The following is a 72,089-nucleotide window of genomic DNA, read 5'->3' as shown; positions in this document are numbered from 1 at the left end:
AAGCTGTCCAGTAAAAAGTGGAAGTTAGAATGTTGAGACAAACCATTTAATACTGGCATGGATGCCTATGATGGTCAAAATGTGTTTATTTAAAACCTTTATTCCAAAAGAAAAAAATGACAATGTTTCTGTCCAAAAGTGTCTCTGTTGCCCTTCCATCCAGAGTGGAAACACCCTAAGACAGGAAGTGTGTTACTGGCCTATTCACCAAGTGAAAATTAAAGAAAAAAAAGAAACATAATGTAGCCACCACACTTAAGGATTGATAACCTGCAATATATTACATTTTTGTTTTGGGGTTTGTCACCACTGTAACACACATGGGTTTTTGGTACCCTTAACTAGTTTATTTCCACCTTTTTAATGGAATCAAATTATTTTTTCCTGTTCCCATTTTTTCCAAAGTAAAATAAAAGGACCCTATCATTGAAAAGAAAAAACTATCTTCGGCTGTTTCCAGGGCCCTATTGCTGATTGGAGATTTGCCATCTTTGAGCTGCTGAGCAATATTTGAGAATCTCTACCTGTAATGTGAGTGTATTTGGTGACCTCTCCAAGTTCAGGAACAAGTAAAGGAGATTTCTGAGAAATGGTACCATACTATTGCACTACATTGCTACATCACCATAAAGAGCAAATCTCTAGATTCCATCAAGGCATTTGGAACACATTTAGTTTTCAATCTTAATCAGTTAAAATGAGTCACTTCCTAACTACCATCAACATTAGTTTGAAGAGTTGTACCACTAAGTATATTTATTAAACCTTTACATAAAGTTAAGCTTCATGTTATTCCAACAAGCCAATCAGAATTGAGCTGCACCAATTATTAAACATGCTGAAGAAGCAACAAAGACATATTCCAGCTGGAAGACTCCATGCACACTGGGTGTTTTAATAATGCTGGTAGCTGTGTAAAGTCACGTTGAAAACACAACTTTTCCAGCTTTTTTAGCATTTTTGTGATAGTGTTTAGCTGCGTTTAGCCGTGTTTTTAGCATTTTTTGTACACACAAAAAAATGTTTTGCTCAAAAAAATTCCAAAACACTGGTTTGCCCCATTTTACCACATTTTGCAGCGTTTTTCAGCATTACAGTGTTTTTACAGCTAAAAAAACTCCTCTAGAAACCCACTATCATGTACCTGGTGAAGACTGGAATGTTATGGAGGCCTCTCTTTCACTTCCTGCCCAACACTCCTGAAGGTGGAGACAGAGAGTGTGAGGGCAAAGAGTGGCAAGAGTACTGGAGTAGCTGGCTGGTGGTGTCCACTCTGTAGGTGGGTAGAGATGGTAGTCGCAGTCCTCGGAATGGAGTGCAGGAGCAACTTGGCACCAGAGCAGAAGATGAAGCATACAGCAGTCAGCTGTGAACGGCAGCAAAGGACCGAATTGTCAGACAGACCAAGTCCAGAAGGCAGGCCAAGGTAACAGCTGGGCAACGCAGTACCGAAACAGTAGGCAAAGGCAAGTCTAGTAAACAGGGCGAGGTCAGAGTAATCAGGTGAACAGAGTTTAAGCAGGAGCCGAAGCGAAGTCCAAGGGCAAGCCAAGTCATACACAGGTAAGCAGGTACAGCGGATCAGGTCACAGGAACACAAGAAGAAGCTGAAGACCACTCAGCAACTGTTCATAATGACACACCAAGTTAAATAGGCCATTGGGCGCCAAGTGTGCATGCTAATTGGAATGCGTATGACCAGGGGCGGACTGACAACTCATGGGGCCCCCGGGCAATAGGGGATCATGGGGCCCCTGTGTCCTTTCCCAAACTCAAAAAAGCCTATGAAAAAGGTTCCAGGGGCATCTCATGGGGCCCCCTACTGACCCCGGGCCCTCGGGCAGTGCCCGAGTTTCCAAATGGTCAGTCCGCCCCTGCGCATGACCCGTTTTCATGTGCAAATGATGAACTGGAACACCACATCTTCTTCTTCTTCATTCATAAATATGAGCACGTGAGCAATGCATACGAATATGAGCATAAGTCCTCATGCACACTGGACGTTTTTACAACTGCTGTTTTTGTCTTTTGATGTTTTTTTCTGGAGCCAGTAAACTCCTCAGCATGTTATTCTATGTGTCCATGCACACACAGACTGTAATCAGCAATTTTTGGCTGGGACGTTTTTTGGTTGGATAAAACCCCCCAGGGCTAGGAATTCGGTTTCTTTTACACCTACTAGTTCTGGGGGGTTTTATCAGCAAAAAAACACCCCTGCCAAAAAACGTTGATTACAGTCTATGTGTGCATAGACACATGGGATTACATGCTGGGGAATTTACTGGCTGTAGAAAAAAATGACAAAAGTCAAAAACAGCCGCTGTAAAAACGTCCAGTGTGCATGAGGACAAAGACTTATGAATTATATAAATGTTTTCGTTTAATCTATTTCATCTCTGTTTATCTATTTTTTTTTTTTACAAAATAGCAAAAGATTACAAGCACAAAGCGTATTGGCTAATTCTTACCAGTTTTAATATTTTCTTTTTCAAGCTTACCAAAAATACCAAATACATTTTTTGCTAGGTTGAATTGTTCCTTTTGTTAAAAGTCAGAGAATTAAGCTCACGTTAACTCATATTCTGAGATCTTAATGTCAGCCAATATTGATCTTGAACAACCCAATTTCCCATAATGATTTCATGAAAAATAAATGCATCTAATATAGGAGCGAATAAATGTTAGCCAAGCACGCTAATACGGAGAACATTGGTTTTCTGCAATTTCGATAAGCAGAATTCTCATACATAATTTAAAACATTAGAAAAAGTGTTTTGTCTTGACTTTCAATGTACTATTCATGATAACATGCACTGAAGCAAGACTGATCCATTTCATCAAATGTACCTATTAACCCAAGAACAAGTCTAGAAACCTCGGCACTGTATATATAAATATTGCAAAAAAACAATTATTTTAATGTACAGTAAACTGTTGGGCATAAGGACAAATGTTATGTCTTTTTTTAATGCTCAAATGTAATAGAATTGTGCTCAAGCTTTGTCACACTAAAGAATGAGTATTTCCAAATACTGCAACAGGCAAACAGCAAACATCTGATTAACACAGAGATAGTGAAGGACAGCCATTATATGGAAAAAATGTAATCTAGAAGATGTTGCAGCTTCCTTCTGCGTCCCAGAAGAGCATGGACACCGTTTCATCCTATCTTTTTGTATGAGCAATTTTCCATGAATTCCCATTACATTCAACCTAATTATAAGCTAATTAGGGTCATTTCCTCTGAACTGGATTAGAATTGCTGACAGAGGAAGCTAATACTAGACAAGATGTTGGTTTCCAATGTAGAAGGCTTGTTATGTTCTCGAAAAGTTTGCTTAAAGAGTATGTAAATCTAAAATCTATTTTTCAGTATGTTTGGCATCACGATCCAAAAATGTTTTTGTGATGCTGTTAAAAAATGGCATTCCTGCAGATAACAACACTTTCTGTTGCTGGATGACAACACAGCCTCTCAGTTAGCGGCAATGTAGTCAGCCTGCCATGCAAGCTCATGAAAGCCTAGTGAAGCTACTAGGCTAAATTTAGTTTTTTGCTTCACAGCAGTCAGTGGAATGGTGATCTATTGTTTTTGTCTGGTCAGGGTTTTTTAGATGGGTGTTTGATTTCTCCCACCTGCTTCTGGGAGAAGCTTCCAGAATATAGGGCAGGGAGAGTCATATGTCCAGTATAAATATTTATCATGCCCCAGACAATCCCTGGAGAGAGGCTTACAGAAGGTATTTGTTAAATGTTTGGAAAGCCTTTCCAGTGGGCTTTTTTTCCTCTCCAGGGAGGGTTCCAGTTCTCTTGAGGCTGCTGTCCCTGGGAGATAGCTAATGAGACAAAAAATTGCAATCTGTGCCTCAGTAGGTGCTGGGCTGTGGGCAAAGAGAAGATTGCTAAAAGATTTATTGCTGAAGATCATCACCTGAAGTCTTGGTCTGGAGTAGGATCTTTTGTCTTCCCCACTGAGGAACTACCTGTGGATGCTGTGTGACAGACAGGTACTCGGACATTGTTAGCAAAAGACCCTGCTGTGGACTCTTGGGTGTGCAAGTAGGATACTATATGGACTGAGACTGCTCTTATAGTGTCCTAGGTATACTGGCCATTCCCTGTTACCTCCAGGCCAAAGGCTGCCTAAAGAAGTTTAGTGAAAAGCTATCCTCCTGTTATTTATACTATTGTTTGGAACATCCTGATCCTTGAACCCCTCTCTTGTTTCAAGTTACTTACCAATAAATTCTAAAAAGAAATCCCCTAGGCTGAACTTGTTTTGTTGGTATGCATGGTACTGTGCTTGTGATTGGTAGCCCCTGTACTAGCTATGGAGACCTGGACATATTCTCAGAGGCCCTTACAGAGGTGAGCACTACAAATTGGTTGTAGAGGTGCTTATCAGATTTATCAGATAGGCAGCCCAATATTGCCATCACTTTTTTTCCCCTTTAGCCTGGGAAGTTAGAATTACAGCCCAATCCCAGCAATCAATGGTGCTGCAGAAGAGCAAAGACAAGGAGACAATGACGGATACTAAGCTACAGTACATGAGATCCTTCTAAGAGTAGTATTCAGTTGTACTTATAAGAATAGTATAGCAAAAGTGTAGTAAGCGTATATATGCACATTCACAAGTTTGCTGGATGGCCATCCTAGGGTCCAGCAACCTATTTTAGCACATGTGGAGAATATGACTATCTCCATGTCGATTGTGGGCAAACGCACTCGATGCTTGTTTTTAGGGAGATTTCTGCCCAAAATGAAACCAATGTGTGGTCAGCAGAGGCATTCAATAAACACAAAGGTTCCAAGTAGATTCCTCAGGGAAATTATTATTTATTGATCATAAGTACAGGTTAAAACACACAACCAATGCATCTCTAGTGGCCACTTTTTTGTGGAAAAGGTACACTGGATAAAATATGTAAAAATGTGAAAAAATATTTTTTCTTTGTCTGGAAAAAGTGTACAGTACACTGGATGAGATACATAAAAAAATTTAAAATATTTTCAAGGTGAATTCAATGGGAATACAGTTTTCCATATAGGCTTCGATTACAGAAGGAAATACATTTTTATAAGAATGCTATTTAAATTGAAAAACACACACACACACATATACTGTATATATATATATATATATATATATATATATATATATATATATATGTATATATATATATCTCCAAACAGAAATAGAAGTAAAATGTTGTGGCATCCTATGCATTTGCATGATATGGGTTACATGATATATGTCCTTTCGAACACTGAAACCCTTAAATAGTTAAGCTTGACTTGTTCATCGAATTGCATATATGTTTACTTCATGTTAGAATGCATATGGTCTGATCACACAGTGCCAGCAAAAGAGATTATATTTCCAATCAGCTAATGTCTTCTCTCCACATGTGGCCAGCAATCTACTTACTATTGTTATAGCATGAGGTTTTATACATTTTCCCAGGAGCTTTTCAGGAAGAATTAAAAGAGTGTGACAGATGGAAGACAATTTCTTATATTTAAGAGGAGAAAATGAAGTGATGCTGCTTAACTCATTAATTTCCCATTACATATCAAACAAAGATAGTATTTTCTAGAATTATTTAATATTACACAAGCAGATAAAAGCATAATTAGGACTCCCAAAGCCAGGGCCAGGACTTACACTAGGCAAACTAGGTGGCTGCCTAGGGCAAACTGCCACCTAGGGGCGCCTGGGTGCTCCACAGGCCAGCACTCTCTCTGTGTGGGACACCGCCACGTCATGATTGATCCTTCAGCTGAGATAAGGGGTGGCAGAGGGGAGGAAGAAAGGACAGAGGAAGATGCCTGGGGCCAATGTAGCAGCTGAGTTGTCGCTTTTTCCAGTACTCCTCTCAGACTCAGTCCCTTACTGCAAGCCATGTGCAATGTGTCAGTGAATTATGACATCATCACGATCCCACAGCCTGCTCTTCTAGTGCCTGCTGGGCCTGTTGATCTGTGTAAGTGATGGTGGTGGTCTGTTGTGTCGGATCTGTCACTGTGTGGGATCACTCAGTTCAGCTGCATGCTGTCATAGCGTTTTATCTCCCCCCATTGCCCGGGAAATTCCAGCCTGGGATTTGTCAGAGTGTGGATCCATCACCCTCCACTCACTGCAACTATCACCCTGCCACTGCCAGCCACAGATATAGTCTGTCCTTGTCACTGATTTTGTCTTTAATATTGGTGCTGGTGGCATCCTATGGCACGTATTTTTGCAAATTAAAATAAATTTAGCAGTTTCATGTTTTGTTGGTTTAATATTTTCTACAGTTTTTTTTATTATTTTTTTTTTGGGGGGGGGGGTGCAAGTAGCTGGTCTTGCCTAGGGCACAAATTATTCTAGCAAACGCCCTGCCTGTAGCATACACTACAGTTTTCCAGCCACTAGTGCAGACTCACCAAAGGCTTAGACTAAGCATTGTTTAATATATAAATGTCAACTGTTTCTCGGTGGCCCTACTAGAAAAACATAAAATGCACTTGTGCCCATACTGGCACAGTCAACAGTGAGTGTTCATATGTGATATAGATGTGGACATCTATTGGAGTGTTCTGGAGTCTGGACCGGCTTAGATACAGGGTTCAGTTACAGGGTACAAGATAATTGGTTGGCCAACCTCAGAACATGTTCTTGGTCATGTATGAACTGTGGTTCATATGCTTTCTAACAATGTATGAAGTAATGATGCAGCTACTTAAGTCATGGCATCAAACCAGAAAGGGGGTGTGTAGAAGAAGGAGAGCAGGGCTTTCCACAAACAAGACTCTGAAAGATTTTCAAAATTTCAGGCAATGTGCTTGGGGTCCCCTATTCAATTTTGAAATCCAGGAGTGTACAAAAAAAAAGCATACAAATACAAGTATACAAGATGTGTACAAGGGGTGTACAAGTATACAAACAGAATTAAATATACCTAAAAATACAAAGAAAAATACAAAGACCACTACCAAAGCAAACTAAATTACCGTAAATACACTAACCCAAAAAATTACACCTTTAAATAAAGGAAAAAAATCTTTCATAGCAAATTTTGGCTAAGCAGCCACAATAACTATGTTCATCTCTAACAACTAAAGTGGGGCAGTGGATAGAAATGAACACATGCTTGTGAAATTGTCTACCAAGGTATGTTCATAAATGTGTTAAAATAAGCTCACCTGAGCTATTAACATTTTGTTCAGCAGGTTCTGGCCTATCAAGTAAAGGTGATCCAAGTAGCTGTAGAGCCGCCCAATCATTTTTACAGAACTGAGAAATACCACCTTCTCCTCTGCCCAACTCCACATCCACCACTGTAGTTCCTAGGCTTGCCCCCCTCTGGGGAGCCCAGGACCACAATAAACAGTGTCAGGGTGGCAAGCTGCATCAAATTGAGGAACATCCACTACTTAATTTGCTCTGTGATCAATGAACATGGAAGTGCTAAGCTCTGAGCATTTACGGATTCAGAGCTGTCAGTTGAAATATCCTGTTAAAAGCTAATCAAGGACAGTTTTACAGTTTTGTCCTTGATTGGCTGGATTGGAGGACATGGGAGATATTAGGGGTCTATTGACAGGTGTCTTCATAAGAAGAACCTGTCACCTACCATGCTATCAAACAGAAGCTTGTTAGCCCCTTGTTAAATAAAAAAAAAGTGTTAAAAAATGTAATCTGTCGCCATTTATTTTACAGGGCCTATGCCCTCAAAAAATATATAATTATTTTGGCAGTTGTACATCAAAAAATGGGGATTAATACATGTGTGCGAAAATTTTAAAAAACTGTTCGAATGGAAAAGTGATTAGATATACTTCTTCTGAGAACATCTACTGCACCTGTTCATCCTGTATCACCTTTCCAGGTATCTGATAAAATGTGATAATGATGATATATGGTCACTGCATGTTTAAAGTAGAACTATAGGCAAAACTTTTTTTTTTTTCATTTTGGATAGAGCACGGAAGTGTGTAACATACCTGGGGGTAGAACCTGAAGTGCAGAAGAAGTCTTTCCTTTCAGATCTGGCTCAGGGGCCCTGGTAGAGTAAGGCTACGTTCACACTAGCGTTGCGTGCAGGCGGCAGAGAGGCATTTGGGAAGCGTTTTTACTGCTTCCCAAGCGCCTCTGCCAATTCTGCACATTACAGCACATGGTGCTGTTCTAACAGGAGCGTTTGCGTCGCGTTGCGGCAAAACGGACGCTTCTGGTCGAGTCAGGAGGCGTTGAAGCCTCCTATTCTCGTCTATGGTGCCGCTCCGCAAACGCCCGGCCGGCGTTTGAGGTGCGGTTGCGGGTCATTTGCAGAGCGGTAACACCACTCAAACTGCATTATAGGCATTTGTGGGGCTTTATTAACGCTCAGCAAACGCCTAGCAACCGCCGCTAAACCGCGCATGCGGCGTTAATTGCGTCACAGCAAAACGGACGCTTCTGGTCGAGTCAGGAGGCGTTGAAGCCTCCTATTCTTGTCTATGGTGCTGCTCCGCAAATGCCCGGCTGGCGTTTGAGGTGCGGTTGCGATGCAGTTGCGGGTCGTTTGCGGAGCGGTAACACCACTCAAACTGCATTATAGGCATTTGTGGGGCGTTATTAATGCTCCGCAAACGCCAGACCAACGCTTGCCAAACACTATAGGGGCGTTTGGCAAGCGTTGGTAAAACAGCCAAGTGTGAACGAGCCCTAACAGGGAGTGCCAGAGCACAGAGGTGCACAAGTGCTTGGTAGGACTTCTGCAGATGGATGTTGACGTGCGTCAGGAATGCAGGAGCCAGCTGGTGAATGGCACCCTGGCAGAAGTGCAGGAACGGCTTGGCAGATGACACTCTGGCAGAGGTGCAGGAGTAGACTGGCAGGTGGCATGTTGGCAGAAGTGCAGGAACAGCTTGGCAGATGGCACTCTGGCAAAGGTGCAGGAGAAGACCGGCAGGTGGCACGCAGGCAGAAGTGCAGCAACGGCTTGGCAGATGGCACTCTGGCAAAGGTGCAGGAGCAGACTGGCAGGTGGCACGCAGGCAGAAGTGCAGCAACGGCTTGGCAGATGGCACTCTGGCAAAGATGCAGGAGCAGACTGGCAGGTGTCACGCAGGCAGAAGTGCAGGAGCAGGATACTGGCAAGGATAAGCCGGTTCGGGTGCAGGAGCAGAGTAAGGCAAGGTCAGGCGGTCCAGGTCAGCAACTAGCAAGCAGAGTAAACATAAACGGCAGGCAGAAGAATAGTCAAAGGGCAGGCCAGGGGTCGGTACAGGCAGTGTTCATGCAGGGTCAATAACAGATCAGATCAGCAATGGAATCACAGGTAACAGGATGCACGGGGGCTCTAAAGTATTACACCAAATGGCACTAAGGCAAGGCACTAGTTCAGCTTAAATAGTCCGCCTGGCGCCAATGCGCCGTCGCTAATTGGCCAGCAGGGCTAACAGGGGTTCTGCGCCTGCGCATAGATATGTGCATTCCCTGACAGAGGGTTATATCCCCTCTCAGATCTTTTTTCACCATCTGTGCCCCAATGGGAAGATTTCCCTTCCTGCCCCATAGCCGAACAGAAATTAGATGAAATTCCTGCAAATGAAGGGAATTCCTTGGGGACCCCAGGTTACCAGAACTAGTGTCCCCATTGGAAGATTTCTCCTCTTTTATTTTTTTGGGGACAATTCAAAATTTTAGATTTTCTTTTACTTTCACTTTCAATAATGGTAAACAGGACATATAGAGAGGGTGAATCTCCCTAACGGAGACACAGACTGCTATAAAAACTGACAAGCATTCTAATATCTATGAACTCCATCCAAAACAAAAAAAAGTTTGCCTTTAGTTATATTTGAAGGGTACATTCACACCAGCTGCTGCATTAGAACGTAGGCACATGTGTGGTATGATGACAGTGGTGCTGATGTACTGATCGCGGCACATTGCACTGTTCAGTTTTTTAAACAAACTTTGAAATGACATTTCATTAAGTTCGATTGGCGGAAACGTGGTGTGAGGCTGTGGCTTGTGTCTCACTATGTTATGATGAATAAACTGCTACGTACAGAACCGTAATGTTATTCCACACTGAAGAAACTAGGGATGCCGCTCGAGATTCCTGTGTATCGCAGTCTGGTAACTTATGCTGAGGCTGCAGGCTGGGAGAGCCTGTCCTGGCTTAGTGCATACAGTGTAAAGGAAAGAAACAACCCCCAGTGCCTCACATCATCAAGACTTGATAGTCACTATATTAGAAGCAGCCTCAGTCTGTCTCCGTCCAGGTCATTCCCCCTCATTGTATTTTGCTCCACCCATGGGGCTTAGTCATGGAGGACCATCTAGACCAGGGATGTCAAACTCCATTTCTTCGTGGTCCATATGGTTGCCCTCAAAGGGCTGATTTTATCTGTAAGACTAGATGTCCAGAGCACCCCACCCCCCATTACATCAGATGTCAAGAATCCCACACCCTCCCTAACATCACTGTGCACCCTCCTTGGGGGCAGAGCTGGAAAGCAGAAAGTGCAGGGTCTGGAGGAGGACCAGAAGAGGAGTGGAGTCAGTTGCCAGAGTCTGCTGAATGCTGAGACTAGGGGAGGCAGATATGAGGGGGTGCTGCAGCTGCACTGAGGGGTGCAGGATTTGGCAGAGGAGTTCTACTCTCCTCTCTGCTGCCGACTGCTGAGACAAGGTGGGGTGCATAAAAAGGGGGTACCTGCAGGAGAGGTGCAAGGGCCACATGAAATGGCCTGGAGGGCCTTGCGTTTGACACCTGTGATCTAGCTATTGCTGTCTATTTATTTTGCGACAATGGTGGCAGAACTGCCCAAGTTTTTAGGTGTCATTAAATGAATGGAATTTGAAATTTGCATGGTGCGATTTATCATATTAGCAGACCTTTTTGAAATTGCAGGTGGAATTGAGGCGATTCTGCCCGCAATTTAAAATGCCCATATGTGAACGGAGCCTAAGAGTTGCTGTATTATAGATTCCATGTGAGCTACAGCATGCTTTGCACTACAGAAGATTTTACAAGGCTTGAAATATATACTACTGTTTAGTTGATTCTGTAATATAGCAAAGTTAAAAAAAAAATTCTTTTTTGCTAAAATTGCTTTCCTGTTGTTATGAAATCTAAAGGAATGCTTGTTACATTGTATTTGATGTAACTATTGCTGTGTTGGAAGACATCTTCATACAAGCACTAGGAAGCTACAATTGGCAAAGTGGGTGAGGATTCAGCCCACAAAGGAAAGCAGAAGAAAGGAAAAAGTAAAAGATATTGACATTTTCCTTAAAATACTGATGAGCTACGATGTATTAGCAGTGCATATGTTCTTTGATATCTAAATATAAGTGAACACAGAAGAAGAGAAGTGATGGAAACATCTTTGTACAGGGATGGGAGCAGAATGTTGAATGTGGTGTTAGAGTCGTGCCAAAATATATCGTCGCATCCCTGGCTCCCGTTACATCTCCCGGCTTCTGGATCTGGGCAGACTGCCTTACCAGGAGCTTGGCCTTTTTACTGGAGTATAGTAGTTAACTGGACTTCTGCTGAGGATAACAGAAGACAATTATAATGCCATCAGCTACTGTGGTAGTGGCTGATGATTTTTTAATATAATTATAGAAACATTTTGGTCAACAATTATTTGGAGAAACATACATTTTAAAATATTCATGGAGATCAGATGTCCTGAAAAAGACCTGCTCTTTCCTTTATGAGTCACAAAAGCCTACACTTTACCCCTCTCTGATTTAATTATACTTGTGACTGAAGTCCAGCATTGCCTAGCTAAATCATGCCAACTGCCATTCCACTGTCTAATAATGCCTGCCTCATTGGCAGTAAGGACATTGGACAGTGGAATTGCTGGTAGAAAGGCTTTCACCATTACGTCAGGGAATGCCAGGCTACAGTAACAAGCTTACACTAGTTTGAACAGGATATTAAAGGTATACTAAGGATCTTCTTGGTTGGTTGGGTAGGTCCTGATAAATGCATCTTACCATTGGCCCATCACTGTAATGGGATGGGAGTGGTTACTTATTAACAGTATGCCACATTGTGTAATAATTCAGAAGCTTTATCGGTCATCTATGGTATTTAGATGCCATACATCAGATCTGAGACCGTGGTCATGGGCCTGGAGGCAAATACTAACTAGTATAAGTGGTTTACTGATACGTATCGGATATTGTACTCACAGTAACAGATCTTTGTTTTATTTCACTATATGCCAGTATATTGCTGTTCTGTGCACTTCAAAGAAAGTAAGTTTACACACATGATAAATCTGGGAGTTTTAATAATGTTTCTTGAGAATTATACAAGATAGTCTGGAATGTAGACTGGAATCTGTGATGAATTATTCACATTATTATTTCTGTATCTCAATTTTGATTATAAAATGAGATGCCAATTTTAAATTGTTCTGCACACCACAAATACGTGTGCTATCCAGTCATTCTGAAATCAGATATATGATGCTGTCAAACCTAATATAATACTTACAAATAAAAACAAATACTTTTATAAAGTGAAACTTTAGATTGCACCTTGGATACATAACTTTCCATGAATTCAGTAGTCTGTTTGTCATCCCCCCTCATTGCTGGATTCTACGTATATTGAACCTATCAGGAGGTCTAGATCAAAAATGTGGCCTTACCTCTCTGAAATAAGTGATTTGTTGACCTTTGATTTCTTAAAATCATGATGTTTATGTGTATTGTATGTGTTGATTCTGAGTCAATACCTCATACACTGATTTATTTCTAGACTTTACCATTGAAGGGAATGAATAGCTTTTGTTTGACTATGTCTTTTGGATATTGATTCTGAATAGGAGGATCTGGTTCATTATAATCACCTGGTGCACTAAAAGTGCTTTGATGCAGTGTCTGCATTCCCTTAGCAGTACAATGTAGTTAACCCTTGGTCTCTCACCAAAAATTAAATTTCTGTTGTAGGGGATGCCTAACATTTGACTTGCATCTTAGTGCAGACTTCTGTAAGTCAATCACACAAGCAGGAGAAGACATTTATGAAGGTGTTTTGTACCTCTTAGTGATCCTGATGTTGGCTTTAGCGATCTTGCCGCTTGTGATTTTTCTCTAGCAGCAGACTTGCCTGTCTGACAGAAGCCTACGTTTGAGCAATAAATTAGCTCCTTGTACTGCAACCTCTGTGTTTCTTGAGCTTTCATACAGGGCCATCTTTAATATTGATTAGACCCTGGCCAAACATTTTCTTGGACCCCTCCCATGAAATGCTCTCCACCTGCTCTGAGACATACAATAAATAGCAGCTAAACTCAAAATCAGTTTACTGCAGCAGAATATTACTGCCCACTAGCTGGTTGCTAGAAGTTATAGCACACATTAAGGCTCATTGATTAGTTGATAGAGGTTACAGCACATGATTTCTGTTTGCTGATTGGTTGCTAGAGGTTATTGCACATCATTACCGCTCACTGATTGGTTGCTAGAAGTTTCTGCACATCATTACCCCTCACTGATTGGCTGCTAGAGGTTACTGCACATCATTATTGGTCACTGGTTGGTTTCTAGAGGTTACTTCACATTATTACCACTCACTGATTGGTTGTTAGAGGTTACTGCACATCATTACTGCTCACCCAATGGTTGCTAGAGGTTACTGCACATCCTTACCACTCATGGATTGGTTGCTAGAGGTTACTGCACATCCTTACCACTCATGGATTGGTTGCTAGAGGTTACAGCACTTAATTACATCTCACTGGTTGATTGCTGAATGTTACAGCATATCATCTCACTGCCTGCACACCATGGATTGAGAAGGTTAGGGGACCCACCAATAGACAGAATACTTATAGAACTCCTGGGATTAATGATAGTTCTGGGCAGGAAGGGTGTGATCAGTGACAGTGCTGGGGGGAGGGTTGATGGGATCAGTGGCAGTGGTGTGGGGATGGGATCAGTGGCAGTGGTGGGGAGGATGGGATACGTGGCAGTGCTTGGGAGATGGGATGAGTGATAGTTCTGATGGGGGGATGGGATCAGTGGCAGTGCTTGGGGTGGATGGGATCAATGGCAGTGCTGGATGGGGATGGGAGGTGACATTTCTACACCAACCACCAATGTTAGGGGGGGTTAAAACTGATGACCAATGTGAGGGGGATTTACACTGACTACCAGTGTAAGGGCAATTCTGCACTTACCACCAATGTAAAGGGAAATTTACATTGGCCACAAATGTAATGGGGAATTTGCACTGACCACTAATGTAATGAAGAATTTACACTGACATACATCCAATGTAATGGGAGATTTTACACGAACAACCAATACATCTCTACAATGGCCACCAATGTAAGGGGGAATTTACACTGACCACCAGCAGAGGTGTTGGTGGCTGGAACTTCAGGGGGGCATAATATACATATGCATGCCATATTGCAGTCGGTATTTACATATGAATGCCACACTGCTGCTGCTAATTACATATAAATGCCACATTGCCACTGCTATTTGCTTATGAATGCCGCCATTATTTACATGTGAATGCTGACATGGTCTGTGTAAAGGAGCCGACCCAGACTGAATTTGAGTATTTCTGTTAGACTACCACTTCCCCGTCCGAACATCGACAACAGACACCACCGCTGACCATACAAGACTAGACGACACCAGTCTGTCTGAACATGGAACTCTTTATTTGAAACTCGAACTGGCTTTCCCCCTCCCTGCATAATGACACAGGGCGGGGCAATCTACACTTAGCAACAAGAGACACACAGGTATTCAAACTTCACATCAGCAGACAGTCCCATCAGGAGGGAAGGCTGCTGGAGACACCCCCCACTAAGCTAATACACATAAACACATACATACCATAATAGTTTGCTCCCAAGCAAGACACACATTAGAAAAATGGGATGCAACCTCATGGCATTAAATAATCAACAACCCCCCATCCCAATATTAGGACAGATCACCCTGTACCCCTAACAGGCACAGGGTGACTTACACATAATAGGGATATGGGGAGCAGAGACAGGGGTCTCCCCACCTCTCTAAAGTGAGCTGGGTTCCATGGGCCCCCCACCCAAAGTGACTCCCGTCACAGTCTGCACACGTGAGTCACCTGTACATGGCAATAGGACAGAGCTGGGCAGTATAAGTGACAGCACTTCACACTGGGACAAAGACTTCCAGGGACAAGGGAATGTAAACCAGTACAGTTGGCAAGTATGGGACAACTACTTTGGGCCCCACAACAATGACTGGGCCCAGGGTGTTTATTTGCAGCAGGGACTGGAGCATTGATTAGAATAGAAGGAAAAATGGATGGGGCTAAATACCATCTAATTCTTGAGGAAAATCTGCTGCCCTCTGCCAGAAAGTTTTCAATGGGAAAAAGTTTACCTTCCAACATGACAATGACCCAAAGCACACAGCAAAAATTACCACACAATGGTTGAAGGAGAAAAAAATGAATGTCCTTCCATGTGTGAGCCCAGACTTAAACCCCATTGAAAATCTGTGGAATGATTTGCAGACTGCAGTCCACAAACGGTCACCAACAAATTTAACTGAACTTGAGCAGTTCTGTGAAGAAGAGTGGGCAAATACTGCAAAGTCTAGATGTGCAAAGTTCGTAGAGACATATCCCAACGTACTACAGGCTGGAATTAAAGCAAAAGAAGGTTCAACAAAACACTGACACGAGGGGGTGATCCTTTTTCCAACTCAGTCATTCTGTTTTTGAATTTCTTTTTCTGACATGTTGGTGTTATATTTTTCACTTGGATGTTAAGTATTCAAAATAAATACAACTTGATAAAACAAAAACTGTGCCAGTCTTCATTTCAGGCTGCAAAGCAACATAATGTGATTATTTTAAAGGGGGGTGATTCTTTTCTATACCTACTGTAAATCTGCTACATTCCCCTCCCCCAGACTGACACTGCTGCTGTCCTATGATGCCCCCTGTGCTCATTCATTCAGAGTGGAGGCACTCTAAGGCTCCTTTCACATGGCGTTCCAATCTGGTCGCCAGTGTATTTTTTGGGCGGACCTGATTGGACCCTCCATTCTCCTCTATGGAGCTGACTTGTTTACACCCACCTACCTCCAATCTGATCTGATCTGTCAAAAACAAATGGAAGGGGATCTGTTCCCCTCTGTCTGGGCGGATCAGAGGGCATTCAGATGTAAATGGATAGCGGGTCTGTTTACATCTGACTGCCCAAACAGCAAAGCAGGCTGTTCCTGTGTACTCTGCATAAGTGGAGCGGCCACAAACCAGTGATCCGCTCACTCCACTTTGCTCAGCAAGTTTCCCCCTTGAGCAAGACTAAGAAAAAAAAACTAATGCAGCCACCACAACTAATAATTGGTAAAGCTGCAATATATTACATTTTAGGTGTTGGATTTAATACCGCTTAGTTTTAGTGCATTAATAGGCAACACTTTTTTTAGTTTTCAATAGAGCAGAAAAGGGATAAAACCACTGTCATTTTTCATATGACAAAGAAAATGTCGAGGTCATCTAAAAACAAATCCAATTTCTGCTTCCTGGGACTCAATGTCAGTCTACTAAAAGGTATCATGACCTGCAAAACATTACACAAGATCAATAAGTCTATAATTTTCCATAGATTGAAGAAAAAAAAATGTAATGGCATCTACAGGGTCGAAGTGCTTTACAAACAAATGCCACTTGTGCTAAAATACTAACATGTACACCTGCTATATGGCTTGATAAATATATATCGCTGTCAGCAGCTGTAGTGCAGCGTACTGTTCGGTATGCTCCTGGTTTAAAATTTAAAGGGTGATCATGCATCTTTTAACTTGCCAGTCATGATTTATCTAAAGTCACTTGCTGGCTTCCGCAAACATAAATCGTAATGACACTTGGTTGTGGATGGCTTCCACATAATGTAAATATATTCTGAGCTCCACTTTTTCTGACAGCTCCCACTTGCTTGAACGTATTCTCCCAGCACATTCCTTTTTAGATATCACATGTTTTAATGAGATTGCAGGGAGAAGGAGGGGGTCTATCCCAGCACTCTAGGGTATTAAATATGATCTACAATGTCTAACTGCACTTCCACTAATGCCGGATTATTGATATGATGAGGCCAGGTACCCTTTATCTGTGTTCTAGAGGGCTCTACAAGAGTTAAGTGGGTGTCCCTCTCTCCCTCTCTGTCTCTCATTCAAACCCTTATCCATCTGCAGATCTGCCAACAACTAACTCTTTAGTGAGCAGGAGAGCAGTCTAGCCACAAACTAGCAGGGGATACTGAGCCTGAGTTACACCACAAGGGAATCTCAGAAAGCCATTCATAGCACAATAGAAAAGAAAAAGCTTCATATCTGGAAAGAGACATCTGAAGGAGTCTTCGAGCTTGTCACCATGAAAAACTTCAATCAGCCTTGGAGGGTGTTTCTCCTAGAAGGATAAGCAGCTCTCAGTTTCTGTAAACTCACTGGATCCTAAGAGGTAGACATCAAGGATGGGAAGTGAGTATATTTTCTTTTATATATGCAAAGTGATATAAGTTTGCAACGGAACCTGTCTTGTCCACTTTATGCCCTTTGTACTTTAAATGGATAGATGGCGTCAAAAAGTGTCAAAAAGAAAAAAAAATGCCCTCCTGGCCATTTTTACTCAATGGCTAACAACTCTAAGAACTGAATGTATGCTCTGCAGCCAAGAGATGGAAGTTGATGGGTTTTAAAGCACAATGTAACAGCTCTACTCTTCTAGCTGCTAATTTTATTTGACTTGTTTGACACTTAAACAGTAGCTGTAGTAATAATGTTGATAGTAGTAATGATTATTATAAATGCCAATGTTCTATTATTCTCATTCTAATTAGCTCTGCAGCCGTAGGATAATTAGTAGGAGTAGCAACTGTATTATGCATTCATTTTTATACTTATTCTTCTTGAACTAAAAACATAAGTCTCATCGTCTTGTCATTTTACTTTCACATTATAATACTTTATCGGGGAGGTAAGACCTCATGTGGCCCCAGAATGGGCACAGGTATAAGATCTGTCCAGCAATAATAGTGAATAATGCATCATGGCTCTGCCAGATTATACAGAGAATTAAAGGATGAGGGCTACCATTGTGGTGAATATTTTGCCTTCAGTGCTGTTGATCCTGCTTACGTATTGTTCATGAATGCTGGATACAATGTGCTGGTAAACTGGACTGCAGATTCTGTTCAACAGCAAAGGATTATTATAAAAAACCTTAGTGCAGAATTTCAAGTAATGTACAACACACATGAATACTTTGCCTATTTTTACAATAAAAAGTAGAATTCTAAAGTTAAAGCAGTATTAAACCTAAAACAAAAGAAAGTACTACATTGCGGCTCACCATTTATTAAATGTAAGCGCTGCGTAAATTGACAGCGCTATATAAGTACCTGAAATAAATAAATAAATAAATTAGATGTGGTGGCTGCATTTGTTTTCTTTTTTTTAGGCTTTTTTCCTTCTGTTTTCACCTAGTGTTCTAGCCAGTAACATACATTCTGTATTAGAGTGCCCCTGCTCTGGATGAAGACGTACAAGGCACTTTTGGACAGCAGCATTGTTAATCTGGGGGCTCCATGTACACGAGTCTACCCTTACTGCTAACCGAGGGAAGACGCAAAACGCGGCAACCGTGGTACTGCGATTTTGCTACGGTGTTCCCGTGTTTGCGTTTTCCTGCGGTCGATGGTCAAAACATTCCTATCCTGAACACAAGTATTCCGCATTCAGGAGAGGAAGGTTTAACCTCGGTTAAACGTGGCAGCTCCTAAACTCTGCTAAAAGTCTATGTGTACATGGACACATAGGCTTTTATGGAGTTGAGTTTAGGAGCGTAGGCAAAAAAATGCCAACAGCTCCTAAACTCGAGTTTAGGAGCTGCTCATATACATGAAGCCTTAGATGCACTAGCGGATTTAGATACACTAACAATTTGAAGCTGATCTCCAGCTAATAAAAAGTACTACATTGCAGCTTACCATTCATTAGATGTGGTGGCTGCATTTGATTTCTTTTTTTTTTTAGGCTAGTTTAAGTTCTGTTTTCATCTAGTGATCTGGCCAGTAACATACCTTCTGTATTAGAGTGCCCCTGCTCTGGATGGAGAAGCACAAGGTACCTTTAGACAGCTTCATTGTTAATCTTGATGAGGGGAGTGTTAGAATCCATGTGCACGAGCCTAAACTGACTGCCGGCCACGAGAAAATGCAGAACACGGCAACAGCAGTACCACAATTTTGCCACGGTGTTCCCACGTTTTGCGTTTTCCCGCAGTCTGCGGTCAAAACATTCCTATCCTGAACATGATTCTTCCACGTTCAGAAGTGGGAGGTTTAACCTCACCTGAAAGCGGCAGAGCCTAAACTCTGCTAAAAGCCTATGTGTACATGGACACATAGGCTTTTATGTACATGGACACATAGGCTTTTATGTACATGGACGCATAGGCTTTTATGTACATGGACGCATAGGCTTTTATGTACATGGACGCATAGGCTTTTATGTACATGGACGCATAGGCTTTTATGTACATGGACGCATAGGCTTTTATGTACATGGACGCATAGGCTTTTATGTACATGGACGCATAGGCTTTTATGTACATGGACGCATAGGCTTTTATGTACATGGACGCATAGGCTTTTATGTACATGGACGCATAGGCTTTTATGTACATGGAAGCATAGGCTTTTATGTACATGGACGCATAGGCTTTTTGTACATGGACGCATAGGCTTTTATGTACATGGACGCATAGGCTTTTATGTACATGGACGCATAGGCTTTTATGTACATGGACGCATAGGCTTTATGTACATGGACGCATAGGCTTTTATGTACATGGACGCATAGGCTTTTATGTACATGGACGCATAGGCTTTTATGTACATGGACGCATAGCCTTTTATGTACATGGACGCATAGGCTTTTATGTACATGGACGCATAGGCTTTTATGTACATGGACGCATAGGCTTTTATGTACATGGACGCATAGGCTTTTATGTACATGAACGCATAGGCTTTTATGTACATGGACGCATAGGCTTTTATGTACATGGACGCATAGGCTTTTATGTACATGGACGCATAGGCTTTTATGTACATGGACGCATAGGCTTTTTGTACATGGACGCATAGGCTTTTATGTACATGGACGCATAGGCTTTTATGTACATGGACGCATAGGCTTTTATGTACATGGACGCATAGGCTTTATGTACATGGACGCATAGGCTTTTATGTACATGGACGCATAGGCTTTTATGTACATGGACGCATAGGCTTTTATGTACATGGACGCATAGCCTTTTATGTACATGGACGCATAGGCTTTTATGTACATGGACGCATAGCCTTTTATGTACATGGACGCATAGGATTTTATGTACATGGACGCATAGGCTTTTATGTACATGGACATATAGGCTTTTATGTACATGGACACATACGCTTTTTATGTACATGGACACATAGGCTTTTATGGAGTTGAGTTTAGGAGTTTTGGCAAAAAAAATGCCAAAAGCTCCTAAATTCGAGCTTAGGAGCTCCTAGTGTACATGAAGCCTTAGATGCGCTAGCAGATTTAGATACACTCACAATTTGAAGCTGAACTCCAGCTAATACTTTATAAGCATTTACAGTAAACAGTTTTTCTCCTTTTGGGATAAAGGTTTTACATAAATAAAAAAGGTAATCATTGTAAGCACCCCTGTCAGTGGTAATTGGTTTGTTTCAGCCCTCTATATTTTACATCTGTAGGACCGCTTGTTCTGTTTAAAAACCACAGACTTACTAAACTTAACTAATACTTAATAAATAATGTTTTGCCTTTGGGTTTAATACTGCTTTATAAAATGTCAGTTTTGCAAAACTTATGTGTTATCTTAAAGTGGTTGTAAACCTCAGACATGAAATATGAACAAAGCATATCTCTCTATAGTGTGTACTTGTCTCCACCCAGAGCACTAAGTGTAATTTATGTCTGCTGCCTCATTCCTTTGCTATCAGCATAAATCACTTCTGACAAGTTTTCCTGACACCAAGAGAAAATGGTGACAGGGGAGGTTCCTGTGAGCTGTGTGGAGGGGTGTGTGTCTCTTCCCTTCAATCAGCTCTCAGAGCTCTTCCTACTGATGTATCTTCAGCTCTCTGCCTCCTTCTTTTTAGAGCTGAGAGATCCTATGTAAATTTTGCACTTTGAAGTCGATATAGATATATAACTTATTTAGGAGGAGGATTTGTTTCATCTCTGTGTATCACCTGAGGGGACTCACTTCATTGGGTATAATTAAGGGTTTACAACTATTTTAAGGCTCCGTGCACATTAACGTTTTTTGAAAGCTCAAAAAATGCTAGATGAAAAAGCTGGATGAAAAATGCTGATAATAGCGCTTTTGTGTCGGCTTGTAGTAGTGTTTTAGTAGCATTTAGAAGTGTTTAGGAGCATTAGTGTTTTATTAGCATTTTTACAGTACATGTAGGAAAAAAAAGTGTTTTAGTAGAATTTAGGAACATTCAATGTATTTTTTTGCTGGAAAAATACTCCCAAAATCTCTACAAAAACAATTTTTTTTTCTGATTCTAAATGCTGAAGCTTGTAAAACGCAACTAGCCTAAAGTAGTGTGCATGGACACATAGGATCAGGGTTGCTGTTAGAAACAACGGGGCCCCATACAGCCAAACTGACAGCCCCCCCCCCTGAAAAAAAACCCAGCTTACTATACTGCAGTTATAAATGAACAAAGCGTAATTGGTACTGATCGCTCACTGTGTTCATTCAGGAAAGGAAGGGGCTGGTAAATGGGACATATTTACTGGAACCTTCCCCCACTCTCCACCCTGAAGGATCCTATTGTCCTAGTGCCTGCAGCTGCCGGTGGAAAGGAAAGGAGGGAAGCTGGCAGCACTGTGAGGTGGGGGCACACAGGGGAACAGTTCCAGTAATCGTTCTGATCAACCTTCCTGCATACATCTGATTCACCCAGCTGCCTGGGCCCCCCTGCTGGCCTGGGCCCCTACAGGAGGACTGGTGGTACCCCCTTATTCACAGCCATGCATAGGATAACACTATTTAGCTTCTAGGAGCAGAAAAAATGCTGATAACAGCCTCTAGGAGCTTAAAAAACCTCTAGTGTGCCTGAAGCCTAAATGCACATAAGACCATATTTGTGCTGGCCAGCCTGATCTCAGCTCATGATTTTCTGTACAGATATGATATGATTAGTGGTTGATGTGATCAAAATACTCATGTTATGACAGGAAAGCATGGCTAATCATACTGAAAATAAAAGCATGATTATTAATTAAAGCTGAACATCAGGCAAGCATCTAAGTGCAAAGATTATATATATATATATATATATATATATATATATATATATATTGTTTTACCTGCCAAATAAGTTATATTTCTATACATCTATTGCTGAGATTTACATATACTTCTTGCACAGCACAGGCAGGTGAGTGACCCCAGTAGTTAAAGAGGAACTTCACGCATTCCCAGTCAATTAATCCAGTATACTGTATACCAGCTTGCCTTCAGTGATCTACTATCCAGTGAAAACATACTCAAAAGTACAGGGAATCCTGTGTTGTCCATTTGACCCCCACTACTCTACTGTTGCACATCCCATTCCACACCGCCATCTTTGTTTACTAGTCATCAGGGAGATGGCGGTCTTACAGCCAGCCCCCAGATGAATAATGATTGGGGAAGTCTTCTGACACCTCCCAGGTGTTGTACCTATCACAGGAGGCAGCAGGAGAAAGCTTTACGGCATACTTGCCTAGGCGAGATCAGTGGTGGGGGACAGGATACGGGTTAAAAAATAAACAGGTGCACTTTCTGTGTTGGTGGGAGGATTGAGATGGTAGAAAAGTATATTTTATAGTAAAGGTATACAGTGGTTTCCTCCTCTACCCTCGGCCTGCTGTCTCTACAGTGAAAGAGCAGCAGCAGACTGATGAGCTCATCCCTCTACTCCCTCTGCTTTTTACTCCTATCTGAATATTCCTTGCCAATGCATTTGCATGCAAATACCTGATTGGCTCCTAGTATGCTCCTCCCTCTTCCAGTCTGATTGCCATATATGGAATTGTAAGAGGTTGATACCAAGTTGAATTCAGGTGCTTCCATTTACAGAACAAAATACAACAATGAATAATGAACAAAAAAACTGCATTCATTTCTGTCTTATTATTATTAAAATTAGTCTGATTTTTAGGTGATTTTTTTTATACGGCAGCAAATATGGCCATGGAAAACAGGCACTTATAACTAACAGGGCTGTTGTTCATCAGAAAGTGGTTAGGGATGTATGCTTACCGCCTTAAAACATATTCATGTGCATTTGGATGGTCAATGCTGAAATCTGCGCAGGCTTTGATGTACATAGTATGGATCAGTGCAGTGAGGACAATCTGCACCAAGGGGGTCCTGTGCTTGCTGGGATGTACTGGAGCATTAACGTGTGTTGTATGTGCATTAGATCCTATGTAACCACCAGGGGTGGACTGACAACTCATGGGGCCCCCGGGCAACAGGGGATCATGGGGCCCCTATGTCCTTGCCCAAACTCAAAAAAGCCTATGAAAAAGGTACCAGGGGCATCTCATGGGGCCCCCTACTGACCCCGGGCCCTCGGGCAGTGCCCGAGTTTCCAAATGGTGAGTCCACCCCTGGTAACCACAGAGTTCTACATAAGAGCTGGAAAGATTTTTCTACAATAGGTTAAAGGTAGATGTCCTGTTAGGTGAGCTATGACTCAACAAGTTGAGCTTCATATTTTCAGATTAAAGCAGTATTAAACACAAAAGCAATCATTTATTGTATTGCAGCTTACCAATTCTTAGCTGTGATGGCTGTATTCATTTTTTTAGGCCTTATTTCTTCAAATTTCATCCGGTGATCCAGCCAGTAAGTTTGTTGTTTTCCCAAGCCCAAGCTCTTCAGCAGAATGTATCAATTTACATGGATGACACAAACCACCTAACACTGGTAGGGGTGTTTAAAATGATTAGCTTTTATTAATTCAAGCAATACCTTTATCCCCAAAAACAAAAACAATTTGTTGTAACTAATTATAACGTGTGAGCTGGAGTTTGGTTTCAATTTGTTAGTGTATTTAAATCTGCTAATACATTTACCCCCTCCCCCCCGACCGACAATACTGCTGCCTGCTGTGTCTCATCCCAGAGTTGTGTCTCACTAATACAAGAGGTGTGTTACTGGCCAGGTCTCCAGGTGAAAACAGAGGGGAAAAGGTCAAAGAAAAGAAAACTAACGCAGCCACCACATCTAATGATTGGTAAGCTGCAATACATTAAATTTTTGGTTTGGGATTTAATACCATTTTAAAGAGAAATAGTGGAATTTGGGTTTATCCAAGAATCTGAATATTATACAGCTTTAACCCTTTCGCTGCCAGGTCTGTATGCTGTACCCTGGACCCTTGATGTCTCATTAAATAGAACCTGTCATCAAAAAATCATCAGATGGGGACTTTTTGTCCCCATGTGATGAAAAAAAAAGTTACGTAAACATTTTTTTTTAAATTGAAAAAAAATTAAAGCTACACCCATGCACATAAAATCCCCCAGCCCCCAAAAGTTTTTAAGGCCTCTCCCCCACCTCCACATATACGCACGTATGAATGTGTCGGGGGCACCTATGCATGAAACATCAGATATGTTGAACACTGCTGTGCATGCCAGAGTGAGAGCAATATTTCTAGTACCAGACTTCCTCCATAACGCCAGACCGATGACCTATAGGAGGCTTTAAAAGTGTCAAAAATATAGGGTACTGAAGTTTGTAGACATTTCACTGGCGTATACAAATTTAAGGTTTGACATGTTGGGGATCTATTTACTCATTACAACCCCATCTTTTATATTTTACCAAAAAATGTATTGATTTACTGTGTTTGTGTGCCCTAAAATAATTTTAATGAATTTTTTTTACAGAAATGTGATGTTTCCTAGACCTTTTGTGGCAATATTGCATGACATAAAAATTTTCAACTATCACAATTGTATTCTCTAGGGTGTCTGCTTTCAGAAATTATATAATGTGTTGGGGATTTATTCAATATTCAGGCCTAAAATGATTTTTTAATCACGTGGGCAAAAAATTCAAAAACAGCTCTTAGCAACAAAAAGACTAATCACCAAAGTAGAACTAAAGTCAAAACTTTCTTTTTCATTTAGGATAGCGTAAGGTAGAGTTACAACCCATCATTTTTTTTTTGTGTCCCATTGGGGAGATTTCCTTTTACTTCCTGTCCCATAGCTAAACCAAGAATTGAGAGGTAAGAATCACTTGTTGTCACCAGGGTCACCAGAAATAGTGTCCCCATGGAAATATTTCTCCTCCATTACTGTTTTGGTGACAGCTCAAAATTTGGGATTTACTTTCACTCTTGGTGATAACTGTCTACAGGAAAAATAGAGATGGTGAATCTCCCCAACAGGGACACTGACAACAATAAAACATGATAGGTGTTTTAATCCTTCTCTACTCCATACATTGTACATTTAGTTATACTTTAAATATAATTCATTGCTCATTATTGCTTAATTATAAATGTATCGTCCCCCTAGGTTTTGATTAGAGTGTTTGAGACAGACACTTTTCTACAATGTCATTGTGTCCCCAAATGACAAAAATTGTAATGGATCGAAATTTCTTCTTCGCATGGCATTCTTTTCTGACATGATTTTTTAGTCTGATTTTTTCTGAATGGACCCCGATTCACCAATGCTGCAGTGCACCACAACCACTGTTGTGCATTGCATTGCCTAAAATGGTGCATGTCCACTTTCTTGGCCTGCAATAATGCAATGCACATGTAACACTCTCCTAGTTAGCTAGGAGGAGCTAAAATCCTGATTGTTAGAGAGGAGGGCTGAGTAACAGTCTGGGTGCAATAGTCAGGTGGTCAAATTGTGGTCAGGTCTGAAAGGCTCTACAGATCAGCCCCTCTGGAATTTCCCCCTGCTCTAGACCTTTGGAGGAAGGTCTAGAGGCAGTGGGTGGATCTGAGGAGTGGCTGGTTTGTACTCTTGAGGGATCCTGGCCAATTCCCAACGGGAGGCTTGGCAAGGGCCTAGGACAACCCTTCAAAATAAGTGAGCCTGTTCAGCAAGAGGAGAGAGTTCAGGTGGAAGACAGAGAGGAAGATGTGAGGCTGAAGGCAGGAGCGTGGGAGGGGGCCCAGATGGAGAGAAGGGCGCAACTACAGGCAGTGGAGCTGGAAAGGAAGAAAGCTCAGAGCTTCAATGGCCCCCAGAGTGAGGACCACTTGTACAGCAGGGAGTGGCCCATCTAGGAGGCCTGGTAGCAGCCTCCAACCCATTAGTGGTACAGGAGAGGATCTGAGTGATTACCCTTATACCCCCTGGGTGAATAAGGGAAGGAGCACTCTGGTGGGAAACCAGAATAGCCACCTATCTGGGGCTGTCCATTTCTTAAAGCAACAGGCACCAGATCCCCTGCTCAGGGATATCTCCAGATTTCTGGGTGAAGGAAGAAGAGTTCATCTAGGGGGGTACTATTTTAACCGCTAGCCTACAGGGCACTTATACCCCCTTCCTGCCCAGGCCAATTTCCAGCTTTCAGCGCTGTCACACTTTGAATGACAATTGCGCGGTCATGCAACACTGTACCCATATGAAATTTTTATCATTTTTTTTGAGACAGATAGAGCTTTCTTTTGGTGGTATTTAATCACCTTTGGGATTTTTATTTTTTCTTAAACAAACCAAAAACCACTGAAAATTTTGAAAAAAAAAGTTTTTTTCTTAGTTTTTGTTATACTGTTTTGTAATTAAGTGATTTTTCTCCTTCACTGAGGTGCGCTAATGAGGTTGCAGTGATGGGCACTGACAGGCTGCACTGATGGACACTGATAGCTGGCACTGATGGGCACTGATGAGGAGGCACTGGTAGGTTGCACTGATGGGCATTGACAGGCATCACTGATGGGCACTGAAAGGCAGCACTGATACATGGCACTGATAGGCGGCACTGATAGGTGGCACTGATAGGCAACACTGACTGGCACTGATAGGTGGCACTGACTGGCACTGTTAGGCATCACTGACTGGCACTGTTAGGCGGCACTGACTGGCACTGATAGGTGGCACGGACTGGCACTGATAGGTGGCACTGATGTGCACTGATAGGCGACACTGACTGGCACTGATAGGTGGCACTGATTGGCAGCACTGATAGGTGGCACTGATTGGCATTGATAGATGGCACTGACTGGCACTGATGGGTGACATTGAAAGGCAGCACAGATGGGCACTGATATGTGGCATTGATATGCACTAGTATGCACTGATATGTGGCATTGATGTGGCACTGATGGGCACTGGCACGTGGCACTGACTGCTGGCACTGATGGACACTGACAGGTGGCACTTCTGGGGCCATACTGATCATCAGGGCACACTGATCATCAGTGCCCTGATGATTAGTGTACATGTCCCCTCCGCGGAAAGCCGATTACTGGCTCTCCTCTCCTCTCGAGCTGTCAGCGTGACAGCGCGAGAGGAGAGAAATGCCGATAACCGGCAGTTCCGTGTTTACATGTGATCAGCTGTGATTGGACACAGCTGATCACATGACCGAGCCGACATCTTCATCTCTTTCCGTGATCCACTGTGTCCCTCGCACCGGCGATCGCCGAGCTGCGCGCTCCCTGAGCCGCGCATGCGCGATGAGAATGGAAGGACGTCATATGACGTCCTATCAGAACGAGAGAACCACCTTGCGCCCGTCATTGTACTATATGGCGGGCGGAAGGTGTTTAAACAGAATGGGTTGGTTTACAAGGTGAGGGTTTACATATACTTTACTCATCCACAAGGCAGCTTAAGCAGGTGCCTAGGGCCTGGTGAATGTCCAATGGGCCCAGCTGAAACTTTTATGCTCCTGTAATAAACCATGGAGATAGCACGACTGTTCAAGGCTGTGGGCCTGCTTGACCCTTCACAAGGGAGAATGCACTTGTTGGCAGTTGGCGTCAGATGGGGAAAGGTTAGAAATGACAATTCTTATGGTTGGCCACTCTGGTCTTGTTCATCAGTAATAATCAATGTCAATTAAAGGTATGGGGTGGGGGCCAAAACTGTTATCTTGCCTAGGGCACAATAGGGTGCCTCAATCTATCTCTGAGGACAATGTGCTGTCTGTTTGCACTCCACTGAACACATAAAAGGACAGGCAGAATAGAAAATATAGTGGAAAGGTTGTTATCCAGTTGGAGAGGAGGGACTTTATGTCATTGACAAAAAGAAGACCACTTTTTATGCAGTACAGTCTTTGCAGTACTGATAGCACAAAGCCAAGAATATGTCTTATTAGTGTAACGCATGCCATAGATGATTTTCTTTCCTGTTGATAAAGGAATCCCTCCCCTAAAGCTACTATGTTCTCCCAGCTGAGAGGGTGGGTGTCGGGAGCCACCCCTGCCAAAAGAACACAATGATCATTGCTAGCGGCTATAGCTGCTGGCAATAATTGCATGCTGGAAATCTGACATGCTGGTTGTACCCAAGTCAATTGACTTGGGTACAGTCAGCCTGTCCATAGATGGATCGAATCTCAGCAAGTCCCTGCTGAACCGACCGAGATTCGAAACCATGAATGGCCATATGATGAATGTGCTGGTTGTACCCAAGTCATTTGATGGATTGACTTGGGTACAGGGGCGGACTGACAACTAATGGGGCCCACCGGGCAATAGGGGATCATGGGGCTCCTGTGTCCTCGCCCACACTCAAACCACACCCAAAAAAAGCCTATGAAAGGTACCAGGGGCATCTCATGGGGCCCCCTACTGACCCCGGGCCCTCGGGCAGTGCCCGAGTTCCCAAATGGTCAGTCCGCCCCTGCTTGGGTACAATCAGCCTGCCCATAGATGGATCGAATCTCAGCAAGTCCCTGCTGGACTGACCGAGATTCGAACCATGAATGACCGTATGATGAATGTGACCATAATAGAGTTCAAGGAGCAGTGTGAGATGTTCAGGGTACAGTATGAACTATACTGGGTATAATAAGTTCCCATGTGATCAGTATTGGGTGTACTGGAGTTCAGAATGAGGTGTACTGTCAGGAGGTCTTATTTTCATTTTGTAAGATAAATCATTGTGTAATATGTATGATTTCTATATGCTGCATGATCATTTTAAGAAACATTCCCCCTAATAAAGCAGATATTACCCTGCCATGTTATCCTGTACCCCCCAAACCCCCCTCAGTAATTTTTTTTAGAACCACTATTATTAATATTATACAGTATTTATATAGCGCCGAAGGGTTTGCTCAGCGCTGTACATTAGCGAGGGGGACAGAACATGAGACAATACAGTACAATATAATACACGAGGGGTTCGAGGGCCCTGCTCTTTCGAGCTTACAATCTAGGAGAGAGGGGATAGTGGTACAGGAGGAGGTGGCTGTGGGGGATGGAGTGGTAGGAGGAGTGGAGGAGATCGGTTGTTAGGTGAGGGTGGGGTAGGCTTCCCAGAAGAGATGGGTTTTCAGGGTGCGCCTGAAGGTGAGGAGGGTAGGTGACAGTCTTATGGATTGGGGTAGGGAGTTCCAGAGGATGGGGGAAGTCCTGGAGAAGTCCTGCAGTCGGGCGTGGGAGGAGGAGACCAGGGAGCTGGAGAGTAGGAGTTCCTGTGAGGAGCAAAGGGTACGGGTAGGATGGTATTTGGGTATCAGGTCAGTTAGGTAGTTTGGGGCAGCGTTCTTCCAGCAGTATTCTTGCAGGACCGGTGATGTCACTAGGACCTCCTCTTCTTTCTCTGCTGGAAGCAGGGGGGCTGGCATTCTTCCAGGACTGAGTAGCACTCACATAATGACATGAAAGCACCGCTCATTCCTGGAATACTGAGCCCCACTTTAATATCTTAACTCCATAACTATATGTTTGAAAGCTAACAAGTTTATTTTAAGCTGAAGGTTGCGTAAAACATTATTAACACAATAATAATCTTAATGTATGAAAGAGGCATATAGTGTGCATTTGCCATATGACTGATTTTTAACTTAAGACTTTTCAGCTTATTAAAATCTAAAGAGCTTTATTAAATTTAGAGCCTTTCATATGTATAAGTCTAGATTTTAATAAGCTTGAAAAACATAATTTAATATTTTGGGTTCAGAAAATAGTTGATAAAGATGCCTTTCATTAGCTGTATTGTTACTAGATCTTTATTATTGTTACAGTGGAGCTTAACTGTATCTGAGCACAAGAAACCAAAAATGCTTTTAAGTCGTTTTAATATTTAAAGCAAACTCACCCATCCATCTGTGTCTCCATGCTTTATTTTGTTAAAAAAATAAATTTGAAAACCTTCCTTTCACTAGCCTTTCTAGCTGCAGTTATCTTGAGTAAGGGGCAGATGATTCATGTAGCATTTACTTCTTGGAATCCACCTGCCATTAGCGCAGGCATGCAAGCAGGAGCGTGTGCTTAGCTGTGAATGCCCCTCCTCTCTCCATATGAAAGAAAAAAAAAAATGCCCATGAAGACTCATGGGATGTATGACATAATTTTGGCCTTGGCCGGAAACCAGGAAGCGACTGAAGAAATTAAAACAAAAAGTTTAAAACAAGTAAATATAATATACCTTCATATCTATTTACTAATACTAAGAGCATAAGGATGAAAAATAGTAAATTTTGATTGAGAGAATTAAGTTTTCACTTTAAGTGTACAATGCGTGAAAACGTCAGCCTAAACTTTTTTCTAGTTTTGTATAGAGTGGGGCAGGATAAGAGCCTCTGCAATGTTTATTGGTTCTGCATACCTCTTGGATAGATCTGCTTTGTCAATTTTTCATGATGCCGATTGTCACTGTGACAGAAAGTAGGGGGGATATCCAACATGTTATTATAGTTGTCACCAGAACAGAGGGTGAAGGGAAATCTTCCAGTGATGACAAATGTCTTTAAGGGGAATTTCTCTCACTTCTTGTGTCTATGGGGAAAGACGTTTAGGTGATTTTCACTAATAGGTACACAGCGGTGAAAAAAAAATACAGTATATTATGGTTTAGCTTAACCACTTCAAAACCAAGCACTTATACCCCCTTCCTGCCCAGGCCAATTTTCAGCTTTCAGCACTGTCGCACTTTAAATGACAATTGTGCTGTCATGCAACACTGTACTCATGAAATTTTAATCATTTTTTTCACACAAATAGAGCTGTCTTTTGGTGGCATTTAAACACCACTGAGTTTTTTATTTTTTGCTAAATAAAGCAAAAAACACCTGAAACTTTTGCAAAGAAAACGCACTTTTCTTCATTTCTGTTATACAATTTTGCAAATAAATAACATTTCTTCATAGATTTAGGTCAAAGTGTATTCTGCTACATTTCTTTGGTGAAAATAATAATAATAATTGAATTTCTATTTTTTTCAAATATATCTATTTTTTTCATTTTTTATACATTTTTTTTCTTTTTTTTCTATTTTATTTTTAAGCACACTGTGACCAGAGCAAATACAATGTTACCATAGTAACATTGAACTACTCTGGGCAAGTGAGCAGGATTTTTTTTTTACACATTGTGATTGCTAATATCATTGATATTTGCAATCATTGTTACTGAATGAAACTGATTCATTCAGTCTTTTGTAGTGATTAGCTGTGATTGGGGAAAGCTCATCACATGATACAGATGGGCTGTGATTGGCCCTGTCTGTCCCATGTGACTGCCTTGACCAATCACAGCTAATGACACAATTGTATACAATGAGTGGCAAGACAGGAAGCCATTCATTGTATACAATTGACATGTGATCTGCTGTGATTGGTCACAGCAGTCATATGACACTGGCAACAGGCCGGTGTAGTGATATGTCATCGACTGTGTCCCGTGTTGAGCCGCTCATTTTGACAGGACGTCATATGACGCCCAGTCACAATGGCGAGTGTCCCTCCCGGCTGTCAATCTGCTATAGGTCGAGTGGGAAGGTGTTAACATTGTGGGTAGGCTGGGGGAATGTCAAGTGTTGCCCCATGCATGGAACTGCTGAGAAGTACACCACTGAGAAGTACAACAAAGGGAAGCACTTGCTTTATAGCTACAGTATACAGGCCCTCCTACATAACAAACTTTTTGCTTTGCATAGTATTGCTATCATTTTCCTAATATGCCTAGTAAACTCCTTCATTCTCTAATAATCCCATAATAAACTGCCTCTAACTCCTACATTTGCTTTAAAGCCCAACCATTGAATTAATGGCCAACTATTCCAGCATTAGTTCTAATTTATAGAAGTTGAGTTTTGGTTGATGCAGAAGACTTTGTCAAACATGTCATTCCATTCGCCATTAAATCCATCATGCAATTTGCAAACTAAATCTTAGCATAAATACAAGATTATTCCTTCACCCTAATGAACTGTGTGCTGTATTTGTCATAAGGCATCTAGTAAATACTTAGCAGTGACGGTCTGATTACTGATACATTTTTCTAGATGTGTAAGAATGCTTTCAGACATCTTATGGCATAATATAAGAGGTGTGATTCTTAGCTGACATGGCTTAGTTAAAATTACTTTCTTTATTCAAACACAGGAAATTGTTTTAGCTCATGTTCATAAAATGAACGATAATTTCTTATTAACAAAACAACAGCTACAACTACTAAATGCACATTTTAAAGTGATTCTAAAAGGCCTATTTTTTTTTTTTAAGAAAAAATAACAAACATATCTATACTTACCTGCTGTGTGCAGTGGTTTTGCACAGAGAAGCATGGATCCTCCTCTTCTCGGGTCCCCCGCTGGCACTCCTAGCCCCTCCCTCCTGTTGGGTGCTCCCAGAGCATGCAGCTTGCTATGGGGGCACCCGCTACTCCATGTGTCCATTCACACATGGAGCTGCTGCTTGGCCCCTCCTGCTCTCTCTTCTCATTGGCTCCCTGGCTGTGATTGACAGCAGTGGGAGCCAATGGCTCCCGCTTCTGTCTCAGCCAATGAGGAGTGGGAGTCCCGGGCTAGCCAAGACTCCAGTGCACATCGCTGGATCGAGAGGGGACTTAGGTGGGTATTAGTGGGGCTGGGGGGATGCTGCACACAGAAGATGCTTGTACCTTCATGCATAGAATGAGCCTTTACAACCACTTTACGCTTGCTTCCCAAACTTTCCACTTCCTTAGTGAAAAAAAAAACACCCTGAAGAAAAAATTTAAAGAAATTGGAAGCCGTTCTCCTCATCCCCCCCTCAAGATCCCATGAACTATTAACAATACCCCTCCAGCCTCTCTCCTCCCCCAACCACTCTCATGCCAGACAGATGTGGACCCCTCTTCTAGAGTCCCACTTACTTACCGAATCATTCTTTTTTGTTTGTGTGTGCAGCCAGTGGGGGTCTATGCTCAGAATGTGGACAGAAAATGCCCTAAATAGTAGGCTCAAGCTGCCATTCTGTAATTTCATATATAGGAAAATGCTCTATGGCAGTGGTCTCCCAATTGTGGCCCATGGGTAGAATGTGGCCCTTTGCCTACCTTTATCTGGTTCTTGAGGCACTGTAACTTCCACTAACACCAATGATCAGGCACTTTTCCTCACACTAATACCACTATTTCTTCTGTGAACACCAATGATGGGGCATAATTTCTCCCAATAATACCAATGATGGGGCAGTTGTCCTCCTTCTACTGACCACAGGTGCTGTGTAATTTTTACTCCCACTGAAGACCAAGCCTGAGAAAAGGGTCTACTGCAATTGATGTGATCTGTGGAATTTTCTACTCTCATCGGTTGTAGTCCCCCCCCCCAACTCTGAAAGACAATAAAATGGGCCTTTGTTTACAAAGTTTGGAGACCCTTGATCTATGGGGTTGATTTACTAGAAGTAAATAGCTTTGCTCCTATGTCTGCTGTCTGAGGTTCAACATGCTTATGTGTATGATAGCTACTCATTAAAATCTTTTTACATACAGTATTTAGGGTGGACTGTTGCTAATATTTCCTTTACATGCCCTACAGTACCATGGGCCTTATGTGTGAGACCAATGCTGCGCACATGAATTTGGGAAGTCCTCAATCGCCCTCTTCTGCAAGCTCATTTTAATTTTGGGTTTCCTTGGGGAAGGGATTAGAGCAGTTTCAGTCTACCAAATTTCTACTGATTTATATCTGAAAATGTTACAATGTGTAATCATCGCTAAAACTACTTGAAGAAATGACCTGTCACCAAATATGGGCTTACACATTAGGTATTCCTTACTAAATAAATAGACTTCAGTTAGCCAGACAAATGTTTGCATAGTGAATGTTCACTTAGCTTAGTGAATAAGGAAAATATGTTTTTATCTCAATTATGTATAAGCAATTTTTTTTTGGGCACACCTTAGGCTCATGTCATGTCAGCGTCAGAATCACTAGTGTGACATGGACTTACCGTTTACTAAGCAAACAACCTCTGCCCCTTTAGTATTTCAACTTCATGCCATGTATTTCTGTCCTATTCTAAAAACTGTTCGGGCAGATTTATGACAAATGGAGGAAAGAAAATATGATTTGTTGCCTGTAGCATACAACTAGATACATGTTCTCCTTTTCTAACCTGTGACAAAAACATATTGCCACATTTGGCTAATACAGAAACTTTTTTTTTTTTTTTTATGACTCACCTCATTGTTTCCAAACAGCAGTACGACCCACACAAACTGTAATGATTTTTCTTTCTGTAACCATGCTATAGGTATAAAAACACATGGAATTCATTGGAGCGTTCTCCTCACTGTTCTGGCTGGGTGTATGTGCCATTCCAATATACGAACATCTGACAACTATCGGAGAGACTTTTTCAACCCCTACCACTCGCTTATTCTACCAGATGGCAGGGAAACCACGGTCTACTTATTGAAAGATATTACTAAAAGGTAAGAGAATTTCATTTCAGCACAAACATGACCCTTTGGAGTGATTGTGAACTTTTGAAAACATTCATCCACAATTTGCAGAAATAAGAACTAATTGTGATGACATCCAACAAGCGATCTGATTAAAACATTTATTATGCTTATATTAATCTGAATTTTAATAATTTTTATAACACAATGCAGAAACATATTACTATTATTGAAAAACATTTTGACGGTGTGTTTTTTTTATTTTATTAGTTCCAGGTATGGCTGTAAGATGGTAATTAGCAATTAATATTATTATACAGGACGTATATAGCACCAATAGCACCAACAGTTTACAATATGAAGGGAGACAGTACAGCTACAATACGATCAAAATAAGAGGATTAGGAGGGCCCTACTCATAAGAGCTTACAATCTAATAGTGGGGCAAGTGGTACAAAAGGTTATAACTGTGAGGGATGCAGTTTTTTAAAATAACTTTATTTAAACATACAGTCAAAATATAGTGTATAATGAAAGCATGCACTGCAGAATATTGCAATGTTAAGTTGTCTCTAAACCATAAGATTGACATTGAGTATATATAAACCCACTTTAAGTTGAAAAGGAGCAGGAGTAATATATCCTCTTGTCAAACATTTAAAATTCATTTCCACCTCCCGTGAACCTATATTCTCGTGGACCAATCTAATTATTTTTTTCTTTTTAACCTCATCTATCTCCACACCCAAATCTCTTTCCCATTTTTCTATATACATTAATTTTTTTCCACCTATATCTAACTCAGTGAGAATTTTATACATTTTTGCCGTACCATGTTTCCCATCACCTCGTGATCCCAACAACTTCTCAAACAAGTTCCAATCTATACTCGCTCTCAAAGGCTTAGGCAATTTCCCCACAAAACGTTTTAATTGATTATAGCTCCAACTATCTATCCTAGTGAAAATCTTTCCCGCTTCCTTTTTCAAATCCTTAAGTGTTCTCAATTCTACACCTTTCATTATATCTCTCGACTGGGCTCCCTCATTCCTGATCCATTTTCCCGAAACCTCCTCCCTACCTGGCGGGAAGAACATAAGATGGGAGAAATCACCTTTTTGTTGGCGGGGGTGTGGAGAGATAGGCACGTTTTATCACATATGGTGGGAATGTCCAAAGATACAAGTATTCTGGAGAAAAGTGGTACACCAAATTAGAAAGATTACGGAAATTGATATTAGTCTGGACCCTGGAACCTGCCTTTTACATATTACAGAAATAACAGTAAATAAATATAAAGAATCAGGAGCATGGTACTTTTTAAATGCAGCCAAGGGATTGATTCCAAAGTTTTGGCGTCAAGTAGAAGCCCCAAAAAAACAAGACTGGATAGATAAAGTGGACTATATTGTAAGATTAGAGAAACTGTTTTATACCCAGGAAGATGGTTTGGTGATATAGCATGCGAAATGGAAAAAATGGGAAGAGATTAGATCAAGGGTGAGAGGGGCAGGAAAAAGAGAGGCCTTATTCTCATCCACTGTGGTGAGAGCACGATTTAGAGCCTCTTTCTCTCTTGCCAAAGAGCGGTAGTCGAAGGGTGGGTTGGGAGGGTAGGGAGGGGGGGGGGGTGACTTTGGATTTTACTAATGGGGGGGTTGGGAGAATTTATATTGTAGATTTTAATTTTCCTAATATTTTGAAAATCAATAAATATTCAAATTAAAAAAAAAAAAGAAAAGGAACAGGATATACTATTAGGTGCTGGGTTTTTCAATTAGGTAATCCATTGAGTTGTGGGTGAAAAAGTATGCTTTTCAAGGTGAGGCCAGTTCAGTTTCAAGAGAATAGATGATGGCAGGGAATATTTTTGAGGGAATAGCCAGAAAAAAAAGTAGGTTAAGAGGTGTATGAAGAGAAGAAAAAAGTGTGTGGTTGGAGGAAGGGGTTGATTTGTTGGGTTGAGATAAAGAGAAGTGGGCAGGGAATGAGATCTTCAGGATGCTACTGGTTACTGCAGCTATTAGGACAGGGCCCTTACTACTTTTGGTAGCCTTTCCCACCTTTGCAGGGAGCTATAAATGGGAAAGCTTCATCTGGCGTAGGGATGTTAAACAGAGCTCAGGTGTTGCAGGAGGTGAACTTAGACTAACATTACCATCCATGTCTTTTTGTAGTTTTCAAGGGAGTATTTTGGGTTTATCTATGTACCTCGCCATTTGCCATTAGTAGGGGGTGCAGTAGCTTTCCAGTATCTGAGGATTACCGATTTGGCAGTATTAAGAAGGTGAATAGTTAGGGATCTTATGTATCTGCAAATTGGGAGAGTTTTGTCATGTAAAAAGATAGGTCTGAGCAGGGGCGGACTGACAACTCATGGGGCCCCCGGGCAATAGGGGATCATGGGGCCCCTGTGTCCTTGCCCAAACTCAAAAAAGCCTATGAAAAAGGTACCAGGGGCGTCTCATGGGGTCCCCTACTGACCCCGGGCCCTCGGGCAGTGCCCGAGTTTCCAAATGGTCAGTCCGCCCCTGGGTCTGAGTAATAAAAGGGGCAGTATGGTCAAGCTGTTTTGTAATGATTTCATAGATTGCTCTCATCAAGAGAGTCTGACTATGATTGCCATTTGTGACCAGCCGTTCCAGTCATGGAAGCTACAACTTCTATGAATGAAAAAGTATCTGTGAATGGAGAACGAGCAAATGATTGAAAGGTCCACCCCCTCCACTCATAGATCACATTTAACTCATAGAAGCTATAGTACACATTTAACTTATAGAAGCTATAGTATTCGTTTCTATGAATGGAGGAATGGTGCAGAAAGGGTGGGCAAAGTAGGACATTCTGGATGGCAACCTGTGACAGCTCCCACAGTTCTTTCAACTCAACTGCACTGGAAATTTAGGTGTTGGGGGGGGGGGGGGTGGTATGACATGGACTGAGAAGGATTAAGAGGTATCAGCACAAGGAACTTATTCCACTGACTGTAAGTTATGTCCCTTGTGCTGATTGTGACTGCACACAAGTATGTGTAAAAATAAATAAATAAAAATAAGAATACATTTAAAAAAAAACCTAGATCAAGGTTTAATCTAGGTGAGTGCCAGGGTTAGTGTTTGGGTCAAGGTCAGAGTCAAAGGTCAGGGTCAAAGGTCAGGGTCATAGGTCAGGGACAGTATTTTTGAAAAAATTGCTGTTTGTTCTGCACAACTGGGCTATACCATCTTTCTCCCACCACAACATAGAAAAGGAGATGCTAGGCAGTCAATGCCTTTACTTCTAAACAAAGTGAACCCTGCTCCCTAATCCCTATCATAAATAAATGTGTGATGCCCACAATAGTTCTTGCATAAATGTGAATAAATAATAAATAAACAAACCAAAATCAATATGAATAACTTATTGCACAAATGCCTACCTCCCACATAGACAAAGTGCAATACATAAATAAATCTTGCCAACTAAATAAAGTGTCCAATGTAAATTAAATGCACAAATCAAACAATTCATATAAAGTCCATAGACTCCAGGTGCTCTGTGCTCCTTCCTTAATTAGGTAGTGTAAAAGAAGAAAAAATACCCAGAAGTTATGTGATCTTCCCTTCTTTCCAAAAGAGAGAAACACTTCACACCAGAAAAATGTATTTTCTCAAAGAAGGTCCACTGTGCTTAAACATCTGCAGTGGTTCTTGTTTCCCCTGTAATCTGGCTTGTATTAGGAAGAGGGGAAAGGTTGGAGGAACTGCTTCTACTGAAACCAACTCCTGACTCCAGTCATCTGTCTTCCCTGTAAAAGTCACATGTAATTGCTGTCTGCATATGTCAGAGACCAGGAGGAATAGATGGAGATGTAGACAAGAGGTCAGCTACAGACTTACTGATCAAATTATATTGATTGTAAATCCAGCACCCTCCTTAGTATAGAATGCTAGGTAAATTTAGTTTGGCTCACTCTGTAATCAGAGGAGCAATGATCGGTTGCTTTGGTCTACTCATGGTTTTATAGGCTGAAGTTATGACTGTTTTCTCCATCCAGAGTTTAGGGCAAGAAAATTCAGATTTCTGGCCTGAATAATTACTATGTCCTGGCCAATCCATGAGGAAGCGTGCCCAGAAGGTGGTCAGGAAGGTGGTATATAACCTGAAATCCAAAGGAGACTGTTTTTTTTCCATGTTATAGGTGGTTATAGGGGCTGAAAGACTGGGATTATCCTTAATCTGAGTGCTGGGCTTCTGTACCAGGGGATTGAGTCTGAGGATGTAGTGGTTTTGAAATTTATGAGTAAAGGTTTTTGACTAACTTCCTGCAACTGTACAGCACCCTAAAATCATTCATTTTGCTACTGCTAGATGCTAGAGAGATTTGCCTCATGGATCCCAGCTGCAAGGCTTTTGGCTGTTCCTAAAGCTATATCATGGTCCTCAGATATGAGACTGTAACCCCTCAACGCCGACCATAAGCAAATATGCGGCCCCATTTAGCTGGGCTTTTTTCCATGGGCCACCAATTTGCATACCTGTCTTTGTGCTGGGAGAGCACAGAGACCGGGGTCTTACTGAAAGCCCTGGGTACTGTTCTAACGATCTGGACCAGGAACTCCCAATTCCGGGTCACCTGATAGCAGTGATAACCTCTGATTGACTGTTACAGTGATGAATCACTGTGAAGCCCTTGCTTTCTCTCTGAAAGGAGGAGAGGGATACAGTGTATCTTTCTCTGTCCTTTCAGAGAGAGAAATAAAAGTGTGTGTAAACATAAATAAATAAATAAATAATAATAATAATTAAAAAAAATACCTAGATCAAGGTTTAATCTAGGTTAGTGTTTGGGTCAAGGTTAGAGTCAAAGGTCAATGTCAAAGGTCAGGATCAGGGACAGTGTTTTTTTTTTAATCAGGATTTTTTAAAAAAATTTCAATTAGTATGAGTATCAGTTAGTGGCAAGATAAAAAAAAAAAGCAAAATTCACACTATTGTTTCTGGGCCGTACTACTGGTACAAACAACTAACTTACACATACACTATATTGCCAAAGGTATTGGGACGCACATGACCTTTAATGGCATGTCTTTATGGACCTTGCTTTGTGCACTGCTGAACAGTCATGCTGGAACAGGAAGGGGATTCGTCCATTGGATTGCCAGACAAAGAAAATTCGTCACTCCAGAGAACATGTCTCTTCTGCTCTAGAGTCCAGTGGTGGCATGCTTTACACCACTGCATCCGACGCTTTGCATTGCATTTAGTGATGCAGCTGCTCGGCCATGAAAACTCATTCCTTGAAGCTCTCTATGCATTGCTGCTGTGCTAATATGAAGGCCACATGAAGTTCAGAGGTCTTTAGTTATTGACTCTGCAGACAGTTGTTGACTTCTGCGTACTGTGCGCTTCAGTATGCCCTGGCCCGATTCTGTCATTTTACATGGCCTACCACTGTGTGGTTGAGTTGCTGTTGTTCCCAGTTGCTTCCACTTTGTTATAATACCACTAACAGTTGATCATAGAATATTTAGTAGCAAGGACATTTCACAAATGGACTTGTTGCACAGGTGGCAGCCTATCACAGTACCATGCTTGAATTCACTGAGCTCCTGAGAGTGACCCATTCTTTCACAAATGTTTGTAGAAGCAGTCTGCATGCCTAGGTGCTTGATTTTATACGCCTGTGGCCATGGAGGTGATTGGAATGCCTAAATTCAATGATTTGGAGGGCTGTCCCAATACTTTTGGCAATATAGGTTATGTGGTATTGCTGTGATTGTTAGGAGCAGTAGAAATTATTTTGGGCTGTTCTTTGCTGGTAAGTTATGGCAGCAGCAAGAAATACACAGCTAAATTTAAAAAAAAAAAATTTTTTTTACTATTTTGGGTCAGTTTACCTTTGACAATAAAACAAAAATCAGGAGATATCCATTACCATTTACCACCAAATGAAAGTCCAATTTGTCTTGATAAAAACAATGTATAATCCACCTGAATGCACAAAGGAGTTATGATATGTACAGTTTTGCTAACACATGTCAAAGTTGCAAAATTGTTCTTAAGTATTAACATTTGTTTTACACTTAAGCTTGAAGGGGTTACAATAAACTGAAGCGATTTCATGGTCCACAGCTATGAGATTTTAAACAAATCTGAAGCAATCTCATAGTTCCCAGCTATGAGAGCTAAACTGTGCTACCCAGGGGCGAACTGACCATTTGGAAACTCGGGCACTGCCCGAGGGCCCGGGGTCAGTAGGTACCTTTTTCATAGGCTTTTTTGAGTTTGGGCAAGGACACAGATGCCCCATGATCCCCTATAGCCCGGGGGCCCATGAGTTTTCAGTCCACCCTTGGTGCTACCTTTACTGAGGATATTGTCCTCTACTTAATGTGCTGAGCATTTTGGAGTATCCCATATCCCATCCCTTCTCCTGGTTACAATTTCTTCTAGCAATAAAAGACAAAAAGACAATCCATAGACTGTTCATTGGAAGCCAGAGCGAATGGACTGTTGCTTGAGTGACTGGTGGCCTCTGTACTTTCTGGGAAGGAAGTAGTTAAATTCAGCAGCTCCTGCATTGGTAGTGATATATAAAGAAACCCAGGTGTTTATTGATATAAATCTTCAAGCCACAAACCAGTCACTGCTGCTTCAGAAACTTTTTTATTATAGAGCCATAAAAGTTTAGATGAATTATGGACTGCTGCACTTAGTTGTTGATTAACTAGGCACCATAGAGTAAACCCAATTCAGAGTTTCAAAGGCTGGTAATAATAACATTTTAGAAGCTGTGGTGCTTGGTGTGTGGGACTCCAAGAAAAAAAATTCCGGGAGAAGACATCAGTCCCATGACCTGTCACAGGCATTTAAACGTCCCCTCCTCCAATCAAGGAATTCTCTCTGCTGTGTTAAAGTGGAACTAAACTGGAATAAAAAATGATGTCTCTTGAATAAAACAAACGTACTTGCCTGTTGCACATGTGCAGTATAGTGTGCTTTCTCATCATACCTTGGTGGTGAAAAACACACAAAGGTTGCTTTTGCCAACTTTTTCTCTTTGCCAAAAGAAAATTAACTAAAATGAATAATTCAGATTGATTTGTTTCTTAAAAGAGGTGTCTTGGGCTCAGCAGTGCTAACTGGAATGGCAGGTGACTCCTGTAACCCACAAAGCAATCTATCATGTTGCACCAAGGTGTCGCATATCCTGTTCTTGGCACCTGGAGGAGCATCAACTATGGCCCATGGCACTCCCATAAACACCACCCTAGTCTTGCTGGACTATTAAATGTGAGCATCTGTTCTCCTGGGTTTGTCTAAGGAGATCTTGTGGCTATCTGCTCTCTCGTTCCACATCTACCAATCGAAGGACACAAAGCTTGGGATCACTAGGCAAAACCTAATCAAAAATTAAACCCTTATGTTTAGACCCCTTACATTTACATGCATTCCAGACCTCCATCCCCAAGCGCACAGGGTCCTAAATGCAGGTACCCCTCAGTACAGAGTTCACTCCCTTTCAGAGATAGCCTGCGATAGACTTTGACAGAAGGCCTGTAGGAAGGCTGGATGCTGTACCTGTCCATTGGGAAGGCTGCATTTCTCCTAGATGACCCCATATACAAGAAGCCCTAGGGCAAGGGTCTTCAAACTATGGCCCTCTAGGTGTTGAGAAACTGCAAGTCCCATGAGGCCTTGCAAGACTCTGACAGCCACAGGCAAGACTCCTAGAGGCAGAGGCATGATGGGATTTGTAGTACTTCAACAGCTGGAGGGCCATAGTTTGGAGACCCATGCCCTAGGCAATAAAAAGTTTCAGCTGAAGCAATATTGCATATAAATTATTTTTAATGAAAAACGAAAAGAAAGGTTACATAACAACAGCAACTTCCTCGTCCCGAAGGAGAAAATAAGGGAGGCTGTGAAATTTAAGCAACAGGAACAAAAAGGGAAAATGAAAAAAAAAATGAAAACATTTCTAACATAAGAAAACATAATGCAGTGATGCCCCTAATGACAGATCTAGCTCACTACAGAGATAGAAAAGTGAATGAATTATTGGGGTCACCAAGGGTGCATTCAGTTAGTCAGCAGCAAGGGTGTATATCATATGGGATGCTGAACATCTTTCAAATGCTGCTTGTAAAGTCAAGTATATTCTTGATATTAGTCATTCACAAAGACCCAAAGAGAGAGCATGTGCCTGTAGGGGAAGGAGATTAATAGAAACTGTCAGTGGAGATACATATTTCATTACAGGTAAACAGATACTGGTACATAGATTTCACTCCCACACATCATCTGCATTTATAAATTACATATATCACATACTGCTAATATCTCTTTGTGATATTAATGTATACAATATTGATTTATTTCTTGGGTCAAGTCTGCTGTATATATGCATTGAATAATCCCCTTACAGATCTGAATTGGAATTTCAGCTTGATTTTTAATCATTTCTAATTTTAAAGACTTTTGGTTCATTCATTGTTGTAACTGTGTATATTACCTACGCTACATGTAGAAAACATGGTCAGAGAAAGATATTTCCAAGGGCTAGTTCTCATGTCATGACAGCATGCAGTTAAGTGACTGGCTACAGGTTTCCCCATATATAAAACACACTGGGGTTCATTTAATAAAGGCAAATAGACTGTTCACTTTGCAAGGAAGTTGCACTTTCCAAGGGAATTTGCCCCAGAATTTAGAGAACGAGGTGAAGCCCTGCTGACTTCCATATGCCAATCACATTCAAGAATTGTTTGTTTTAATTTTCTTTGCACATTATTGAGCATTCTTAGCAAAGTGAAAGTTCACCACATTATCTATGATCTGGGGCAAATGCCCTTGCAAAGTGAACAGCCTATTTGCCTTTAGTAAATCAGCCTCATATACAGGTATATAAAAAATGCAGCGCTAAAATGTGTATGTGTGTATATATATATATATATATATATATATATATATATATATATATAACATTAAATAAATCATAAAGTGACAAGTGATACATTCAGGCCCTATAGGTGAGCGCTATAAAGTGGCAATAGTGCGTCGTCTTAAAGTAGACGAAATACAATGACATAAACACACACTATAAACGTATAGCAGTCCAAAATATCAGTGTTGAAAGACTTTTTTTATAGGTGCAATGACAATCCAGTACCTGGGGGTACTGGTCGCTCTCACTGGAATTACATAAATAAGGTGCTCGTGACTTCCATGGTAAGGAAAAGAGGTGTGCTTACACTCACCAAACGCACAATATTATTGCGCATCTATGTAATACTCAGAAGGGCACTAGTGGTCATCTAGGAATCGGTAAGGATGAGGCACTCCAAAGGCACTTTGTGCACCCTGGGACGGACTCCAGACCAGGGGCGGACTGACCATTTGGAAACTCAGGCACTGCCCAAGGGCCCGGGGTCAGTAGGGGGCCCCATGAGATGCCCCTGGTACCTTTTTCATAGGCTTTTTTGAGTTTGGACACAGGGGCCCCATGATCCCCTATTGCCCAGGGGTCCCATGAGTTGTCAGTCCGCCCCTGCTCCAGACCTCTCAGTGGGACCCTCACAGCATACTGGGACTGCTCCTTGGTTTCACTTTCACCCGGCATCAAACAAGATCAGCACCAATGGATATCCACCTTAAGTAGCTCAAACAACAAGCCACCAAACAGAAGAGCTAATATGGTGTAGTAGGTTTATTAAGCCAATAATGTGCACACAGCAATAGATCCCTTTGAGAACGTGCTGTCGCACGAAACGCGTCAGTGAGGAGCTTGCCACGCTGATGTCACTTGCTGCTAAGACCACGTGCTAGGCTGGCCGCCATCTTTGCCATTCATGAATGCAATACTCCTTTCTATGGTGAATTAAGCTGCCTTGCTGTATGTATAAATATAAATGTCAGGTGTTTACTTTTTGCTTTATGGTTAGGTTTAGTGAGTAGCGTAGCACTACTTATCTAATCATTAGTGATATACTCTCAAGCTCCAATGTTTTTTTGTTTTTTTTGCTTTTGGGTTTAATTTTACTTTAAGGTGAATTTAATAAACATTGACAGCTGGGTACCTAAACACTTTAGGCATTGTATGGTTCTATCTATGGCCCATCACAAGTATGAGCTCTATCACACAGATTTTTCAAGTTATCTAAATAAATCTTTCACATTTCTGGTCTTTGTCAAAATACATGATCAGCATTCCTCCACATTATAAATAACTTGTGAACGGCTTGTCTATGTACAATATATGTGCATGTTCAGCAAAGTAAACATTCTCTGCTGTATCCTCAACACTGCAGTTGTTTTCTTTACTAAGCAATGGGGATTTTCTTCATTACAGCTTGATGTTCAGACTTCTGAGGATCTCATGAGACAGGGTTCGTAACATAGGGTTAGTTCATCTCTTTTTTTTAAACTAGATAAAAAATACAACTCAAGCCATGCATTTGTTTTGTGGATGGAGGTTAGTTTTGGTACCCCTTCTACTAAAATAGTTCTTCACCAAGCATTTCTGCCTTTCATTATTTGGTTCATTCATGGTATTTTGTGCATCTTATATCCACCTTACCCAAAAAACCTTAGCAACTACAGAATGAGTTATAATTATTAAAACACAAAGCAAAGAGAATGGAAAAAATGACTATGCCCTACTTTTTTAGGATTTTAACTTGAATCGCACCAGTCTGCATTTCAGTACTTTTAGTTTATTAGTTGCATTGCCTATACCAGTGATGGCGAACCTTTTTGAGCCCGAATGCCCAAACTGCAACCCAAAACCAACTTATTTCTTTCAAAGTGCCAACACTGCAATGAAACCTGAATATCGAGCTTTTGGTTTAGAAAAAACAACTCGTACAGTAGTGCAAACTAATTAACAGTACAGGGATGACCAGAGACTGCGGACAGTACAGGGATGACCAGAGACTGCGGACACAGTACAGGGATGACCAGAGACTGCGGACACAGTACAGGGATGACCAGAGACTGCGGACACAGTACAGGGATGACCAGAGACTGCGGACACAGTACAGGGATGACCAGAGACTGCGGACACAGTACAGGGGATGACCAGAGACTGCGGACACAGTACAGGAGATGACCAGAGACTGCGGACACAGTACAGGGATGACCAGAGACTGCGGACACAGTACAGGGGATGACCAGAGACTGCGGACACAGTACAGGGATGACCAGAAACTGCGGACACAGTACAGGGATGACCAGAGACTGCGGACACAGTACAGGGATGACCAGAGACTGCGGACACAGTACAGGGATGACCAGAGACTGCGGACACAGTACAGGAGATGACCAGAGACTGCGGACATAGTACAGGAGATGACCAGAGACTGCGGACACAGTACAGGGATGACCAGAGACTGCGGACACAGTACAGGGATGACCAGAGACTGCGGACACAGTACAGGGATGACCAGAGACTGCAGACACAGTACAGGGATGACCAGAGACTGCGGACACAGTACAGGAGATGACCAGAGACTGCGGACACAGTACAGGGATGACCAGAGACTGCGGACACAGTACAGGGATGACCAGAGACTGCGGACACAGTACAGGGATGACCAGAGACTGCGGACACAGTACAGGAGATGACCAGAGACTGCGGACATAGTACAGGGATGACCAGAGACTGCGGACACAGTACAGGGATGACCAGAGACTGCAGACACGGTACAGGATATGACCAGAGACTGCGGACACAGTACAGGAGATGACCAGAGACTGCGGACACAGTACAGGAGATGACCAGAGACTGCGGACACAGTACAGGAGATGACCAGAGACTGCGGACAGTACAGGGGGTGACCAGAGACTGCGGACAGTACAGGGGATGACCAGAGACTGCGGACAGTACAGGGATGACCAGAGACTGCGGACACAGTACAGGGATGACCAGAGACTGCGGACAGTACAGGGATGACCAGAGACTGCGGACAGTACAGGAGATGACCAGAGACTGCGGACACAGTACATGAGAGGGTCAGAGACTGCGGACAGTACAGGGATGACCAGAGACTGCGGACATAGTACAGGAGATGACCAGAGACTGCGGAAAGCACAGGGATGACCAGAGACTGCGGACACAGTACAGGGATGACCAAAGACTGCGGACAGTACAGGGATGACCAAGGACTGCGGACAGTACAGGAGATGACCAGAGACTGCGGACACAGTACATGAGAGGGTCAGAGACTGCGGACAGTACAGGGGTGACCAGAGACTGCGGACACAGTACAGGGATGACCAGAGACTGCGGACACAGTACAGGGATGACCAGAGACTGCGGACACAGTACAGGGATGACCAGAGACTGCGGACACAGTACAGGAGATGACCAGAGACTGCGGACATAGTACAGGGATGACCAGAGACTGCGGACACAGTACAGGGATGACCAGAGACTGCAGACACGGTACAGGATATGACCAGAGACTGCGGACACAGTACAGGAGATGACCAGAGACTGCGGACACAGTACAGGAGATGACCAGAGACTGCGGACACAGTACAGGAGATGACCAGAGACTGCGGACAGTACAGGGGGTGACCAGAGACTGCGGACAGTACAGGGGATGACCAGAGACTGCGGACAGTACAGGGATGACCAGAGACTGCGGACACAGTACAGGGATGACCAGAGACTGCGGACAGTACAGGGATGACCAGAGACTGCGGACAGTACAGGAGATGACCAGAGACTGCGGACACAGTACATGAGAGGGTCAGAGACTGCGGACAGTACAGGGATGACCAGAGACTGCGGACATAGTACAGGAGATGACCAGAGACTGCGGAAAGCACAGGGATGACCAGAGACTGCGGACACAGTACAGGGATGACCAAAGACTGCGGACAGTACAGGGATGACCAAGGACTGCGGACAGTACAGGAGATGACCAGAGACTGCGGACACAGTACATGAGAGGGTCAGAGACTGCGGACAGTACAGGGGTGACCAGAGACTGCGGACATAGTACAGGAGATGACCAGAGACTGCGGAAAGCACAGGGATGACCAGAGACTGCGGACAGTACAGATGACTGCTGACCTTTGGGGAGGGAGGGGGAGCGGGTACCTGAATTTGACAGGTACCCGCTCTTACTTCCGCAGAGTTTTTTTTTTATCTTACCTGTTCCTTTATCCAGCCGCGCGCTGTCTTCCCGGCTTCTGTAGTGTGGGCGCTCGTCGGACAGCCGGATGCCCAGTGCGCATGCGCGAGAAGCGCTGCGCTTTGTGATTGGTCCGGCGGCTTCTGGGATCTGTCATGTGTCCCAGGTACTGCCTTACCATTCACAAAGAGCACTGCTTCTTGCGCATGCGCACTTGGGACCTGGCTGTCACGCACACTACAGAAGCCGGGAAGACAGCGCGCCGCTGGATAGAGGGACAGGTACGGTCCCACTGCAGAGCTGAGCGGCCGGCCCGGTATTCTGACACGGCGGCGGTGGAAATACCGGACCGGCCGCTCTATATTCGCTCCATAAGACGCACTGACATTTTCCCCCCTTTTTTGGGGGAAAAAAAGTGCGTCTTATGGAGCGAAAAATACGATATTCTCCTGGCGTGCCCACAGATAAGGCTCGGTGTGCCGGCTGTGGCACGCGTGCCACGGGTTCGCCATCACTGGCCTATACTTTTAGTTTATTAGTTGCATTGCCTATACTTTTAGTTTATTAGTTGCATTGCCTATACTTTTAGTCTATTATTTGTATTGCCTATACTTTTAGTCTATTATTTGTATTGCCTATACTTTTAGTTTAATAGTTATTCTAACTTTGAAAAATGTTTTCCTAGTACAGAATATTAGAAACCTAAAATTATAATTGTATCCCTATATCAATTATTCCGAGTACCAGTTTAATAAAGAGATATCCATTGGAGTGATCCCAATGCATCTGTTGGCCACATTGAACTCAACTAGAATTCCAAGAGAGCACAGGCTTTTCGGGGATTGGAAAGCTAAGTAGAAAAATGAAATTTGCCATATCCTGTGGAAGTGATGTGGTTATCACACCCCTGATAAATTCCATAGGATAGAAACAAAAATGTTTAATAGTAAACATCAACATAAAACCCCTCTTTACAATAGGTTCTATAGTTATAGTTTCATATAAATATTACCATATGTCTCTTTTACAATTACCTGTTAATAATATGTAATGAAAGTCAGATCCATCCTACCATTTGCACTATTATTTTTTTCTCTTTCTTGCATAAAAGTAAAAATCAGCTGTGTATTGAAGGGATTTGATTTCAGTCATATACACATAAACCTTAGTCTAGAATTACGCACCAAACACTGTTTCCACTGTGGCCATCTGCACCTATGGAAAACATCTAGAAGTGTAAATTTCTCTTCAACAAGTCCTCGGTCTACTTCTAAATGCTTTAAACAATAAACCTCCCTAACACCCAAGATTATACAAGAAGGTCTGCTCTATATGGTTTTAATAATATAGGAAGTACTTAGGTGGGAGTCATGTTATTCTCTGGGATGGTGTAACCTTATCAGTATGCTCCAACTATTTTCCTATTTTTACATCTGCAAATATTGGCTGGTGTTGTTCCCTTGGCAGAGCATAAAGCGTTACAATGTATAATTCTCGCTTTTCTTTGAATTCTGTGTAACCTCTATATTCCCACAGCATTGTTTTTGCACCTTGGTCCTAAGCTTGTTTTAAAGCCCAACTCTGGCCAAACCTTTTTTTTTTTGTTGTATACGGAGTGAAAAAGGGTAAGAAACTAAATCAGGAATGTATTGCTGTCTGTATCCTTGTTGGAAAGATTTTCCATCACTTTCTGTTCTGGTGACAAGGTGTCACACCAACAGGAAATTATAAAATGTCTCTCTGATGCAGGCCTAGACAGCAACAACAGCAAGTTTATTTATTGAGTGGGGAAGGGTTTTCATTTCTGTCTGTCTTCTTGTTCTAATGACACACGCCTTCTCATTTCTTGTGGGGGAAATCTCCCAATGTGGACACAGATAATGAAAACCTGACAAAGACTGTGATGCTATTGTAAACTAGAAAACATGTTTTTGCTGGAGTTCAATATGTGTGTAGTTCAACCAAGGATCACAATTGACAATTGCTGGTCTATGGTCATTTGGGTCAGGAAAACAATTGAAAAATTATTTATCAATTTTCACTTTTGTTTTTTTCCAAAATATACATATGTTATATAAAGTATGTCCTGCATTTTGTTAAGTAAGGCACAAAAGGTAGCTTAAAACTGAAAACAAAAGTAGTCTTAATTATTACCAAGATAGTTGCCAAGCTTTTCATGATATGAAAACAATTAAGACCCATACTGCATATTCTCAGGAACATATGGTCCTTGTAAGTTGATCCCCTGAAGAAGCCATGTGACGAAACTTGTAGGGTGTAGTAGGTGACATCATACTAGGAAGTGATCAGGCACATCACTGGAGTGGTGCCGATAATTGTATCAGAAGTGTCTAAGCGATTTATCCTGAGTGCACCAGTCGGTGAACTTTGTTATGTGAGTGTGTTTTAAGCTATACTGCCCCTACTGGAAGACACAGGAGGAGAGGAGTAGAAGCTTTATTCAGTGCCCTTAAAGTGAACAAGCCTATGTTGACCAGTAGTAATATATACTGTAGGTCAAAACCTACAGGTGAGCATTATAAAGGACACTGTTGATTTTGAATGTTTTGTGTGAATCTGAAACACAATGATATATGTAGACATTTTGTTTGCACTTTGATCATCGTGTATTTTAAAAAGGTAGAACTTTGTAATCACCAGACACTTTCATGTGGAGATATGTTTCATAAATAAAACATTGTTAATATGGTGTATAATGTATTATAAATGGAGGGATTTTATGTGTAGCAATTGAATTGCTTATATATTGTATTGTACTGTACAAGATAAGAGTATAGAGCATGTATTGAGCAGTGTGGCACTCCGTTCTAGAAGTATATTTTATTAGTGGGATCATAGTGCCAGCAGCCAGCTCATAATAAAGCATCATAAAGGAGGTAGCATGGAAAAATACACCACTAATATTTCATTTGTAAGTCAATATTTAGGATGCTTTTTCTTTTGTTTTGTCTGCCTTTTGGTATTTCAGTTTAAATTCTACATAATAATTGCAGAGTGAAGGGATGGCACGGGTTAATTAGAGGACCTAGAAGTTCATTTGTAGCTGTGACACTATAAAACTATATCAAAATTAATAGTATCTTCACATATAACCAGGCAATGCGACACACCAAGCAGGAAACAGTCATGTGCAATATCAATAAATGGCTTTCTAATTTAAGGCGGTATGTCTATGACAAACCTGCCATTCTAATGATGTGTTGACCTTAGGACCAAGAAGGACCTATATGGTTGAGTCACATGTGATGCTAAATGTAGATCTCTAACATTTTGGATTTCCATTGGCAAAGATGATAAATACCTCCTGTTTTAGGAAGGCATTTGTAAGGCTCTACTAGTTGATGAATGTTGTTGCAGCACCCTTTACTCTTAGCAGCTACCTTTTGGGGTATCTTTTTTTTTGCTTGCATCATACTTGCATTTTTCCAGACACTTTGCGCTGGGTAACAATGGTCATTTAGGGCTAGAATGGGAAATTCCAAACGGGCAAGGATCAGTACTTGAAAATTAGCAAGTCCCTTAATATTTAAGGCAAATCCGAGGATCAAGTGCAGTGCCAGTGGGCAAAGAAGAAACACTGTTGCAGTCTAGCCAAAGGTCAGTACCACAACGTCAACTAGCCAGATATATGGGGGAATCAGCCTTTGTCACCTTACATAGTTAGTCTGGCTTAAAAAAGACAAATGTCCATCCAGTTCAACCATAAAAAAAAGGTATATTCCTACACCCACAGTTGATCCAGAGGAAAAAAAACCAGCAAAGTATGATCCAATTTGCTCCTGCAGGGAAAAAAAAATTCTTTCCTGATCCCCCAAGTGGCAATCGATATTGATATTCCCTGGATCAATTTTACCTATAAATGTTAGTATCCAGTTATATTGTGTGTATCCAAAAAAGAATCCAGGCCTTTTTTAAAGCAATCCACTGAGCTGGCCAGAAGCAACTCTTGAGGGAGTCTATTCCACATTTTCACAGCTCTTACTGTGAAGAAAGTTTTCCATGTTTAGAGATTAAATTTCTTTTCCTCCAGATGTAAAGAGTGCCCCCTTGTCCTCTGTGATGACCTCAGGGTGAATAACTCTTCACTATATGAACCACTGATGTATTTATATATGTTGATCATATCCCCCCTTAATCTCCTTCTCAAGAGAGAATAAATTCTGTTCCTCTAATCTTTCCTCATAGTTGATCTCCTCCATACCTCTGTACTTTCTCCAGTTCCTCAATGTTCTTTTTGTGAATTGGTGCCCAAAACTGAACTGCATATTCCAGATGAGGTTTTACTAATGATTTGTACAGGAGTAAAATGATATCTCCCTCTCTGGAGTTTATACCTCCTTTTAATACATGAGTGAATTTTGCGCACATTAGAAACTGCAGCTTAACATTGCATGCCATTATTAAGCGTATGATCTACCAGAACTCCCAGATCCTTCTCCACCATTGATTCCGCTATCTTGCTTAATTAGGTCAGAGATCAACACCACAACATCTAGTAAAGAATAACATAACATTGAAACTAGAAAAAAACTGATTATTAAACACCTTTAACGAGCATGCAATGCTATATATACTGTATAGACATAAAAGAAGTGAGCCCCTTAACCCAGTAGTACACTGAGGATGTGTCTGAGGATGCAAATAGCACATGTTCACTGGGGCACAGAGGAATTAGCAGGCCACTGGAGTGGGATTGAACAGAAGAGAGCAGAAGGTTCAGGAATAGAAGCAGCAGACAAGAGGACTACAGATGCTGAAGCAGAATGAGAGAGAACAGCCAGTGTCTGGTCAACAGATGCTTGACCCATGGCTGACTGCTCAACGGAGGACTGTTTCACAGATGTTCCATTAGTCTATCAGTGCCTGGGAGATAATTGACCAGATGAGCAGGTTATTTACAAAATTGCTGAAAAAAACTTAAAAAAGCAAGTAGGAAACTGCCCCTTAGTGATAGCCAAGGTGTCTGTACTTTTGGTTCTTTATTTTGGGCATTTCAAAATGCTTTCCATGAATACATTACACATATTTCCTTCTTGCCTTTGGCTGTGTACTATGAAGTACCTGCAGCAAAAAGAAAGAACAAGTAATTAAAACAATGGTCTAGGGTTGTTTGTGGTGTACCCCAAGGTTCATTATAGGGACCCTTACTTTGTAATATATTTATAAACAATATAGGGTCTGGGATTAAAAATCCCATTTCAGTCTTTGCAGATGACACAAAGCTGTGCAGTGGAATAATGTCCTTACTGGATGTCTTCAATTTACAAGCTGACCTCAATGCACTGTTTAATTGGGCAACTATGTGGCAAATGAGGTTCAATGTTGATAAATATAAAGTTATGCACTTGGGGGATAAGAATATACATGCATCATACATACTAGGGGGGGGGGTACAACTGGGGGAATCAATGGTGGAGAAGGATCTGGGGGTTCTGGTAGATCACAAGCTTAATAATGGCATGCAATGCCAAGCTGCAGTTTCTAAAGCAAGCAAAATCCTCTCTTGTATTAAAAGAGGTATAGACTCCAGAGAGAGATATCATATTACCTCTGTACAAATCATTAGTAAAACCTCACCTGGAATATGCAGTTCAATTTGGGGCACCAATTCACAAAAAACACATTGGGGAACTGGAGAAAGTACAGAGAAGGACAACCAAACTGATAAGAGGCATGGAGGAGCTCAGCTATGAGGAAAGATTAGAGGAATTGAATGTATTCTCTCTTGAGAAGAGTAAATTAAGGGGGGATATGATCAACATGTATAAATACATCAGTGGTTCATACAGTGAACTCGGGGTGGAGTTATTTTCCCTGAGGTCATCACAGAGGACAAGGGGGCACTCTTTACGTCTGGAGGAAAAGAGATTTAATCTCCAAACACAGAAAGGTTTCTACACAGTGAGAGCTGTGAAAATGTGGAATAGACTCCCTCAAGAGTTGGTTCTGGCCAGCTCAGTGGATTGCTTTAAAAAAGGCCTGGATTGTTTCTTAGATACACCGAATATAACTGGATACTAACATTTATAGGTAAAGTTGATCCAGGGAATATCCGATTGCCTCTCGGGGGGGATCAGGAAGGAATTATTTCCACTGCAGGAGCAAATTGGATCATGCTTTGCTGGGTTTTTTGCCTTCCTCTGGAAAAATTGTGGGTATAGGATTATAACTTTTTTTTTCTTGATTGAACTGGATGGACTTTTGTCTTTTTTCAGCCAGACTAACTATGTAACTATGTAATGGGAACATACTGTAAGATCCTGCTGCTGACCCATTTTAGAGCTGTACAAATTGCAGGCAGTCAGGTAAAATAAGAAAATGAGCTATCATCTAGCTGTGCACGCATTCTATTATAATAACAACTCAGTATCAGGAGATTGAAGACGTTTGCATGTAATGTTTGTTGAAGTCAAATGGGTCAGAGCAAAGTCAATGCTCATACACTTAGTGGCTGTAAATGTTACAGTTACAGCTGTCAGTTGCAACTGTGGTGCAAAAAAACATTTAAAGTGTTGCTAAAACCACAACAGTAAAATCAGTCTGTATATGCAGTAAAGCAGCGTTTTTCAACCACTGTGCCGCGGCAAACTAGTGTGCCGTGAGATATTGTCTGGTGTGCCGTGGGAAAAATTGCAATTTCATCCGTAACATGTGGCCTTGGCTCACAAATAGACCAATCATTAGAACAGCAATGGGCAAACTACGGCCCGGCGGACCCTTTAATCCGGCCCGTGGAGCGTGATACTGTCAGGATGATCTGTCCCCCTCGACGTATCTGCGCAAGTGCCGGAGATCGCCGATCGGCTGCTAATGCCTGAAACTGGCACATGCGCAGATACGTCGAGGGGGACAGATCCTCATAGGAGACGGATTTTCATGCTACACCGGAACGGCGAGAGGAACGCGCGGAGCAAAGGTAAGTGAATTGACACAGGGGGGGCTTGGGGACTTAATATGGGGGATGAATTACTATGGGGGATGAATTACTATGGGGGATGAATTACTATAGGGGGGATGAATTACTATGGGGGATGAATTACTATGGGGGATGAATTACTATATGGGGGATTAATTACTATGGGGGATGAATTACTATATGGGGGATTAATTACTATGGGGGATGAATTACTATGGGGGATGAATTACTATATGGGGGATGAATTACTATGGGGGATGAATTACTATATGGGGGATGAATTACTATGGGGGATGAATTACTATATTGGGGATTACTTACTATGCTTACTATGGGGGAATATTACTATACTTACTATGGATGACACATACACATCATTCATCTACTCTTGGTCCGGCCCCCGGGTCCAATTATAAAATACTTTATTATTTCATAATAAAGTAATTATAAAATAATTTCTTTGTGTTTGATTCCTATTCAAGAGAATTACTTTATATATAGTCAATATAGGCACAGAGGTAAATTTTTTTAACATTTTCTAATGGTGGTGTGCCTCGTGATTTTTTTCATGAAAAAGTGTGCCTTTGCACAAAAAAGGTTGAAAAACACTGCAGTAAAGCATGCTTGTTATACTCACTGTGCAACCTAAGGGGTTAATCTTCTGCATTGTGTAAAAAGGCTGTTATATATCTTTTGTTCTCTGCCCCTGTTGTTGAAATGACCACCTGTTACAGACTGAATCCTTAGTCACATACACATGCTCAGTTTGGTGTGTATTGCTAGATAGGTTTTTATTTTTTTTTCTTTGGGGAGTGTATTTGACCAGCACAAGGCCAATCAGTACTGTCCAGACAGAGGGTCAGGGGTTTCACATCCTCCTAGAGTGGAAAGAAAACTCCTTCTACAAGCTTTAAACAGTGCTCTGCTGAAGTCACAAGACTACTCTAATTGCTGATGAGAAAAGGTATTTAGCAGTTTATATTTACTAAAATAATTGCATAGTGATATAGTGAATGCAGGGTCCTGGGTTTGGTAACACTTTAACAGCCTTATTGTGTAACAATTTCTCAATATATGAGCAGGCCCCCTTCAATACTCTGACTACAAGAGTTAGTATTTAAAGGGGGGTGTCACGGTATAGGGGCCTGCCAATTATTAATACCCTTATTAATGCCCTGTATCACATGCCCTCAACATCCTGCTCTGTATTGTTCCAATTGTCCCCTGTGTCACTTGGCCAAATGGCCTAATTCAATGGCCTAACTCAATTACTGTGGGCCCCCCTCCCTCCCGGCCAGCTTGCTGCCAGCTCGCCACTCACCTCCCAAATTGCCTTTCATCTATGCTGACATCATCCCTGCCCCCTGGATGTCCCTGTCACCAGCCTGATTCATCGCTGGGGTCTATTGTTCCCTCCTCCACCTCTCATCCTGCCGCCTCAGGATGAGAGGTGCGATTTCTACCACCCCCGTCCTGTCTCTCCCTCTCTGGCAGGGAGGAGGTGGCGAGGTTCACACCTCTCCACTAAGAAGTGTGAACCTCCCGCAGGGATGGCCCAGGCTCCAGCGTCTAGCTGGCGCCATCTCAGCCCTGACATCCGCAGCACGGGCACGCGGAGCTCCCACACTCGCAGATGTCCTGGAACAAAGATAGCGCCCATGAGAGCACCGGCCTGGCCCCAGTTGCCAAGGCGACCGGGAAGCTTAAGAGGCTGGTGCCGGGCGCATTTCGTTGTGCAGTCATCAAAGGATCCCCAGCTGCGGCAGGACCTTTGTGACTAGACTCTGCAAGCCCACCCCCAGCCTCACAGAGACCCCACAGGAGGGGAGAGACGGCCAGAGACAGCCTGCCTGCCATTGCCAGAGACCCCACAGAAGGGGAGAGACTATCACAGTCTGCCTGCCATTGCCAGAGACCCCACAGAAGGGGGAGAGACTATCGCAGCCTGCCTGCCATTGCCAGAGACCCCACAGAAGGGGGAGAGACTATCGCAGCCTGCCTGCCATTGCTAGAGACCCCACAGAAGGGGGAGAGACTATCACAGCATGCCTGCCATTACCAGAGACCACCCGCCTGATCCGGACTCCACAAGTACCTGTGTTGCACTTCTACCCCTGGGAGACCAGGCGACCAGGCACCCTGTTAGATCCGTCAGTACCTGCTTCCCCCCTGTGTTACCTAAACTGTTGCTGTTGTGACCCCTCGCACCTCCCTCCTTTGTCAGACTACCCTTGTTACAGGAACACCCCCTTGGCTCTCTATGGTGGACTATAAGTGGGTGGGGCACCTTCGCTACCCTTTAGTGGCAAATTCACCCTCTCTGCCAACCCCCTTATTGAAGGACTGTCTGTCTCAATAAAGCTTTGTGCGCTTGCCATCTACTCTGTGTGTTCTGACCTGCCTACGCTCCGTTACAGGGGATTATAGCCAAGTGTTGGAATACAATGTTCATGTAGTTTGCAACTACTTCAGTGTTCAGTAGAGATATATTCTTCAACCAGTACAGTAGATGGCAGTGTTTATACGTTTGTAGCTGCATCTATGATACTGTATGCTCTATTGTAATTTCTATGAAAATAAAGCTCCTGTTTCCTGTTTTCCTGCAGATAACCACATGTGGACTGTGCACTGCCTGTTCTGTAGGACTATATACAGAATCTCTAACATCAAGCTATTTCACTTTAAGAGATATTTGGTGTTATGCACAGTATAAAGAGACTTCATCCTCCTCCCATTCTCTATTCATGTGCTCAAGAACAGTGGCTACTTAAAGTTTTACTAAACCCAGGTCCCTTCATTCACTATATCTGGTCTCCCACAGTAAACAGAACATGGAAATGCAATTATTTTAGTAAATATAAACTGCTAAATACCTTTTCTCATCAGTAGTTAGAGCAGTCTTGTGACTTCTATCCAGCTGGACACTGGTTAAAGTTTGTAGGAGGAGTTTTCATCTTGCTCTAAGAGGATGCAGAACCCCTGACCTCTGTCTTGACAGTGCTGATTGGTCCTGTGCTGATCACATGCACTCTCCCAAGAAAAAAGCTGAGCTACATTGTGTAGAAATGCAAATGTCAACAGAGTTGTAGGTAAGCTGCGGTGGGGGATGGAAAAAAGCTGACAACGTTCTATACTACATCACAGCTTACTGTAAGAGTGCTTTTTAAAGTGTTACTAAACCCAGGACCCTACATTCATTATATCTGGTCTCCCACAGTACACAGAACATGGACATGCAATTATTATAATAAATATAAACTGCTAAATACCTTTTCTCATCAACAGCCAGAGCAATCTTGTGACTTCTATCAGTGTCTAGCTGGGCACTGGTTAAAGTTTGTAAGAGGAGTTTTCATTTTGCTCTAGAGTGATGCAAAACCCCTGACTTCTGTCTGGACAGTGCTGATTGGCCCTGTGCTGATCACATGCACTCTCCCAAGAAAAAAAAACCTCTCTAGCAATACACACCAAACTGAGCATGTGCAGAGGGTCTCCATGCAATATGTCTTATCAGGAGATGAGGGGGACACGAAGAAGGGGAGGATCAGAGAAGTCAGGATCAAACTGCTTTTTTACACAATGCAGAGGATTAACCCCTTAGGTTTCACAGTGAGTATAACAAGCATGCTTTACTGCATATACAGACTCATCTTACTGTTTTGGGTTTAGTAACACTTTAAGTTGGTATATTGGTTCTTTAACTCTGAAACCCCTCCCGTCATGTGCATAGCTCGGCACTACCTCTTCTGCTCTCTATAAATGAGAAAACTTTAAATTATGCATCCCTGCTGCTGTTGCCTCTTTTCCCATAATTCCATTCCCCCTACCCCCAGAGGATGAGGTACTGAAGCTGCTTGGCTAGAAGCTGCTTCACAGCTGGCCATTCTGCTAATGACTCCATCTAGCCACCTCAACTAACATACTTTTCAAACTTTTCTCCTAGAGAGAAACTTGTTGGTCAATTGGACCCTGAGATGTACACCCACCCATCAGAGTAGGGAGTTCTTCCAAAGAGTGCGTGCTGAGATCTACATTTATGTTTACATTTGTAAAAGTGTATATAGTTGACTAATTGTACTCAGGGGAGGACTGACATCTCATGGGGCCCCTGGGCAATAGGGGATCATGGGGCCCCTGTGTCCTTGCCCAAACTTAAAAAAGCCTATGAAAAAGGTACCAGGGGCATCTCATGGGGCCCCCTACTGACCCTGGGCCCTCGGGCAGTGCCCAAGTTTCCAAATGGTCAGTCCGCCCCTGATTGTACTGTAACTGCATTGTTGAAAAGTTTTCTTGTAATGTGACTATACAGCACTCAAAAATTAGAATTGTAAATGACTTTTGATGACTGAATGATACAACTAATGCATTAAAAACAAAGGTCGCAGTTCAAATATTTCATGTTTCATAGGTGCTACAATTTTGTGAAGCTAGCTACGTATGGAGGTGAAAATACAACACGTTCTTTGAACCATCTCAACAGGGAGGGAAACAGAAGGGAATGCTATGCATTTTGAGGTGATGCTTGAGCAAATCATGATCGCCTTGAAAAGTGTAGCGTTCCCTTGCCTGTTGGCGTCTGACATAACTGACTTTGTTCCCACGCAGTTAGAGGAGCTTCTCTGCTTCTTGGTAGTCTATGGGTCAATGCTGCTAGCTGCACGTGGTGGACGGGATTCCCTGCATTTGTGATACTGTGCTTCCAGCAGCAGACCACTAGATTGAGAAACTGTTGCATGTGAGTTGCCAATTATGTTTTTATTTAATCAATATATATATATATATTTGCTACACTTAGATCATGCCCTCTGCTGTCTTTTTGTTGCTCTAGATATCTTTTTAGTCTCCTGAAGTGCTGCACTGACTAGAGGCAGTGGAAACTATTCCATGTTGTACCTGTCAAGGACAATTATGGATTTTGTGTTGTGTATCCACTGAGGAACTCATGGTTCACTGCTTGAGCTATTACCTGATGTTTTTTTTTCTAATCTTTGAAACATCTAAACTCCATATAACATGCACATTCAGTGGTACATAGCAAGTTTAATTTCATACTCCATGATTAGTGCAGCTGACAAATTTCTTATATGTGATGAATCGGCAAACAAGGTCTGAGAGCCTTTGCTGTGTCCAGAACTTCCCCACATACATTGTAAGCCTACTGTCCTGAAATCACTTGTGGCAATCTCATTTCTTTTATGGCATCTTTAAATATTCTCCTGTCCTCTTTGCTGCTGTTACACAGTTAAAATTATTCTTCAAAATAAAGCTCTCAGATGAATCTATATTTTTGCAAATGGTAATTATATATTTTATGTGTTCATATTTTTTTCAGGTACTATTTTTCATTGCAAGAAAACAGTTCTCACTTCTCAATCACCGTGACTCCTTGCGATGTACCTATTGAATGGAGTATCTTACAGTACAGAGTATCACATGCATTCCATGGAAAAGCAGTAGGTATGAATATACATATAGAAGGTATTGGGAGCCTCACAAGAAATGCAGATCCTATATTCTGACAAGCCAGTTATCATACAAAGGCTTGCTACAGTGCATGCAAAGGCATTCACACCTTCTACAGCTGATGCCATATTCTGAGTGAAAATTTTATGTTCACAAATGTAAAGTTGGGTGGTGAACCAATTTTCGAAAAGTCAAACTGATCGCACTGGCTCTTGGAAAGGGTAGACTGGCTGTTGGAAAGGGTGGAAAGGCAAAGTCTATAATAAAGGGCATGAAAGGAAGACTGGTGGAGCCTTCAAATGTCACTAGGAAGCAAAAATGGCACACTACTAAACAACTGCAAATATCTGCCTGGATATGTGTATGATCCAAGGTAGTTCTTGCATCTAGAACATTAGTTTGCCAAAGAGGTTCATGGCAGAATTACTAGTTCTTATTTTTATGAACACACTAAATGTAAAAAACCTGAAAATTACTTTACAAATATAAGTATATAAGAAGTTAGTGATTGGGTTTACATTTACCTTATTAGGCTAAGTTTAAGTGAAGAAAAGCACTGCTCCAATGAAGCACTGACATTTTTTTCCAAAAATGTTTCTCCACTGAAAACAGGATGGGCAACTCATTACTGATCTATATTAATTATTTATTTTATTTTTTTGCTAACTAAATGTATGTAAGTCACTGACTGAGTCTAATTAATTACAGAAACTGCATCATTTACATTTGTCAATAATTAAAGAGCTTGCTAAGGTCGAGTTTCCAAACTTGATTGACATTCACGCTGGGTTCATGAACTGATCAACTCAGCAGGTTACATGCTTTGGATTCTAAATGATGAGCATTCTCCTGTATGTAGGGAAGCTGATTTTTAGAGTAAACAAATCAATTTTATGTGTTTCATGTGTGTTTATAAAATGTGATTTTTATAAAAGCACATCAAGAGATTTTAATTAATCTTCAGTATCCAGGTGGTTGAAAATTGTTTAGTAATATTACCAGCAGAATGCACAGTTACATTAGTTTCAGTCTATGGTATCTTTTTTTTATAGTCATTACATTTTCTACAATTAAAACAAGTGTAGAACTACCCCAAAGAAGCCACTAGTGATGATAGGTCCTCTGCTCTGCCACAATGCTCTAAACTGCTCGGTCCCCACTGACATACTTGATCATATAATAAAGACCTTTTCACCTGTGGATTTAAGGGTTGGCAGACTACCACTTTAAGAAGGAACAGGAATGAGGCCAAAAACATCCTGATGGTAAATCAATTGAATGTATTAAGGCAATTCAATGCAATATAGTACACATCAAGAAACAGATAAATTCATGAACAAAAGAGTGCTATAATAGACAAATGGGCAACAAACTAGCTTGCACTTAACGAAACTATACCACTGCTAACTTGAATCTTAACCAAGTTACTAGACTCTCTAAATATCAACCAGTTAAGAGGAATATAAAGTGGACATATGTGTTGCTAGTGTGGGGTACCTCTGGAGGTGGTAGAAAGTACCTGGCACCTAGTAATTCACTTTAGCCAGCTTTCGGTAGGGCCCTTCTTTAGATGGTGCACTGTCCTTTTAAGAATGTTAGTAGATCACAGGGGCTAAGCTAAGTGGGAGCGGTCTCAATTTGGGTTAACACAGTGTGGTGGGCATTTAGGACATGTAGTTCAACTCACCACTTCTTGGCAGGAGGCTACTCAGGTCCAAATGATTTGAATCCTCATACAGGCTGCAGTCTATCAGTTTGGACTCTGAAGATGCAGTGGTTCTCTCTCAACTCAGTCTCTGAAGGCAGCTCCCACAAGCTCAGGTCCATCCTTTCTCCCTTAGGTGAGGGAACAGGCACAGCAACAGGTCCTCATAGCTCTTCTCTAATGACTCCAGTCCCTCAGACATGTAGCACAGTCCCTGACAACAGGTCAATCTTTGTTGCTGTCTTCCCTGGACTGCCTCTCTCTGGGCAGATTTGCCTGGGAAAGAGTGAAGCTTTCCTCTTCCAGGAGCAAGGATTTGTGGGAACTGAAGTCCAGTAGTCATAGTCTCCATAAACAAGGAAGGTACAGATTCATTTTAAGAACTACAATCTCCATAGTCCATAGCTCCTGCACAATGAGTCCTCTCTGATGCTCCCATTGGCTCTTGACTCTTTTGCCCTCTGATTGGATCTGTTCCACACTGCCAGGAGCGAGGGGGGAGAGCAGGAGATGGGGGGGGGATTTTAGATTGATCCATATCACACAGCCAGAAGGGAGAGAGCCGGCTGCAGACACACAGTCCCAGTCTCTGTTTACAAAGAGCTTTTCTGGAGCAAGCATTGGGGGGGTCCACAGACACCCAGTGGCAGCACCCGGCTACACAAGATACAATTTTTTGTGTTGTTTATTATCGTTTTTATTCCCAACTGGTCAATTTATTTTGAACAATAAAAAAAATGCATATCTTTTAGAAGATTAGAAAAATATGTCCATTTATTGAAATCTTTCTTTTTAGCAAGACAATTTTTTTATTTGTTCTTAGTGGTTTCCCCAAAATATCTATTCATGTAAAGTACAACATTTTTTATCTTTGTTTTTTTTTTTCAGTCTGGCATATGGCTTGGCCATTTTGTTCTTGCTATTGGTTATTGAATAATGTAGACATATCTTCACTTGCTGCACAATTTGAATCCATGTTATGTTTTTTATTGCAGAAAAATACAGATCATTTGATGACCTAAAAGCTCGATCCTACTACAAGACCGTTTCTATGTTTTTTCATTATAAAGGAAACTCAGTCGAAAACTATGTTGGTACATCTTTGCATTCTTCAGTTTTTGTCCTTGAATTTCTATCAACTGAGAGAGACACTCACATCTCAGTGTATCTCACAACTGACTTAGCACATAACCTATTTCCTGAGCTTCCAGGAGATCCTCGGATTGACGTCAGCTCAGTCAACCACAATTCTGTTTCACTTGTCTGGAAACCAAGTCCATCTGCCACAAAGCAGAAGGAGAATGTTCAATATTGCGTTCTTGTCAACGAAAAGCATAACTACAAAAGTCTGTGTGCTGCTGACACTGCAATACGATCTGCAACTAGAAGATGGCCAAAGTTACCAAATTATCCTACTTCACAATATCTTGATGACCATCATCGGGTTATGCTACTTTCAAACAGTGATATTAGTGTTATTCACAGATCCAACAGTGTAGATGTAAGGCAAATGTGTATTGGAAACAAAAACACATACACAGTTTCCAATCTGAGCTCTAACACTCAGTATTATTTTGATGTTTTTGTTGTCAGTCTTCTAACCAATGCCAGTGCTGCCTACACGGGTACCTTTGCAAAAACGTGGATGGAGCCAAAGCCTAAGATTATGCCTCTAAAAGATGGTAAAATAGTTCAAATAAAGTTTGATGGTAAAAACCAAAAAGTTTACAGCTTTCAGTATCAGGCAATAAATAAAAAGGTCCAGTTCACTTTGCAGCCATGCAGGGGCCAAATACGAGCTCAAATATCAAGAAATGGGAAGTTGCTGGTGTCAGAAACCATTCAAAGTTTAAGACATATAACATTTAAAGGAAAAATGATGGATAAATACTTGGCTGTTCTCAAATCATCAGATTCAATTTCAAATTCCTCTGCCATGATCCAGGCATCATCTCATATCCACAAGACCTTATTCCCATTTTTTCCTGCAAGTTTGAAGATTAAATCCTTCAACAAACTTAGAACCTGTGACTCAATAACAATTGCATGGCTTGGTACACAAGAAAGGAATATGTATTGTGTCTACAAGAAGAAGATTCGAGAAGATGAAATTCTGAGAGAAACTACTAGTGTTGACCAGTGCTTAGGACCTGAATCCCGGCCAAGATCTGAAAAAGTTCTCTGCAAGTACTTCCATGATATCAATGTCCAGAAAGCAGTGACTACAGAAACTATTGGTGGTCTAGAGAAAGGCACACCATACCTATTTGATGTGTATCTTGTTGGATCCTCTGGAATACTGGTTAGATATCAAAGCAAAGCAGTTAAGACCAGAAAAACATGTTGAACACAGATTTTTTTTTTTGTACTGACTTCATAAAACAGAAAATATGAATAGAAAAGAAACTCACAAAATGAGGTTTGTTTTTACTTTTCTATGGAAACACACTTCGGTTTGCTACAATTAACAGTATGGAGCTGTTGCTACTCTCTCATGGTATTTACCATTACCTTTTGTATTTGATGTTTGTACTCCGCTCAATATATTGCTTAATATATTGTTTCTATTTAAATGGAAACTAAGGTTATTCATGCAAGGCAGACTAGTACAAACTGAAAGATTTACAAATCAGATATGTGTCAAGTTTTATTCAAACTTGGTTGAACTCTGACAGGAACTGATATTTATTCCTGTAGAACAGTACATTTTTCTAGTAGATGGCTTTCTTTTATATGGCTGTCCACATACATTTAGAAAACCATGTATTTTATAAATATAAATAAAGGCCTTTCAATGTTAAAGTATAGTTATACTTCTAAAAAGAATTCCCTAGGTTAGCCCCCTCATCCAAAGGCACTCTCAAAAAGTAAAGATTTGCTATGTTCTAGGGAACATCTAGAAATGTTATAGGTGCTACTGTCTGTGCTCAGGGCTGCTCGCCCACACCCCCGTGTTTGTCAGTTTAGGGCGCACAGATGCTGTATTCCTAGAGACAGACTTACATGGGCTGTCTGCACACAGCATCTGGCTGTACCTGCCACATAAACAAATGACCCGTTCACAATGTATGGGCCTCAGCACCCGTGAAAACGAGGTCTAACCAGTACGCTGAAAATTGTACCTTTTGTCTGAAATTCTACCTGAAACATATATGTGAGGGTGCTTGGGTACGCCTATGTACAACCTCATAGATGTATGTATATCTGCAGTGCAAGGAGCACTACTGCCTGTAACTGCTTGTCTTTTGGGAATAAAATTTGGTGATGTCACGACTGTGCTGTTTGCTGGAGAGGAATCTGCACTTCATGCATCTCACAGCTTCTGGTTTATTTGATCTGTAGGTCTGTGTTTTGTGAACCCCCCTTTTTGCTTCTTAAAGATTACCCCACCAGTCATAACAGGGGCAGCTCTGACATTAGGAAGCAGAGCCCTGCTTCTCTACGAAGCTGGCTCCCTCCACTCAGAAATGCAGTGCAGAGCAAGACATGGTAAATGGTATAAGTAAATGTTTGGCTGGTTACTAGTCTTTTCTGCCACAACTGCCAGAGTTCAGGTCCTCTTTAAGCTGCAGCAGTCTAGTCTCAAGAAGAGTGCGTCTGAGTGTTCCAAGTTTGTCTATATCTTGGAGAAAAAGGAAAAGGGAGTGTCAGATAATGGAGTCCTCCTACACCTAAAGTTACCATTTTTTTGGGCAACTCAGCTAATTGTCCTTTGTAAGCAGAGCTTCAGTAGCCAGATCCTTGAAGGCAGCATACATTTCCAAGCGTGCTGTAGGACTAAAGCAAGAGATTCTTTGTGCAGAAAATCTTGGCATCATACAATATCTTGCAAAGATTAATGGCAAATGGTATCATGCTGTTTGTCTATGAAGTCTACTCTGCAAGACTATAATAGCAATGAACTAATAAAACACAGGCATGTAATTCTGTCATTTCACCAGGGTGATTAAAAAAACACCAATCAATTGGTGGTGGTCTTGAGGGGAGGTAGGGATGGTAATGAGTGAAGAACCTAATTTACATTCACATCTGAGCCCACATTCTTCAGTTTTCTACCTTGAAGCCTACACTTTTGTTAGTTTCTGGAACTTATTCTTTGATCTCCCTATACTAGGTGTTGGCTGATTACTCATTTTTCGGTGTCTCAGATGACCAGAAAATTGAGTAAAGTGCTGTTGGTTCTAAAGGGTACTGAGAACTTTTAAAAAATGTGGTGAATTGTTATATCAAAGTTTAATACAGTTCAATGATTCCAAATGTAAAATATTGCACCTAAGGAAGAAGAATCCCTTAACAGAGTACAATATTGGGGGTACAGTGTTGGCCAGCGCTACAGAGGAAAAATGATTTTGGGGTGCTTATTTCAGATAATTGCAAAATGAGCAGTGTGGCCAGGCAGTAGGAAACGTTAACAGAATTCTAGGATGTATCTCCAGAGGGATAATCAGCAGGAGAAATGATGTCCTGATTCCTCTATGTACTGTAGATCTTTAATTAGACCTCATTTAGAATACTGTGTCCAGTTCTGGATATCTCACATAAAGCTATTGATAAGATAGAATGAGTTAAAAAACAGTCAACAAAAATGGTGAAATGTCTTGAGGGCAGGGGCGGACTGACAACTCCTGGGGCCCCTGGGCAATAGGGGATCATGGGGCCCCTGTGTCCTTGCCCACACTCAAAAAAGCCTATAAAAAAGGTACCAGGAGCATGTCATGGGGCCCCCTACTGACCCCGGGCCCTAGGGCAGTGCCCGAGTGCTTGAATGGTCAGTCCGCCCTTGCTTGGGGGATACAACATATCAGGAGTGACTTCAGAAAGCATGTGCAGACTGGAAATATGATGGAAAGGACAAAACAAGATGGAAACTTGTAAACACATTAAGGGTGTAAATAAGGATCAAGAGGGCAGTGTTTTCAATATGCAGTTAAGATCAGAACTCGGCGACATGATCTCAAATCAGCAGAAGGGAAGTTCAAAACTGTTATTAGGAAGTATTATTATACTGAAAGGGTAGTTGATACTTGGAATAGACTTTCAGCAGAGGAAGAGAGTCAGTCAACAGTAAGTGAATTCAAACATGCATGAGACAAACATAGATCTATTTGTATATCTATCACTCTTCTATGATTCTGTTTCTCTGCCAGATCTGTCACTGGCCACAATCATTTTTCTATGTAATTTGTATTCAGTGTAAGCATTGCTATACTGAGCAATTATAACTACCTGTATTTTCAATATCCAGACATAGTGTAGTGCAGATATTTTGTAATTTATTTGGCAGATCAGTCTACAGATAATTGGTATTGGTTGGTGTTTGATCTTAGAGAGCCAAATCGCCTAGCAGTTTCTCATGCTCAAGGTGATTGTAACCATTTTAGTGCATTTGCAACAAAACAATTTAGCACTGTCCATGATACTTTTTATTTGCACTAACAGTTCAGTTTTCAGGACAAGCTTTCAGGGCCTACCCCTTCTTCTAAGGTCCAAGGAAAATTGATATACGAGGGCTTTTGAAAAAAAAAAAGTTTTCTATTTTAAGAAGATGTTATGCCCCAAAGTTTGTCCTGAAAATGTAAAAAAAAGTATCATGCCGTGACTCATGATATCGAACATGACTCAACTGAGTTGTTAAATTTCTCAGATAACTCTGGCAGTGAAAGCTATGCTCTTGACCTCAAAGGTTTTTACACCTTTGAGGTCAAGAATGAGGAGCTTCCACCCTCTCTGATGGATTTTTAATTTATTTGATGTAATATAGAAGGAAACAGAAGGCGTGCAAATGCCCTAATGTGGATGGGGACACCCAAAACTCCACAACAAGCAGAAACATAGTCAGAAACTATGGAGGTAATCTAATTCCTGGGGCTGCCATAAGGTATTAAAATCAGTGGGTGATTCAGCCCTACAGAATGTACTTGTACCTGAAATTTCACTTTTATATGGACTGATCTTTTAACCACTTGCCCTCCTGAGGATTTACCCCCCTTCCTGACCAGGCCATCTTTTGCGCTACGGCACTGCGTTACTTTAACTGCCAATTGCGCGGTCATGCAATGCTGCACCCAAATTAAATTTACATCCTTTTTTTCCCATGAATTGAGCTTTCTTGCAGTGGTATTTGAACACCTGTGCATTTTTTATTTTTTGCACTATAAAAAAAAGACCAACAATTGTGAGAAAAAAACAATATTTCTGACTTTTTCCTATTAAACATGTCCAGTAAAAATTCAAAAAATCTAATTTCGTCATAAATTTAGGCCAAAATGTATTCTGCTACATGTCTTTGCTAAAACAAAAATCCCAGTAAGTGTAAATTAATTGGTTTACGTGAAAGTTATAGCTTTTACAAATGGTGGTATATATACTGGAATTGTTTTACATTTTTTTTTACTAGTAATGGCGATGATCAGTGACTTATTGCGGGACTGAGGTGGGCATTCTGACACTGGGGGGAACTGACTTGGTGTCACTGACATCCCCAGTGACACCAATACAGTGACCAGTGCTAAAAAATAAAGCACTGACACTGTACTAATGACACTGGGCAGGAAGGGGATAACATGAGGGGCAATCAAAGGCTTAACTGTGTGCAGGGAGTGTTTTTCTGGGGGCCGGTGTCTGTGTGCTTCACTATAAGCACACTGCTTTGGATGGCTGTGCTCTGCTTACCTGCAAAAAAGGTTTGTATTTCTGTTCAACCAGTCCTATAGTTGGCAGCCCTGATAGCACATACACCCTATCTTTGCTGCAGTGAAGCAACAAAGCTGCGTCTCCCCTTGTGATTGGACAGTGAAGTAGTAGCTGACAGATTGCTGGGGTCATCTGTTTGCTCTTTTCCCCTCTAAGCATATTGCTTGTCAGCTAATATGAATGCAGCACACCTGACTGACCCAAGTTTCTGCCCTTCCTTCTTACAGTCTATAGGGTTTAATACATACAAGAATAAAACTGAAATCAAGGAAAATGTAGGTATTCATACTAGCCAAATGTAAAATACATTTAATGGTTAAACAAATGCAGCTGTTTTGTTTTCTTCCTTGATTCTTTCATAAATCAGGTCAAATATGCATTAATCATGTACAGTGACAAAACAAAATTAAACAGCTAGATAGCATTATATTTACTACTGTGCTGATGAAATTGAACTAGCACTAAAGCAAGCCACCAAAGATGTTTCAAATTAAATGTTCTAGCTGCTGTAGGATCACACATTGTAGCTGTATCGTACACTGTCATGTCTCATAGCTCCCATGTGGGTTTATTAAAGGATGTAATGTATATATAATTTAGTAAACAATGGACCAATGCTATTGCAATACTATTACTAACAGTCAGTTATTTGTCGTATTATAAGTGTTCCTGCTTTATTGTATTTTTTTTTTTTTTTCATTTTCCACCCACATAAAATTTAGTAGTATAAAGACATATTTATTTCTTGGGACTGCATTCTTTATTGAACTGCCTGTCTGCATCGTCACTATGTATGCTGTATTTTGTTTGTCTATGACTGTTTTGTATTAAAATTTTATAATCCCAGTGTGAGTGCCATTGAATGGACTAATGAAGCACATATTCTGTTGGTACAAAGGTCCAGCTGACAAGCTTTCATTCAGGACTATACATCATAGGAAAACTATTTTAATTTGATAAAAAAAAACAGGCTGTACTGTGTTATTATCATCATGAGTGCAATTATTTTCTAGTAATACAGAGTTTCTTTGTATAAATAGATAAATATTCAGTTTCTGAGAACCTTGCAAATCAGTATTGAGTTCCCTCATAAAGTAAAAACAGTGGGAGATACCTTTGCAAATCTTAGCACGAGCGATTTCAATGAATAAGAATCTAATATAGAAGACAGATGCAGAAAAACGAATGGAAAATTGCATCTAATGCCACATGTACTGTATGCTGGCATGTTGGTGCCAGTAAAATGGAAAATTGTATCAGAAACGTACTGTAATTTTCCATTCCTGGTGACAATCCATTGCAGCACACATCTGGTCAGTATTCTGCTATGTTGGTGCCAAGAAATCAATATGGGAAAAAAAAAAGAAGGACCCATTAAATGTTGCATTGGACATTAGGTTACAATGACATTAGACCCTTCTTAAGAAGCACTGAATACACTTTGATACAGGAAATAAAAAGATCCTGATCTAAAGCATTTTAAAAATGCAATGTACCACAACAAACAGAGCATTTCACCTGTCTTGTAGTTTTGCATAGAGTGACTAACAAAAAAGTTGGATTTTTTTTTTGACCTGTGAAATTTTTTTCTTTAGGGACACAGGGACACAGAGTATATTCATAATGATAGCATTATGCTGAGACCATTCAGGTGACTGGACACTGGCAAAGAAATATAGGAAGTCCTCCCCCAGATTTTACCTCTTTCCCATTAGGTAAGGCTCCAGTTTTTGTAGTGAGCCATGAACAACAAAGGAAGAGGGGTGGGATCTCTGTGTTCCTTGATGTGTTCAAAGAAAAGGATTTTAAAGGTAAACCACAAATCTACATCCTAGGACACAGAGCATCTTCATATTATTAACAGTAGGGACATCTCAAAGCAATGAATTGAGAGAAGGGCACACCAAAACCAAACACCAACCACCAACCCCCGAATAGGTAAGAACCTCACATTGACACCTACAAAACAAGCCAACCCAAAGAAGCCTCCTCAGTGTCAAAAACATCCACTTGGTAAAACTAGGTAAAAGTATGAACCCAAGACCAGGTAGCAGCTTTACAAACTTGATCTTCTAAAGCCTCATGATGATTAGCCAAGAGGTTCCTCATGTTAGACAATTGCAAAGAAACTGGAGCTTGCCCTAACAGGGAGAGGTTATATCTGGAAGGTGGCTTCCTGTCTTTTTTTTGCCAGTGTCCAGTCACCTGAAAATGCCATCATAACCCTTTCATTAGGAATATGAAGATGCTCTGTTTCCTGGGATGTATGAAAAAGAAACATTTTCTTCACGTTTATTTTTCTGTGTCCCATGTGAAGAGATTTTCCCAGACTTCTTGCTCCTGTGAACCCTGTATGAGATATGGAGGAAGCAGCTGACCATGTACAAAAAAATCACAGGGAGAGCAATTAAAGATTGATCAAATATGTGTTTTCTTTTGTTTTTTTTTAATCTTTGTCTGTATCCCTGCTGGATATATTTTCAGCCTTGTCCTGATGGGAAGTATATAGAAATCCCCCCAATAGGAGCAGAGGCAGCAATAATACCATGACAGAGGTTCCAACCCTTCCCCATTCTATCCAAAACAAAAGAAAACATTTTTGCTGGATTTAGGTTTTAAAACAGGATACACTAAACAGTGTTTTTAAAAAGTGCTCTCTCTTTGATTCCTGGCAATACAGAAAGGAGTTGAAAGATGGAGAATCTGGAAGTCAGTTAAGAAGACGAAATTACAAAGTTTGCAGTTGTAGCCCAAACAAAGTGAGAACAATGAAGCCAATCAATTCAAATGTCTTTTCATTCATTCAGCACAGTGTGGAAATGTCAAGGCCTACCTACCTAAATATTTGAGATGGCATTTCATTCTATATATTGGGTAAAATGTCAATTTTAAAAATGAGGTACAATGTAATAGTAATCTTCATAAGAAAAAATAGCTGCTTGTAAAAAAAAAGGATGAATTTATCATAAAGAGAAACAATGGTATCTCTGCTTTAGGTAAGGCACATTTCTATCCTTCATATGCTCCTCGGTCAAGGTTATCATTTCAAAATGAATAGGATTGGCAAGTATCAGGAAGAGCCATCAAGTGCAGTACCTAAAGCTATTTTTTTAATATTAGAATAGGGAATGGTTAAAACCACTGCCAATTTTTTGCCATCTTTTCCTATTTGGGGGTATTTTCCTTAACTGGGCGCAAATATGAGATAGGAGTAAAATAGCAAATAGGAGTTAAA

General features: G+C 41.5%; 1 protein-coding gene across 1 annotated transcript; it reads left to right on the top strand.

Annotated features, from left to right (window-relative positions):
• Positions 1 to 17,126: 17,126 nt before the first annotated feature.
• On the top strand, positions 17,127 to 69,700 carry LOC149462312 (protein NDNF-like). Its single transcript, XM_089677110.1, has 4 exons — positions 17,127 to 17,503; positions 34,782 to 34,962; positions 60,326 to 60,450; positions 63,157 to 69,700. Exons 1-4 carry the CDS (start codon positions 17,497 to 17,499, stop codon positions 64,506 to 64,508), a joined length of 1,665 nt encoding a protein of 554 aa, XP_089533236.1. The 5' UTR covers positions 17,127 to 17,496; the 3' UTR covers positions 64,509 to 69,700.
• The last annotated feature ends 2,389 nt before the right edge of the window (positions 69,701 to 72,089 follow it).

This window comes from Staurois parvus, unplaced genomic scaffold, assembly GCF_062004578.1.
Source record: "Staurois parvus isolate SC_StPar_1 unplaced genomic scaffold, SC_StPar_1.0 ptg000177l, whole genome shotgun sequence".
Lineage (NCBI taxonomy): Eukaryota > Metazoa > Chordata > Amphibia > Anura > Ranidae > Staurois > Staurois parvus.
The sequence above is the reverse complement of the archived record's forward strand: the minus strand, read 5'-3'. Positions and strand labels throughout refer to the sequence as shown.

What these genes read in the sequence shown, in the direction of transcription:
- LOC149462312 (XM_089677110.1), top strand. An exon ending in TTGAAAGATATTACTAAAAG is followed by an intron (nt 34,963 to 60,325) that starts GTAAGAGAATTT and finishes TATTTTTTTCAG; the next exon opens with GTACTATTTTTCATTGCAAG. An exon ending in ATTCCATGGAAAAGCAGTAG is followed by an intron (nt 60,451 to 63,156) that starts GTATGAATATAC and finishes TTTTTATTGCAG; the next exon opens with AAAAATACAGATCATTTGAT.